General features: G+C 36.9%; 2 protein-coding genes and 2 pseudogenes across 2 annotated transcripts; all 4 read right to left on the bottom strand.

Annotated features, from left to right (window-relative positions):
• Nucleotides 1–40,725: 40,725 nt before the first annotated feature.
• On the bottom strand, nucleotides 40,726–41,541 carry LOC149213299 (uncharacterized). Its single transcript, XM_089388966.1, has one exon. It carries the CDS (start codon nucleotides 41,539–41,541, stop codon nucleotides 40,726–40,728), a length of 816 nt encoding a protein of 271 aa, XP_089245092.1.
• Nucleotides 41,542–46,220: 4,679 nt separating this feature from the next.
• Nucleotides 46,221–50,337, bottom strand: LOC149213298 (disease resistance protein Roq1-like). Its single transcript, XM_089390742.1, has 4 exons — nucleotides 49,608–50,337; nucleotides 48,443–49,493; nucleotides 48,060–48,350; nucleotides 46,221–47,695 (listed from the first exon to the last, which is right to left on the bottom strand). The coding sequence occupies exons 1-4, from the start codon at nucleotides 50,135–50,137 to the stop codon at nucleotides 46,277–46,279; spliced, it is 3,291 nt and encodes a 1,096-aa protein (XP_089246868.1). The 5' UTR covers nucleotides 50,138–50,337; the 3' UTR covers nucleotides 46,221–46,276.
• An 8,080-nt stretch (nucleotides 50,338–58,417) lies between these two features.
• Nucleotides 58,418–59,288, bottom strand: LOC149213297 (universal stress protein PHOS32 pseudogene; annotated as a pseudogene).
• A 4,562-nt stretch (nucleotides 59,289–63,850) lies between these two features.
• On the bottom strand, nucleotides 63,851–64,585 carry LOC149213296 (universal stress protein PHOS32 pseudogene; annotated as a pseudogene).
• Between the last annotated feature and the right edge of the window lie 7,504 nt (nucleotides 64,586–72,089).

Here is a 72,089-nt window from a genome sequence, read left to right as displayed (position 1 = left end):
TAAGGGGGAGTGTTGGAAATAATAATCCCAACCACCACAATAAACAACCTGACAGCAGCCATACCTGTCAGACGTACTTTTGTAGGTTGCGTCTTTGCTTGAAGATAGAAGGACTGAAGCCAGACGCAAACCATTCAAAAACTCAGCAAAGGCATTTAAAGAAGTTATGTACTTTGGTAAACAGACATGGGCAAGCATTCATTTAGCAACCTTTGCCCACACTTGATAAATGTTAGTAATTGATATGATCACAATTAAGATATTTAATCATGTGGTCACTATACAGTTGACAATGTATATAACTGATATATTATGATTAACCATATTTATATATATTTAAACATGTTTGTGTTTGGGCATGTTAACCATAATTACCCATAAATAAAAATGATTTACCACATTTTATAATTTACCATAATTGATTATAATTAAACATAGTTAATTAAAATTAACTATAATTAATTATAATCAACTATAATCAACCATAATTATAAAAAACCGCACTAATTAACTTTTACCTGTAAAAAACTACAAATTTAAAAATATATTTTCCACAATATAAAAAATGGCTCTCCCAAAATATAAGATTTTAATCTAATTAGGTCTAATACACAAGACTAGCTTTTAAATATAAATTTAGATGTAAAAAACTGTATATTTAAAGATGTATTTTACAAGATATAAGATAATGACTTTCCCAAAGTATAATACGGTTAGTATACCTTTCTTCCGTGCCAACGTGCAAGATTGAAACCTTATATCTCCACGACTCGGAAGTTTCTATCCACTCGCTATCCATTCCAACCACCTCAACCCGAGCAAAATGCATTTTAGCTTCTTGTGAGTACATTTTTTTGTTCTACCCCACATAACGTTTTATTCTGAAACAAATCTTCCAATTCTAAATTATGAACCAAAAAAAATAGTTATGATAGTTGACAATGTGTATTTTTAAGTTAGTATTTGTGTTCGGTAAGTTAACTAGAGAACTTCTGAAATTTATATGCAAATTTTTTTTAGGTATATTGATTTTGTGGATATTATTAAACGTGTAAATTTAATTAATTTATTAAAAAATGTAATTTATCTAATTTACTATGAATATCTTTTTTAAAATAAGGAAAAGTGTTATAAATAACTCATTTACAAGGAATATCATATTTATTACAAAAAAGAAAAGAAAGAGGGTGTTTAACAAATTTATTTATTGTAAATATTTGATTTAGTGCAAATACCTTCTTAGAAATAAGACCTTATAATGCAGTTTTGAAGTAAGTCAATGTTTTGTAATCAACCCATTTACTAAGAATAAAATTTTAAAAAGTTCTGTAACAGATCATTTACTAAGAATATAACCTTTCAATTAAAAAAAATATTACAATGGAATGGTTTATATTTTTTAATATTATTATAATATATTTTTTTAAATATAATTAAAAAAAATTAAGAATCAAAATTTATTTCTGGAATGAAATTTTTGTAATGATATAATTATTTATTTTATATTTAAAAGTAATAATCAATAATTAATATTTTTAATTTTATTTACAAATAATAATTAACAATAACTTCTCCAATGGGGTGAGGAACTGCACAAAGCACTACATGGCTTATGTTTGTAAACAAATGGGATAAGCGTGGAGGGTCATTTTCCCTCGTTAAAAAATTATATATTACAAAGCAATGGAACACATAAAATATTGCAAAAATATAAACACAGAAAACGCATAAAACAAGAGAGACACAGATATACGTGGTTCACCCAGTTTGGGCTACATCCACAGAGAAACAGTCAATCCTTTCTTTTATATTATCCAGCGAACTAAAGAGATACAACCTACAACAATTTTGTTGTAATTCCCTCTTCGCTCTCAATCTCCTCTCTCTTCCTCACTCAGAATACAGATCTACATAGACGCAATACAATTCCCTCATATATAGAGAGGGGTTGCCTTCTAGGGTAAAAAACCCTAAATTAAACATAACTTCTACCGTCAGATCTTCGCCTAATGAACGACCCAAATTGACTACGAAATTACAAAATTTTACAAGGAAATTTTACATCTATTCTTAGCTTCAGGGGCGCTGCCCCCGAACCCCCCCGCCAGGGGGGGTCCCATAAGATCGCAGCCCCCCCCCCCTCCCCCCCGCGGACCCCCTCTATAGTGTATATTTTATGGGCAGCGTTGCCGCCCCATTTCGAACTGGGGTCCAATGCAGTGATACCTTTGAATGCAGAAAATAATCAGGCTCCACACCCAATAATCTCCCACTTGGAGACTGATTATAGCAACTCCACTACTGCTTCATTTGCTGTACAATCACTTCACTTTGGACCTGGCCGTTTCTCATCTTCTTCATCATACTTGAAGACCAATTGAAACTGAGAAGATTCTCAGTTTCTCCCTGGTTACAACTTTTGTTAACATATTTGTAGGATTCTGGCTAGTGTGTATCTTTTTTAGCTTCAACTGTTCATCTTCCAACGCTGACTGTATGAAATGGTACTTCAGCTGTATGTGCTTAGTTTTGGGATGAAATGCAGATTTCTTTGCAAGATGTATGGCACTCTAGCTGTCACTGTATAACTTGCCCAACTTTTTCTTCCTACCCAATTCATCCAGAAACCTTTGTAACCAAATCATTTCTTTACTAGCCTCTGTAGCAGCAACATACTTTGCTTCTGTTGTTGAGAGTGCAACAACACTTTGCAGTTTTGAGACCCAACTGATAGTTGTTCCACCTGTAGTAAACACATACCCTGTTGTGTTCCTCTTGTTATCTCTATCACCCGCCATATCTACTTCAACATATCCCTGTAGAGAAATGTTTGAACCACCAAATCATAATGTTTGATTTGTGGTACCTTTCAAATACCTAAGAATCCACTTCACTGCAATCTAATGTTCTTTTCCTGGATTTTTCATGTACCTACTTACAACTCCCACTGCATGTGCAATATCAGGCCTTGCCTTGTGCAGACCATTGCATACATTAACCTTCAAACTGCTGATGCATATGGAACTTTATTCATATGAGCCATTTCTTCGTGAGTCTTAGGACACTCCTCCTTACTTAATTTGAAATGGCTAGCCAAAGGTATACTAACTCGTTTTGCATTCTCCATATTAAACCTTTTCAACACCTTTCCTATGTACTCACTTTGAGACAATGCTAATTTGTGATTCTTCCTGTCTATAGTTATTCTCATACCAAGGATTTGTTTTGCAGCACCCAAATCCTTCATTGCAAATGAGTTTGCCAATTTTCTTTTGACCACATTTATTTCCTGCATGTTAGAACCTGCAACAAGCATGTCATCTACATACAATAACAATATAATATAGATGCCATCATTTTGCCTTTTGAGATAAACACAATGATCAGAGTCACATCTAGTATAACCTTGTTTAGACATAAACCTATCAAATTTTAGATACCACTGTCTTGGAGCTTGTTTTAAGCCACACAGACTCTTATTCAACCTACACACTAGTTTCTCCTTCCCTTTTACCTCATATCCTTGTGGCTGCTGCATATATATCTCTTCCTCCAAATCCCCATGGAGAAAAGTTCTCTTTACATCTAACTATTCAACATGCAAAACTTCAGCTGCTACTAGACTTAAAATAGTTCTAATTGAAGTCATTTTAACAACAGGAGAAAATATTTCATCAAAGTCTATACCCTTTTTCTGTGCAAACCCATTCACCACAAGTCTAGTTTTATACCTTTTTCTACCTCCATCTTCTTCCTTCAACTTGTAAACCCATTTATTCTGCAATGTTGTTTTACCTGTAGGAAACCTGACTAAGTCCCAAGTCTGGTTATGTGCTAAGGAGTCCATCTCTTCTTTCATGGCTTCCTCCCACTTCTTCCTAGTTTCTACCTGCGTTGCTTCTTCATAACATTCTGGTTCACAAGGATCAGTCAACAATACATAATATAATGAAGGAGAGTATCATTTACGGGGTCTACTTATCCTGGTAGATCTTCTAACATCACTTTCAAGTGTTTGAGGTGCTTGTTTCTGTTGTGGTTGTTGTTCTGGCTGTTGATCATTATGATTTTCAGGCACCATCACTTTTTCTGTGATCTCATCAAGCACTGTGTATTCTCTATTTTCTTTTTCCTATTTCTTTTCCTGTAGTTGATCCTTATACAAAACCTTTTCATTGAATATGACATCTCCGCTCCTAATGATTTTGTGTTTTTCATAATCATAAAAGCGATAACCAAAATCATTAACACCATATCCAATAAAGGTACATTTCTTTGATTTTGCTTCAAGCTTTGTTCTATTTTCTTTATTAATGTGGACACAGGCTTCACAACCAAAAGTCTTTAAAAAATAGTGGTTTACCTTTTCACCTGTCCATGCCTCCTCTGGAATACCACCATCCAAGGAACTTGAAATCCCTCTGTTTACTAGAAAAACAACAGTATCTACAGCATCTACACTAAATTGTAAAGGCAATCCTGCATGCAATCTCATGCACCTTGCACACTCCATGATTGTCATGTTCATCCTTTCCAACACACCATTTTCTTGTGGTGTTCCTGGAACTATTTTCTCTCTACAAATTCCATTCTCTGAACAATACCTATCAAACTCTTTGTTGTAATATTCACCTCCATTGCCTGATTTGAGACACTTTAACCTTTTTCCTGTCTCATCTTCAACCAAAGCTTTCCATTTCTTGAAAGCATCAAATACATCAGATTTATTTTGAATACAACAAATCCAGGTTTTTCTGGTTGCATCATCAATAAAAGTAACATAATAACGAAAGCCACCAAGAGATGATACCTGAGCAGGTCCCCATACATCTGTATGCACAAGCTCTAATTTTTTGATCTTATTTTCTTTCCCAACTCTGAGGAATCTGACTCTCTTCTGTTTTCCATAAACACAATTCTCACAGAATTTTAAATCAGCATGCTTCAAACCTGACAACAAATTTCTTGAGTGAAGAATCTGCATCCCCTTCTCACTCATGTGCCCGAGCCTATGATGCCACAATGTTGCATCTTCTCCTGTAAAGGTTAAAGCATTAACAGAATTAGAAATACCATTGCATAAATACATTGTACCAACCTTTCCTCCTTTCGCTATTACCAGGGATCCTTTAGTGACCTTCCAGGTTTTATCTGTGAAAGTAGTTACGCAACCTTCACCTCTCAAATTCCTTGTTGAATCAGATTTTCCTTCAGATCTGGAACATGCCTTACCTCCTTCAATAGCCATTGGTTTCCATTTTGTTGTTTTATAAAAATTGTACCCATTCCAATGATTTTACAGGGTTTATCATCACCCAATCGAACATGTCCAAAATCTCCTTGAACATAATCATGAAAATGTTTCCTATCAAGTGTGGCATGGAATGAGGCCCCTAAATCTACCACCCAGGCATCAATAATATTTTCTAATGAAAGAATTAAAACATCTTGCAACACATCACCTGTTACATTTGCTTCATGATTATTTTTTTACTGCGCGTCTCCTTCTTTTCCCTTTCGAGACTTGTAGTCTTTCTTCAGGTGTCCTTTCTTCCCACATTTCCAGTACACTATCCCCGATCTGGACATGGATTTGCCTTTTCTTGACTTACTGCGATATCCAGGGCTCTTTCCTCTTTCCATTTTTCTTCCCCTAGTCTCTGTAGTCAAAGGATTACCTAATGTCTCACCGGAGCTTTTCTGTCACATTTCCTCGCTAAGGATTGCACTGACAAAATCATCAAACTTTAAATTACTAGATCCAGAGACAGAGTTACTAATGGCCATAACTAAACCATTCCAACTTTCTAGCAATGAGCACAGAAATAACAAAGCCTTAACTTCATCATCAAAAGTTACCCTTACAGAACTTAACTAACCAGTAACTGTATTAAACTCATTTAAATGATCAGCAATAGATCCACCTTCTGACATCTTCATATTAAATAAACGCTTCATAAGAAATACCTTATTTGAGGCCAAGGGTTTTTCATATATTTTAGCCAATGTCGACATTAAACCCTCTGTTGTCGTTTCCTTTGAAATATTAAACACTACGGACGCCACTAGGCATAGCCGTGCTGTTCCAAGTGCTTTTCTGTCGAGAATACCCCATTCTATCTTTGTCATACTCATCGACTTCTTTGTCTTTCCGCTCAATGGCTGGTACAAATCTCTCTGGTACAAATAATCTTCCATCTGAATCTTCCACAGCTAGTAGTTTTGGCTGTTAAATTTTTCGACCCTAAACCTACCATCTTCCGCCATTGCTCCCACTCGAACGAGGAATCCTTCTCTCCTACGAGTTTGTCAACCAAATAGACCTTCGGCTCTTGATCCGGATTTAAACAGGAACGCAACAAATTACAGAGATAACCATATACACAAAGATGCAACGGAAATAATACTTCATTTCATTAATGGAAAATACTGAAATATGCTTACAAATAGAAATGGCAATAAACTAGCTAGGGCGATAGTAGCTTATCTCTGAGAAGAGATGTGATGGCTACATGCCTCTGAACTGTGTTACAATGAGGCTCGAAGGCCTATTTATTGTTGAGAAACAATGGAAAAACCCTTAACATTCCAAAACCTAACCCTAGGAGATGAAACGCCAAACTGTGGGCCCCGTTTGGGGGTAAGTTGGTACATCAACTTCCCGGGGTCGTAACTTTGGCATATGATCTCCGTTTGACGCGTACAATAGCTCATTAGAAAGATCTATCCGAGCACTATCATTGTTGGAACGAGAAATGGACTCGTGTTGCCCCCGGATTCCCCAAAAAACGTCGTTTAGGGCCTCAAAACGGCTCCGGAAGTTCAGGACCCGAAAAACTGCTAAAAATAGTAAGTTGTGCTACAATTAAGGAAACTGAAAATGCTGAGAAAGACAATGGTGGGGGTCCAGGTGGACTTGGCAGGTGGCCACCAATATCCACCTGGATCATTCCTCCCCCCTTAGGAAGCAATGGTCCCCATTGCGTTGAGCTCCTCCATGAGATGAGGAAACTTCTGCTGAACTTGTTCCCTGGTGAGCCACTTGCCCTGCTGAAGGAGTTGGCCCGCTTTGACAACTCGATACAGTTGGATATTCTGTTGGCGAGTGTTCTTGATCTGTGTGTCCATGATCCGATCAGTTGCAGCTTGTTCCATGCAATCTGGATTTAATTTTGTGGGTTTGAGCTGTTCTGCAATGTCGGATGTGTCTAGCAATGGTGGAAAGTATGGCCGAAGGCGGTCCACATTAAATACTGGGTGCAGGCCAAGGAATGGGGGAATGCTGAGCTCAAATGCATTGTCTCCCATAGCCTTAGTAATGGTGTAAGGACCATATCGGAGTGGTCTCAATTTCCGATAGGCTCCAGTAAGGCGTTCCTTTTGCAAATGCAACCAGACTTTGTCGCCCACCTGAAACTTGTGTGGCACCCGATGTTGATCATGTCGCTGCTTGTACTTTTCATTTGATTTCTCAAGAATGTCATGGACCTGCTGGCGAATATGTTGGATGCGCTCAATGAAGCTGGTGGCCTTATCTGTTTCGAACTGGACATGAGTTGAATTCATGTGAGTAGCTGCAAGTGGCATGGCCACATTAATGGGGCATAGTGGCTGGAATCCCAAACCCACCTGAAAAGGGCTATGGCCAGTGGAGCTATGAAGAGCTCGGTTGTAGTTGTGCTGAACGTAGGGGAGGCTCTCGTCCCATGTGCGTGGATGCTTTGAGTTATACATGCGCAGAATGTGCACAATCATCCTATTGAAAACCTCTATCTGGCCATCAGTTTGAGGATGGAAGGATGTGGACTTCGTGAGTTTGGTGTCCAGCATTGACCAGAGACTGGACCAAAAGGTGCTGAGAAACCGACTGTCCCGATCTGAGATGATAGACTGTGGGATCCCAAAGTGCACCCACACTTGTTCAAAGAAGAGTTTAGCAGTGGCTTCTGCTGTGATATTCTTCTTGCAGGCCATCATAATGGCCATCTTTGAGAACCTGTCGACGACCACAAAAACACAGTCATTTCCATGCTTAGTGGAAGGAAGGCCTGACATGTAATCCATGGAGATGGATTCCCAAGGTCGACTAGGGGTGGGAAACGGGGTATAGAGGCCTTGCTTCTTAATGGTCGGTTTGGCAATGGCACAGGCAGTACATGATCGGATGTACTTCCCAACATCTTGTCGAAGATTCGGCCAATAGAAATAGTTTTGCAGTACTGCCACTGTTTTCTCGACCCCGAAATGCCCAGCAGCCCGACTGTAGTGTGCTTCCCAAATCATCTTGGCACGCTCGCTTGAAGGAACACAGAGGTGACCGAGGTGGCATAATAGGGCATCCTGGAGGTGAAAATCTGCAACCTGCCGACCCTCCAAGAGTGTCTGGTATGTTAGGCCGAATTCTGGGTCGCTTTTGTAGAGAAGTGGCCAATCAGAAGTCTCGTGCCCGCAAGAGTTGAGCACGGTGGTTAGCGCCATGATCGGTGGTCGACTGAGGCAATCTGCAACATTATTGGTGCTGCCCTTTTTATACTTGATATTCAAGTGAAACTGTTGCAGGTATGTAGACCTCTTCTGATGGTGATCATTCTGCAATTTCTCTTGGGTCTGTATGAACTGCATAGGTCTGTGGTCTGTGTGGATGACCGTTTCCTTCCCCAAAATGTAATGCTTCCATTTTCGGTAGGCCTGTACAATGGAATACATCTCTTTATCATAAGTGGGGTACTTCCGAACTGTGTCTGAAAGTGTTTCACTGTGATATGCCACTGGATGTCCATGTTGAGTAAGGACTGCCCCAATAGCATAGTCAGAGGCATCTGTCTCGACCTCAAATGGTTGTTGTAAATCTGGTAACGCGAGCACTGGTGCCGTGCAGAGGCGATCCTTCAACTCCCTGAATGCCTTCTGTTGAGATTCAGACCAAAAGAATTTTGCTTTCGCCCCGCCCTTGGTGACTTGACTCAAGGGCCAAGAAATATGAGAAAATCCCAACACAAACCTGCGGTAGAAGTTGGCAAGACCTAGAAAGCTGCGGAGCTCTGTTAGAGTGGTTGGAGAGGGCCAATCCCGAATGACTTGGACCTTGGCTGGATCGACATGCACCCCCTATTCATCAATGATGTATCCCAGATACTGAACCTCGGTCATGCCAAAAGTGCATTTCTCCAAATTGGCACATAGCTTGTGTTGCCGCAGTGTTTGGAGAACCTGTCGGATGTGGTGGAGGTGCTCTTCCCAACTCTGGCTGAAGATCAGAATGTCATCCAAGTATACTACTACAAAGGAGTTGGTGAATGGCCGCAAGATGTCATCCATTAGCCTCATAAAGGTTGCAGGAGCATTCGTCAATCCGAAAGGCATGACGAACCATTCGAAGAGGCCCTCCTTGGATTTGAAGGCAGTCTTCCACACATCTGAGGGTTCAATTGGTACCTGGTGATATCCTGACTTCAGATCGATCTTGCTGAAATATTTCGCCCCCTTTAGTTGGTCTAGGAGGTCATCAATCCGCGGGATCGGGTACCTATTACGGACAGTGATCTTGTTCAGCGCCCAATAGTCAATACAGAGTCTCCACGTCCCATCCTTCTTCTGTACCAACACTATCGGGCTCCCACAGGGCGAAGAACTCGGACAGATGTGACCTTTCTGCAGGAGCTCCTGAATCTGCCTCTTGATTTCATTGTTCTCCAGAACGGAGCGCCGATAAATTGGTCCATTGGGTAACGGCGCACCTGGGGTCAGATCGATGGAGTGCTTGACTTGACAGTGCAGAGGAACCCCTGCCGGGGAGGTGAAGATGTCTTCGTACTCCTCCACAATCTTGTCCATCTGTAGCTGCCGTGCAGAGGGACCCCGTTTGGAGACTGCGACCACTGTCTTCTTCTTCCCTTGAGGGTGTATCATCAGGAAAACAAATTTCCTGGTTTTGGAAATGATCTTACTGCATTGTTTTGCAGTAATCAAAGAGATGGCGACAGGTGGTGCTACCTCTGGTATCCTGAAAAACTTATTTCCCAATGTAATAATAACAGCACGGGGCCTTGATTCATACACAGCATGTCGCTTCCACAAGTATGGTTGTCCCAGTAATACATCACAAACTTCAAGGGGAGCAATGTCACACAATACCTCATCCGTGAAGGGCTTGATGTTGTATGGAAGGCGACACTGCTGGCTCACGCGAAGATCTCGCCCTTGGTGAAGCCACCCAATGGTGTATGGTTGTGGATGTGCTGTGGTCGGTAAGCCCAACCGCTTCACGACCTCTGCTGAAATGAGGTTCTTTTGACTCCCGCTATCAACAATGAACTGTATCGGGGAGCCCTTTACCCACATCTGGGAGTGGAAGAGACGCTCCTCCTCCTCTGGATCTTCGGGTTCATTTTTCTGGATCTTTGCGGTAGCAACAGTGGCGCTGGGATCCGCATCAATGATCTACTTCCCTTTTTCATACCCCTTATCGGGTTCTGACTCAGAGTCGGAACATGCATCTGATTCTGAAACCTTTAGCTCAGCCACCAGTGACTGCTTGGCCCGAAACTCACTTGTGTTGTGAGTGGAGCTCTTATGGAACTCGCACCATTTTCCAGTGTCCTTTCTTGGCTTCGCGGCGTTGCTCTTTGCTTGCAGCTTCGGCTGGTTGTCTTGGGCTATCCCGCCTTGGCTTTGTCCTTTGTTCTGTGGTTTAGGGGCACCTTTCCCCTGCTTTGGATTCGCAGATCCAAAGTCTCGCTTCTTTTGTTTAAACTTCTGCTCGACCTTGACGGCATACCGGTATGCTGCGCCGAGCGAGGGGATGTTTAGGAACTGTATTTCTTCCTGGATGTACTTGTGCAGGAAGCCACGGTATTTGAGTATCAAATGTTGCTCCGAATCCTTGATACCCAACTTTGTGCGAAGGGTATTGAAAAGATTGGTGAACTCCGACACGTCTTGGTCCCTTCCCTGCCACAGCGTGGTCCACTTTATGTATTCATCCTCATAGCTTCCGATAGGGTAGTACTGCTCCTTGATGGCATCCCGGAAGAATCCCAGGTGGGTGCGGCTGAAAATAGTGAGCCAGTACTTTCATCCTTCTGCTCGCAGTAGGTTTCCCACCAGTCCTTGACGTGGGGGGCTGCTTTGAGAAGAGCAAAAACAATCTTTTCCCGACTCGAAAATTCATGAACAGAAAAATAACCCTCTAGCAGATTTAACCATTTATCTACGGCATCGGCGTCTATCTTACCCTCGAATATGGGGATTTCAAAATTAACTTGTACCTTAAAGGGTGTGGCGTTTCCAGAGGAGCTGCTGGAAGCCGATGCGCCGCTTCTGGGTAGCCGCTGAAGGATCTGCGCAAAGCTGTCCATCATCGCGTTCCGTTCTCGCTCGAGCGCTTCTTCGAGCAAGATTTTGATGGGATCTCCTGCCCCCTCGTCTTTCTTCTCGTCCGCCATGGGAGGCCGTCGGGATTTGCGAGGCTGGTCTTGCAAAGGTTCAACCAGTTCAAGCCCTAACTCCTTATATCCCGACCTTGTTGGGGACATGCAAAGAAAAATAGAGAAAAAGCAGACCGCTCTGATACCACTGATCCGGATTGAAACAGGAACGCAACAAATTACAGAGATAACCATATACACAAAGATGCAGCAGAAATAATACTTCATTTCATTAATGGAAAATACTGAAATATGCTTACAAACAGAAATGGCAATAAACTAGCTAGGGCGATGGTAGCTTATCTCTGAGAAGAGATGTGATGGCTACATGCCTCTGAACTGTGTTACAATGAGGCTCGAAGGCCTATTTATTGTTGAGAAACATTGGAAAAACCCTTAACATTCCAAAACCTAACCCTAGGAGATGAAACGCCAAACTGTGGGCCCCGTTTGGGGGTAAGTTGGTACATCAACTTCCCGGGGTCGTAACTTTGGCATATGATCTCCGTTTGACGCGTACAATAGCTCATTAGAAAGATCTATCCGAGCACTATCATTGTTGGAACGGGCAACACCAGTCCATTCCATGGACTCGTGTTGCCCCCGGATTCCCCAAAAAACGTCGTTTAGGGCCTCAAAACGACTCCGGAAGTTCAGGACCCGAAAAAACTGCTAAAAATAGTAAGTTGTGCTACAATTAAGGAAACTGAAAATGCTGAGAAAGACAATGGTGGGGGTCCAGGTGGACTTGGCAGGTGGCCACCAATATCCACCTGGATCAGCTCTGATACCAGTTGTTAGAAAATTATATATTATAGAGCAATGGGACACATAAAATATTGTAGAAATATAAACACAGAAAACGCATAAAACAAGAGAGACACAGATATACGTGGTTCACCCAGTTTGGGCTACGTAGCAAGGGTGTGACTGATGCAGAGATTCAAGGAATGTGTACAAGATGTTCCAACACTTCGAAGGGAGAGGAAGGTGAAGGTGAGTTCTATGTTGAAAGGGATCAGTCCCAACTCGGCTAGGAACACACCACATAAAGGACATGCACAACTTCCGGCGGAGCAGTCCACTCAGATGCAGAAGTCACAACATACAAGGTAAGGTAACCCGAACAACACTCACAGATCAGTCTGAGACGAGTGTGACGGTTGATATAGCAAGGTTCATGAGAAATGTTTGTCTGATGTCTGGCAGAGTAGTCGACATGGACGGTGACAACATTAACAACATATGCAACACATTAACAACAAGATTCATATAATTACATACAAATCAATTCATATACAAGTACGTAATTTAAACAACATATATCATTAAGGCAACCGGAACAATCCAACTACAATAACAACATATGCATGAAAATGTGTTGGCTCTTATTATTAAAGAAATGTAAGTCAAAATCATACAATACACCATGTAAACCTGCTAGCCCCAATAGTGGAACGTTACAGCCGCATCTACTTGCTCCTCTAAAGAGATGTACTAGCTTCGTGCAGTGGAGAAGCCAAGGCGCATTACAATATTTTCCAAGCCTTCTTCAAGATAGTCTTCGTAGAAGCTTGGCTGACAAAAATCCTATACAATGAGTTATGAGGGACTATTTATAACAATGGGTGGGGTGACCCTTGACATGCCCCTTTGTGACCATTCAACTACCCTCATGACTCTTCACCTACTCTATAATTGTTACATTCACTCTTGACACTTGAATTACACTTGACATCAATCTTAATAGGGATGATGGCTGGAAGATTAGCAGTTTCTGGGTCCCTGCCTTGTCTTCCTAACCTTTTTTCCCTTTTTTAGGTCGTAGGGTTTCTGTATTTCCCCCTCCTTTTTTCTCCTTTGGCAGGTTTGTCCTGTTATTATGGGGTGTTTGGGTCATTATTTTGCTTTGTTTGAGTTTCGGGCTTATTATTGTATTAACCTTACCTACTAGTGGGCATATTTGTTTTTTCCATATTTCTTTATTTTTTTTTTACTTTATATATTTCTTAGCCTTAGAATTAAAATTCCCCTTTAACTAATAACTAGAAAAGACCCGCTTTATTCCTCCCAATATTAATGGCATAGTTAACTGTAATAATTTTGGAATAAATATATATTGATTAAATAATTATTATTTGAATTTTGACCATTAGGTTTTAAGGATAGATTTTGATATATCAACCCTAGATTATGACATTCATCTTATAAGTAATAATATGTTTACCTATAGTCTTAGTTAACCTCAGTATTTTATTGGAATAATAAATATAGTTCTAATATTGATTATTTGACCATTAGGTTTAAATTATTAGTTATGATATTAATAGACCTAGCTTTAACGACCCTAGATTATGGATTTACCTAATATAACTAATTTCTAGAAATATTAATGGTTTAACAACTTGTTTGATAATATTAATTATTAGTAGATATAGATGATTTAATAAACATAGATTGTTTATAGTTATTTTTATATAACTTATCATTTTAATGACCAATTAATTTAAACAATATATATTATTTATTCTAAAGAACATGATCTATCTTACCATTAAACAATTATGACTCAATTACCTAGGATAAATAAAATTCTAAAAATATTAGTAATGGATTATCTTTACTTGTAATTTATATTGGAATAATAATGGATTATAGATTAATTATTATCTGATGATGATGATGATCGTTAACGTCCGCTGAGACCAAATAATGATCTATCGGACCTAAAAAGACAAATTATTTATTTTGATTTAAGATTTTATTCCTATGCTCAAAAAGCTTGGAGAGAAGCCTCCCGAGCTCACTATAATTTTGGCATTGTAAAAGGCTAGGAAGGTCAGTATTGTAACAAAGGTTGTGAAATTGAGATATAATGTGGTTGTATGCAGGGCACTCTAAGAGGAAGTGGTTTTCATCCTCGATGCTCCTATTCTCACAAATATGGCAGATCCTTTCTATCCATGGCGTTTTAGGAACTACCCAGCGGCCAGTTTCACTATGGAGCTCATTAGAATTCGTTCTAGCCTTTGCTATATTAATTTTCTTTTTTGAGCTAGTTAGAATAGAGAGATACTTTTGATCTTCAAGGGTGGGGTTGATGACCTTCTTATAATAACTTAATTTTCTTTTAGACGCTAAATCTTTCTCACACCACAATTTTTCTTTGAACTTAGAAGTAACAATATCTTTAATGTTATTTATGTTTTGCAAGGCATCATTCTCATTGATCTCCCAATAGTTTAACCAAGCCCTTGTGTCCTTATGCCATCCTCGGTTAAGCCTTAGGTGATTTTGGCTGGAATTTAAAGCTAGCTTAGGAAGTCTATGATTGTCTATGTTATTAAGCTTGTGCTTGTACATCAGAAACCTGAGCATAGCTAGGCTCTCAATAGAAGAAAGGCCTGCTTCTATAAGGAGAATAGGATAGGGTGTATTACTTTTAATTTTCAGGTTATAAGTTATAAAACGCTTCTGGATTTGCTCAATCTTCCTCCATGATTCTCTGGAGATGCTGCAGCCCCAAACTTCACAGCCATATAAGATAACAGGAGTGACTAAAGTTTCAAAGAGGAACTTCTTTTTATCCCACATTACGAGGTTTGCCGTTTTACAATTATTTTCAAGACCAAAATAAGCTTTCCATCCCCCATTGATCCTTTTCTCAATGTTATGGTTCCAATTGAGCTTGTGATGGATATCAATTCCTAGGTAATTGTAAGAATACACTTCCTCCAAGTTATTATTGTCATACGTAAAATTAGCGCAAGTGTCCTTCTTAGATTTGATAATCATAACTTTTGTTTTGTCTGTGTTAACAGTCATACCCATGGTAGAGCAGAAATCCTTAAGAAACTTGAGTTGCTTATCAAGATCAGAAGGGCACCTTGCTAGAAGAACAATATCATCAGCATAGAGAAGAAGGATAATGACTATCCCAGCTAAGATTGTGCCACCACATCCTGCTTCTTCTAAATAACCTTCGAGCTTATCGATGTAAATGCCAAATAGAGTAGGGGAGAGGGGGCAACCTTGTTTAACTCCGATGTTACACTTAATATCTTTTGACCACCCCTCATTGTTCTTTAGCTTGGCAATTACATTCTCGTATAGCCTTATAGCAGCAACTCTTAACTCAAGAGGAACCTTTAGCTCTTCTAACCTATTCCAAAGGTTGTATCTAGGAACCGTATCGAAAGCCTTTCTAAAGTCTACAAAGCAGCAGAATAAATTGGATTTACCATTACGACATTCCTCCGCAATGATCCTTAGCATAACAAGGTGGTCTGTTGTTGAGTGATGTCTTCTGAAACCTGCTTGGCCTTTAGCCCGCTTACCTTCACTATCAAGCCATATGCTTAACTTTTTTTCCAGAATACTACCATATAATTTGGCTAAGAGAGGGCTGATCATAATTGTTCGATAATTAGAGGGGTTATTTGTATCTCCACTTTTAAAAATAGGGATAATGAGGCTCTCAGTCCAAGGTTTAGGGAACCCTTGCTTAACAGCTTGATTGAAAAGCTTGTGGATGTGGGGGATGAGGACAGGGCCTCCAATTTTTAAGATTTTTGCCTGGTAACCTTCAATGTCCTTAGCTTTCCCATTCGCGAGGCGATTAACCCCAAACTTAATGTCTTCTAAAGAGAAGACTTCTTTCGTTGTGAGCAGGGTTTCCAAATTATCCGTGACATTAGGAGATTCATAAAGCTTTTTAAGATAAGAATTCCAATCGTGAAGAGCAATTTTATTATTATCCTTAGTCTTCCTAGTCAGAATCTGCCTCCAAAATTTCTTAGGAACTACCATTATTATTATAATATTAATTTCTCTTAATATTTGGGATAATATTAATAAAATTCTTATTTTTAAATTAACAATTGAATTTCCTTGATTTACCTAATTTTACTTTCTTCGAGAAATATTAACTAACTAATTTAGTGGTTTGACCTGGTCAAAATTAGCCGTTAGGATTTAGCTGTTGGAATCTCTGCACACTCTATTTATTCTCGCTAAGCCAGATCAGTTCTTCAACTTGTCCTGATGATGAACCACACTGGTTGGTTCGAAACGCATCGACAAAATATTGGTTATGTGATTTTGCCAAAGATATCTAAACAATGTTATGGATCACAGAAGTCTAAATTCCTTGATATCAATGTTATTTTAGAAGTGAAAATTTAAATAGAAAATGATGTTTTTTTAAAATTAATATCGATGATTATTTATGAGAAATAAAATAGTTAGTAATAAAGTGATTTATTAAGATAATTTTTTAGTTTTAAATATAAAAATTATAAGAATAATTTTTCTAGTTATAAATAACTTAAATGTATTCATTTTAAAAACTATATATATATATATATATATATATATATATATATATATATATATATATATATGTGTGTGTGTGTTCAAATTTAAAAAGATGAAGTTTAGGTTGCTCATAAATTTGCATGAAATTTTATACTTATTTTGATGTAATATGTGTGAAAATCCACATTTATTTTGATGGATAGGAGTTTTGATAACTAATATTATTTTTCATTTAAAATGATTGCCAAAATAATGATATTTTGAATTGATGTGACCGATTAGGTATCTCTAAAATATTTTATCTTTTTCATATATTATTAAATTATTATAATATATTCTAAAACAAAATTTATATATATATATATATATATATATATATATATATATATATATATATATATATATTATTCATAATATTTGAAAAGCGAAAAGCGTAAACAAACATATATATATATATATATATATATATATATAAGTTTTAAAAAATGTAAACATTTATTTTTATACAAAATTTAAAATTGTTTAAAAACTTGTTATTTTTTATGGTGGTAGTAAAATTATAATATTTTTTTGTAAACAATTGTTGATAAGTACATGGTTAATTGAGGTCATTTTGACAATATAAGCATATTTTGTATGATTGTATTAATATATTCCACATACAAAATATGCAATGTTGTATGTGCTATGTAACTTATATAACTATAATAGTATATAAATATTCTTAACTTATTTTTAAATTTGTTAAAACAAATATTATTAAACTCAGTGATCTATTAAAGTCAAATATTTTATTATTTAGTTAAAATTGTTTACATAGATATAATGGTGAAACATTGTGATTAAAAACAAAACAAAAAATGTCATTTTATCTAATACATTATTGTATGGGACTAAAACTAACTATAATGTCATTATAGCTAATTTTAACTAACTATAATTGTATGTCATTATAGTTAATTAAAACTAACTATAATTGACCATAATCAACCATAATGAGATGTTAGTAATTGATATGATCACAATTAGAATAATTAATCATGTGGTCACTATATAGTTGACAATGTATATAACTTATATATTGTGATTAACCATATTTATATATATTTAAACATGTTTGACTATGTTTAGCCATGTTAACCATAATTACCATAAATAATAATGATTTACTACATTTTATAATTTACCGTAATTGATTATAATTAAACATATTTTATTATAATTAATTAAAATTAACTATAATTAATCATAATCAATTATAATCAACCATAATTATAAAAATTCGCACTAATTAACTTTTACATGTAAAAAACTACAAATTTAAAAATATATATTCCAAAATATAAAATAATGGGTCTCCCAAAATATAAGATTTTAATCTAATTAAGTCTAATACACAAGAGTAACTTTTAAATATAAATTTAGATGTAAAAAATTGCATATTTAAAGATGTACTTTACAAGATATAAGATAATGACTTTCCCAAAGTATCATACGGTTAGTATACCTTTCTTCCGTGCCAACGTGCAAGATTGAAACCTTATATCTCCACGACTCGGAAGTTTCTATCCACTCGCTATCCATTCCAACCACCTCAACCCGAGCAAAATGCATTTTAGCTTCTTGTGAGTACATTTTTTTGTTCTACCCCACATAACGTTTTATTCTGAAACAAATCTTCCAATTCTAAATTATGAACCAAAAAAAATAGTTATGATAGTTGACAATGTGTATTTTTAAGTTAGTATTTGTGTTCGGTAAGTTAATTAGAGAACTTCTGAAATTTATATGCATTTTTTTTAGGTATATTGATTTTGTGAATATTATTAAACGTGTAAATTTAATTAATTTATCTAATTTACTTTGAATATCATTTTTAAAATAAGGAAAAATGTTATAAATAACTCATTTACGAGGAATGTCATATTTATAAAAAAAGAATTGCTTAACAAATTTATTTATTATAAATATTTGATTTACTAGAAATACTTTCTTAGAAATAATAAGACCTTATAATGCAGTTTTGAAGCAAGTCAAAGTTTTGTAATGGACCCATTTACTAAGAATATCATCCTCCAACTTAAAAATAAAAATTGTAACGGAACCTTTACTAAGAATATCATCTTTCAAATTAAAAAAAGTGTTATAATGGAGTGGTTTTACTAAGAATATCATTTTTCAAATTAAAAAAAGTGTTATAATGGAGTGGTTTATTGTAATTAATTTTTTTTAAATATAATTAAAAAAACTAAGAATTAGAATGAAATTTTTGGAATGAAATTTTTTTAACCATATAATTTGTTATTTTACATTTCAAAATAATAATAAATATATTCAAGTTTATTTACAAATAATAATTAACAATAATTTCCTCAATGAGGTGAGGAACCCGATCACAATCCAAAGCACGAAACACCACGTGGCTCATGTTTGTAAACAAATGGCATAAGGGTGGAGTGTCAGCTTCCCTGCCCTCTCAAATCACCTGGCGTAGGGGGAGACTTATGGCGTTCGTGTGAAATACCTCAGCGCCTTGACTAGCGCAGGAGGCAATGATTTAAGACACAAGATGGATTATGGCGAATTCCTTTGCATTGGAGTTTCAATACAATTTCACATTCCTTGTTGGTATTTTTCTCACCAACGAAGGAAGCGACACCGGTTTTCTGGGCATGGTGACAACCTCGGAGTTTCTTCCCAGACTCTTGGCTTTGTGGGTTAGTATCCTTCCTATTCCACGGGTGGTATCCCATGTCTTTCTAGACATGCACAGTGTGGCTTTCGGAGGTGCCGACTAGTTTGTCTTTTTGGTTCAATTGGAAACAGAAAGTTGTGGGTTATTGGTTTCTTGGAGGTTGGTGGAGGTGGTACAGTTGGTTGTGCTTCTGGGGGTGGTGGCGACTCTATGTGTGGCGCTCCTTCGTAGGATGTTGGGCCTATAATTGGATTTCTCTGCTCCTCAATGTATGGTGTTTTGTGTGTTCTAAGGCGAAGGGAGTCGAGTTCTTGAAGATCATCGTGGTTGTCTATTATTAGTGTGCTTAGGGAGGCGCTCCTCGGAGTGCTTAGGGCAAGTTCGGGTATTGCTCGACCCTTCTCCTTCTGAATTTTCAAAATTACAATTGCAGAAATTCTCACTATAGATCACCTGATAATGCAATATACTAAAGCAAAATACTTGATCTACTTCTACAAACAAACTTGTGGAAGCTTAATCGATTTTGAGCAAAGATCAAATAGAACACATATAAAAGATGAAGAAGAAACAATCACACATGAAACACAGAAGAATACTCTGGGGAAAGCATCAGCTAAAAACCCCGCTATCTATATTATCATACAAGTGGAAATATCTTAGGATTACACAAAGCTTTAGCTCTCAAGCTATCCAGCTCTCAGTACAATCCCTCACTGCTGCTCATAGATAGAATAGACAACACATATACCTTCCTTCAGTCCTCCAAGCCTCCTATTTCCTTGCGTAGTTTCTCCTGGGTCCTCCAGCTGCAACCTGTGTGATAATCACCTCACACACAACACTGACCTCTAAAATAATTGTGCAATCCTGAAGGAGTTGATTCCTTCTGCATGGATGATTTTCCTATATAGGAAAATTCCTCCAACTGATAGTACATTGTCCCTTCCTTTAATCTCAACTGGGTCTCTGTCTAAACTGACATGCATGAGTTATTTATGAGAGAATATTGAGTTATCTGGAGAACACTAGTGCGTGCATGCATGCATTAACTGTCTGAACTCACAATTAGTTCCTCAAACTGTTTGGAACTAATTTAACTAGACTTAACTCAGTTAACTAAGCTAACTAATTACAAATCAAATACAACTCATCCTTATCTCCTTAATTAAGGGATAACTTCCTCAATCAAAGGGATAACTATTGCATGTCTTCACAAAGACTTCATGATTGAATTTCTCCAACTAATTAACTCAAGATGATTTAATTAATTATTTTTCAAACGGCTAGTGAGACTAAATTCGAATTTTAATTCAAGGACTAATTAAAATTGGAATCTATCCTGAAATGCTATTTATAGCAATGCTATTTTTAGCATTTCTATTTTTTGCTATTTTCAATAGAGTTGGAGTATATCCTAAAATGCTATTTATAGCATTTCTGTTTTTAGATTTCTTGTTGCTATTTTCAACAACAGTGAGTTTATGTGTCGGAGCCTAGGGTAGCAAGATTGGTGGGGTGGCGAAAGTCTAGTAGGTGTGTGTCGCTGCTTCTGGGAGGGAAGTGCAAACAGGTTCGTTAGAACTGAGTGAGGGGAAGGAACAACCTTTACCAAACAGACAGGCATGGAGGGAGAGGTCATTTCTTGCTCGACTAACAGGATGCGTAAGCAGGCTCAACTGTTAAGGTCGCCATCACCTTTAGGTGCTCGACCATAAGGTCCGTCAGGGGCTCGACTGTTAAGGATGCGTAAGCAGACTCGACAAAAAGGGAGAGGACCCTCACCATATGAATAGTGAGTGACTCCGTCCCTTTAGGGGGCTCGACTGATAAGGACCCTTTAGGGGGCCTCTAAGCCCTACTTGGGTGGCTGGCGGTTTTAGTCTTGGGCGAGGTGGGCCTAGTGATTAGGGGTCGAGCATGTTTAGAAGGGTATTGGTGGTTCTTGCGTTCTTGACTCTGTATCGACAATGTCATTGTTGGTCTAGCCAGTATGCGCCCATTTCCGCGGCGAGGGAGGTCCTCCCTCCCAGCAAAGCCTGGCTCGGCTGGACGCGGGGATCTAGAAACACAAATACAATCTTTGGACACTAGAGTGGAGGCGTAAGGGGCTTGCTAGGGTGGTAAGACAACGGGGTGCTTCAGACGGAGGGTGGCTAGTGTGCGAGGTCGTCGTGGAGGTGGCGACTCAATGACACGACGTGGGGAGCGGTTGCAGCAACCACATCGGAGTAGTGGCATGTGACATGGTGGCATGGGAAAGCGCGGGTTTGTAGGGCGTTCGATACCTAGTGCGAGCGAAATTCAACAATTACTATATGGAGAATTGTTATGAGCTGATACAATCATTGATGGAGCAGTTAGAAACGATTGAACAAATCCGAAGAGAGGAGCATGTTGAAGTGGTAGCCACCTTGGACAAAATCCACTACTTCCAGTGGAAAGTTCAAGAACGAGTGGTGGTGGTATAACGTGGAGAAAACCTGCTATCATATAAGGTGGAGAAGCTGGAGTCTTAGAGGGATCACTTTGAATGACATGTCTAATGCTCCCATCCTCTGCCTCCTCGTGGGACAGCCCCGGACAACCCAACTTCCATCACGTCGGATGACTAGCATGACTACCGATGTTCTCTTTGTGTTAATTTTCTTCTGTTGTTTATGGCTTCTCGATTATGGATGATGTCCTTAGTATCCATTTTGTTTTTTTGTCATACGCTGCAAACGGTGGTCAACAAACGTGGTCGGGGTGAAACCCCCTATTTTTTGTTATTCCTGATGTACATTTTTTTACGAATGAATAGATTTTCAACTTACAAAAAGAAAATAACAATAACTATCTTCATTCCTAAACAACAAATAAATTATAATAAATTTTCTTATTATTTAAAAAATATTATTATAAATATTATAATCACTTTTATATAAATTAAATATCTAGTCTAATTAATAGATGAAATGGTCATTTTTAGTGTTTCAAAGGGATTTTCAGAATATTGAATCTATTTACATATTTAAAAATGTATTTTAAATAACAAAAAAATTACAATCTCACTAAAAGCATATCATAAGTCAATCCCTTGACCCTTGCGTGATCCATTAAGGTTATTCTTTGTATCGAATGTTTTTTTTTAATTGGAAAGTGGTTAGTGTTATAGAGTTGTTAAATGATTATGTTTAATGTTTGCTTCCTCACTTGAAAGTTGGTATAGGTTATTCTTATTATATGAAATGTTTTTAAAATCAGAAAGTGGTTAGTATTATAGAGTTGTTAAATGATTTTTGATAATGTTTTCTTCCTCACTTAAAAGTTGGTATTTAAAGTTAGTATCCTTAAAATGTTTATGGAGTTTTTAACTTATTTGTTATCTTTTATTTTTTATTTATGATTGTCATTTTTATTATTTTTAACACTTTATCGTTGTTATGGCTTAGAATTTATGAACTATTATATTTTTCCTAGGATTTATGAATTATTATCATTATTATTATTTAAAATAATTGTTACTTTAGTTATTATTATTGAATATTTTAGTTATTTTATTTAAAAAATATTTTTTTCTTTAATTTTTGTTTCATCATTAAAATAATAACAAGTTGTCTTTAGTGAGACTCTTTGGAAGCTTTTCCGATGTTTTTTCTAGTCTAATTTCTCTAAAATCCGGTAGGGATTTATTGAAATCACAAGCTTGATGGGTAACCCATGCACAATCGAAGTGCCCTAGGGGTTTTTCAAGGTGACAAATCCATATATATAGTCAAAAAACTAGTTTAAATAACACAAACCAAGATTTAACCTCAAATTTTTCCGTCACATTATGACATCAGAAAGTCCAAAAAGTCAGAGTAAAGACAGCTCCAAATAATAATAATAAGATCATTAAAATTAATGTAATTTAATATCAAAATTTAACATATTCTAAAACCTCCTGTGTCATAGAAAAAGACACTTTTAATTCACATAATTTTATTATTATTAATTATTAATATTTATTTATAGAGATTGGATCAATTATTTTATTGTTAGAAAATATTTTTTATTATTATTATTAGTTAGTAACTCTTGTTCTTATCAATCCCTTGAGTTTATCAATCTCTTGGGTGTATGAATCTAAAGATTTGTATTCTTAGGGTATAATATTAATCATAAGGTATATAATCCTAGGACTTAATATAAATCCCCTTGGTTTATAATCATGGTCAATCATGGTCCAACCTCACATTGTGACAAATATTGTCTCAATATGAACATCAACCTTATGTGAACAATCGTCAACCACGGTCAATGGTGGTCAACCATCATCAACCATTGTCAATCATGGTCCAATGTCACATTTTGACAAAGATTTTCTCAATATGAAAATCAACAATGGCCATCCATGTCAATAACAATGGTCATCCATGGTAAATAACCATGGTCAAATTGTGTGAGTCAACCATGTTAAATCGTGTTCAATCATGGTCCTCCATGGTCCAATGTCACATTGTGACAAAGAGTGTCTCAATCTTAAAATCAATCATGGTCAACCATGGTCTATCATGGTCAATATGAAAATCAACCATGGTCTATCATGGTCAATATGAAAATCAACCATGGCCAATCATGGTCAGTTATTGTCCAATGTCACATTGTGACAAACGTTGTCTCGATATGAACATCAACTCTATGTGAACCATGGTCAACCATTGTCAACCATGGCCGAACATCACAATTTGACAAAGAGTGTCTCAATATGAAAATCAACCATGGTTAATAACCATGGTCACATTGTGTCAAATATTGTCTCATGGTCCAACGTTACATTGTGACAACCATGGTCAACCTTGGTCCAACTTTGCATTTTGACAAAGATTGTCTCAATATGAAAATCAACCATTGTCAACCATCGTCAACCAGGGTCAAATAATAACAATAATTATATTAATAATAATAAATAAAATCAATAATTATATTAATAAAACAATATTTAATATTGTTTTATTATTTTATTATAATAATTAAATTATTATTATTATTATTATTATTATTTAAGGAGATATTTAAGGAGGCTTGCAAGATAAACCTGTAATAATCAGCCAACATGATAAGAATTTAGAAGTGCAGAGAAGGGAAGGAGGAAATTATTCCTAATGGTGTTGATGGCGTAGACTCCTATAAAAATGAGTCCATAGATTTCCAAATGAACGTCTGTGATCAATCAAGTGTAGGTACCAGTCCACGAGTGCATCCATGTTTGACAATCGAAGAGGATAAATAGCACATTGTCTCAACATGTGAAGAAGAAATCTACGGAGACTTGAGTGAGGATCCATTAATAGTGAATCGACATGATGAGCATAAGCATGAGGGGCAGCATGACAAACATAGTTTGAAGGATGAGGCATTTTCGGAAAGACAATCAAAGGCTCAAGTTGGGAATCTGGTGCAGACTAATACAAAGACACTTAGCAGGTCACCATAATTTCTAAGAGAGGACTTCCAGGAAAAGATTAAGCATTTCAAGATAGATCTTATAATGTTGAAGCAGAGAATATGGATAGTTCGAGGAATTTCCCTACAAGAGGATGGGAAAATTGAGGAGCTCATAGGAGTATGTACTAAGTGAGCGGCCAAGCTGTTTAGTGTTGAGGAACGGTTCAAATCCCTCATAAGTTAGTAAGAGGAATATACTTATGATTCATAAAGAAGCCCTCTTTAGGGATACGTTGATAAAGCTTGCAACTTTTAAGCACGCCTTTATGCATTGGAAGAAAAAGGGCAATTTTTTCTAGATGGACCCTATGGGAGCCCTCTATACGGTTTTATAGGTTGGCCAAGACCGTGCAATGATTTTCCAACTTAGGAGCATCCCAACTAGAATCAGAGTAACAAAGAATCAACATGGTGGGCTACTCCTCGTATGATTATGTACACATAAGGATTTATGAGCTAGTACCTGATTGATGAGGTGATTCTTGGGAGGACATTCTTAGGCAGTGACATAATACAGTTAGATCCAAGGTGCAGGGGCCAACAAGTTTGGTGGCATTGGGATCCAAGATGTTCTATTGTTGACGCATTAAGTCAACAATTGGATTGGTATCTAGGTGGCGGTTCACACGACAATGGATATATTGGTGAATAGTTGATTTAGTGGTTCATCTGGGATCTAGGAATTGAGAGATCTATCCTTGATTAGGTGATACAATGGCATCTTGTTATGGTTCATTCATTCATATGGGACCCTGGTATTGGTACTCTATTGTTGTGGACAACCAAATTAGGAGACACATGTGAATTTCTTGAGGGAAAGAAATCTTGGGGCAGAGGTTTTTGTAATATTTACTTTTTTTATATGTGATAAATATGGATGGTATTTACTTATGGTGTTTACCATGGTATTCGCCCATGTTCTTTTCCTTGGTATTTGTTTTCCTTTTAAAGAGAAAAATAATAAATTAAAGGCTTCTAGAGAGTCCATGAAGCCTATAAAATGGGTGAGTAGCAAGGCATTTGGATCAGCCAGAGTTTGTCTATCTTATTATGAATTTGTGAGAACTTGGTGTGGCCAGTTCCCGCTTGATCCTAGGATGAAAACCCTACCTTGATATTGATTTGGGTTTCTTCAGCTACCAGAATTATCCAAGATCTTTTACTTCTGTGATGTTGTTAGAATTGCATTTAAAAGAGCATAAAGAACCACATTTGCATGCTTAAACAAGAGGAAACATCACAATGATCAACACATCAAGAGCATGATACATTTGATAACGGAGTTCACTTAGTGTGGTTTACGTCTCTGGGCCCGGTGTCAAGAGTGTGGAGGTTGCTTCTTATAATGTTGGAAATGATAATGATGTACATGGATAATTCTTTGTCATAAAAAGGATGTATGCCCTCAACAAGAGTGGATTGTCTCTCCACGAGACATTCTCTCCCTACAGGAACTCTCACTCAAAATGGGCTTCCTTCAGCATGACAAACTAACAAGATATCACATAATGTGGCAATGATTATCCCCTTAACATAGTTACACAAGGATCTCAACAAAAATACATCATCTCAACAATGATGAAAGGAAACATAACATGATTGTTTCATGTACCTTCACTCTTGAATATGCCTGAAAAATGAAAGGATCAGTTGCTAAAATTGACTACACCACTGGATTTTTGGCTTCAAGTAGAGTAAAATCGACTATCCATTCGTCAAATTCTGACACCGTCAAAATATGGGCCTTCGGGAATCTTTTAGATTCCCCATGATTCTCCAAAGATTCTTCTCCATGCACTGACTGGAGATATTCTCCTCAAATGGAAAATCTGATCTCACCATTGTGATCCTTGCGGAATTCTAAGACTTTTGAGTATAAAGTTGGCTGCATTCTGACTCTGGCGAATTTTAGCCTCCAAGGGAATCTTTTAGATTCCTCAATATTCTTCAAAGATTTCATGCTGCGGGGTGCCTACAATTTTTTTTTTCAGATGGCGAATATGACTTCACCATCACGTTCCCTGCAAAATTTCATGAAATTTGACTATAAACTTGGCATCATTATGATAAAGTGAAATTTTACCTCACAAGGAATCTTTCAGGAATCTTCATCCTCTTGCATAAGGTTTTCGCACCCTCTCCTAGGCAAGGTTCAACCGAGAAAGGTTCTGCCTCATCCTTATTGTCAAGGTTCCACTGTTTTCTGTCCACTCTAAGTTCCACCAGTTCTCCGTTTGGTGGTCAAATAAGCAAGTACTGGTTTAATATATTATAATGGATGGACTTTATAAAGGTATCCATTGGCCTAACGGTAAATTTGGCAGAGAATTTGGGGAGTGGGTCGGGTTCAAAACTCGCCCTCTCCATTTTTAACATCAAACAATTTTTGATACTTTTTTTAACACGCGGCATAAACATCTTTAATTGGCGTCAATGGTTACATATAATGCCAACGTTACATTTTGGTCTGTATTTGTTGTAACGGACTCTGGGTTCGTGGTTAATACATCTCGGCAGTTAGTGTTAAATGGTGCCGCCCATTGGGGGCTAGCCCACGTGGGTTGGGTGGGTTCAACCTCTGTCGACTCCCCTCCACGTGGTGTCATGTTCTATGGTTGTAATATGGTAAATGGTATATGTGGATGGAGGGGTTTGACCGCCTACCACCACAAATAAATTATATAATAATTCGACCGATGGGGGTGGGCAGGTCCAGTGGGCCCGGCCTGCCCCTCCCCCATTTTTAATAATTTCTGTTTTTTTAACCAAATGGTCATTTTCGAATTTCTCGAAAATAAGGGTCATTGGGAAAATTAAGTATGCAACAATTTCACCCTCCCAGTGGCCATATTCCATGCCCCGAGTCTGTCAATTTGTAGGATCATTAAACATGGCCCACTTGTCAACTTTGACCACAAATTTTACCACCTTTTTCTCCTTCATACGAACTGGGATTTGAGTGTCATTTGCACCATTGGAATCAAGGCGACGAGCACTTCAATATGGTCCTAGTTCGAGAGAAATATGACCACTTTGAATTTTGAGCTATTATAAACCCTCTTTGACCTCTAAGGGTCTCCATTGAGGAGCTTTTGGGCTTCCAAAAGCATGAACATAATCTGCAATTGTCGTGTATATTGTTTGCACACAAGTGTCCTAACAAGTCACCCTTCTTTCTCCTTCGCCATTAGTGATGAGTCGACACCTGCATCCTATGCAAACCTATAGTACAATATTTTGTAAATTACATGCTTATTTACATGACCAACTATGACCCAACCATCCCATACTTGCCATGAGTTTATAACTCACACTTTGTGGTCAAGATTACATCAAAATGGAAACAATACCCCAACTATCAATATAAGGCCAAAATATCAGTGTTGCTTGAACAAGTGATGGAAAACACATCATTACTTTTACAATGTAAATTACAGCAAAATTTACAAAATATGGACATGACAAACTATCACATCTAGAAAAACCATATCTCACTTATCAAAGTGAATGGATCATCTCCCTATGGTGGATTCACTTGTCAAACAACTTTTTCAACTAGTTCATGCATGGGAACGTTTTCCTTAAGACGTTGCTCTAGATGGAGCCTCCAACATGTGTCTCTTTGATGACCACCTCTATTTCCATGACTACAAAAAGTCTTCTTCCTCCAAACCTGGTTAACATGCTTCATTCCCTGTTGTGGAGAAGGCCTTTCACGCCTCATCCTCTTTCATGTTTCCATTCTCTTCCAGCACTCAACAATCACATCGTTATGTAAACTTCAAAAAATACATGTTTTTTGATGCCATGATTTATGTTCATCATTAACAACGTGATTGTAATCAAAATGAACTTTAGAATACTGAGACTTATTATACCTTTCCTAGTTGTCTCTGGTGCAATTATGGCGATGAAAGTTTTCCTCAACTCTTTCTTTGCAATGTGCATTTTCATGGGATGGCGGTGATGTGCTCCAATCATTCTCTTTCCTCAATGGTTTCAACAACGTATTGGAAGCTTCTAACACCTTTGAGCATTCTCCTTCAGTGTATTCCAAACTTTTGAATTGAGGTCTTTGCACGACATCTAATGGATGAGTCATGCCTTGGCCATTAACACCAAGTCCTCCTCCTTTGTACCCCATCTTGGTAAGGAGTCTCATGGAAATTCATGTAATAGGTACTTCTACATTTCCAACAGAAATAACATCATGTGAAGATGAAACTGAAGAACAATCAACATTGTTTACCTCAACTATTGATTCTGAAACAGATGATGAGGGCTTCTTTAAGCCTTTTTTGAGCTTCAACTCCTCCAAGGCCTCTTTTATGGCTCGTCACTAGAGTTGCAGTCTTTGCTTCTCCTCTTTCTCTTCTTGAAAAATCCTCTTCAATTCAACATTCTCTGCTTGAAGGCTCTAGTTGATCTCCTCATTTGAATGATGAGAATACGATGAAGGCAATGAATGTTAACTAGAAGGGGTAGATGGAGCATCGTCCTCTACTCTTTCTTTCTCTCGTTCTTCTATTCTCTTCTCATTGGCTTCATACATTATTTCCACCATTTTGGACATCCTTAGGAAGGCCTCGTACATTTCTTTGTCATCTTCCATTGTTGCACGTTTAATTGTTCACACTCGCAATTCACATCAACAATAAGATGGCTTTGATACCTAACTTGATCCGGGTTTCTTCAGCTAGAGGAATTATCCAAGATCTTTTACTTCTGTGATGTTGTTAGAATTGCATTTAAAAGAGCATAAATAACCAGATGTGCATGTTTAAACAAGAGGAAATGTGACAATGATCAGCACATCAAGAACACGACACATTTAATAACGTAGTTCATCCAGTGTAGGTCACGTCTATGGGCCCGGTGTCAAGATGATATAGGTCGCTTCATATAATGTTGGAAATGATGATGATGTACATGGACTATTCTTTTTCATAAAAAGGACATATACCCTCAACAAGAGTGGCTTGTCTCTCCACGAGATGTTCTTCGTACATGAACTCTCACTCAAAATGGGCTTCCTTCAGCATGACAAAGTAAAAATATTCTACATAATGTGGCATTGAATATCCCCTCAACATAGTTAAACAAGGATCTCAACAATAATACATCATCTCAACAATAATGAAAGGAAACATAATATGACTACTTCATGTACCTTCACTCCTGAAGATCGTTGAAACATTAAAGGATCAGTGATTGAAACTAACTACACCACTGAATTTATGGCTTCGAATAGTGTAAAATAGACTACCCATTCGTCAAATTCTGACATCATCAACATCTAGGCCTTCGAGACTCGTTTATATTTCCCATGATTCTCCAAAGATTCTGCTCCATGGGTTGATTGGAGATATGCTTGTCAAATGGAAAATTTGTTCTCACTATTGAGATCCTTGTGGAATTCTGAGACTTTTAAGTATAAAGTTGGTTTCATTCTGAATCTGGCAAATTTCAGCGTCCAAGGGAATCTTTTAGATTCCTCGATATTCTTCAAAGATTCCACATCATACGGTGCCTACAAATTTGATGCGCATATGGTGAACCTAACTTCACCATTGCGTTCCTTGTGAACTTTCGTGAAATTTGACTATAAACTTGACATGATTCTGATAAAGTGAAATTCTACCTCCCAAGAAATATTTCATGGATCTTCATCCTCCTACGTCAAGGTTCCACACCCTCTCCTGGGCAAGGTTACGCCTCGGCCTTCATGTCAAGGTTTCATTGTTGTATGTCCTCTTTGAGTTCCATCGGTTCTTCGTTCGGTGGTCGAATGGGCAAGTACTAGCTTAATATATTTTTGTGGATGGACGTTACAAAGGCGTTTGTTGGCCTAACGGTAAATTTGGCGGAGTATGTGGGGAGTGTGTCAGGTTCAAAACTTGTCCATTCGATTTTTAACTTCAAAACAATTTTTAATATTTTTTTAACACGCGACATAAACATTTTAATTGGCGTCAGCGGTTACATATAACTCCAACGTTATGTTTTGTTCTGTATTTGTTGTAATGGACTCCGCGTTGGCGATTAATACATCTCAGGAGTTAGTGTTAAATGGGGTCGACCCACGTGGGCTAGGAGGGTTCAACCCCCATCGACTCCCCTCCACATGGTGCCGCACCCTATGGTTGTAATATTGTAAATGATATCCACGGTTGGCAGGTTTTCGCAATCTACCACCCCAAATACATTATATAATAATTTGACTGGTGGGGGTCGGTGGGTCCAGCGGGCCCCGCTTGCCCCCGGTCGCCCCCATTTTTAATAATTTTTATTTTTTTAAAATTAAATGGTCATTTTTGAATTTGTCGTAAATATGGGAAAATTAAGTAGGCAAAAATTTCACCCGCCTGGTGGCCGAATTCCATGCGACGGGTCTTGGTTAATTTGTAGGATCATTAAACATTGCCCACTTGTCAACTTTGACCCATTCTATCTTCTTCATAGGAACTCGGATTTGAGTGTCGTTTGCACCGTCAAAATTAGAGCGACGAGAACTTTCATCTGGTCCTAGTTTGAGAGTAATATGAACACTTTCAATTTTGAGCGATTATAAGCCCTCTTTGACCTCTAAGGGTCTCTAGAGCCACCTGGATCAAATATTTATCTGGTGGAGCCATCTAGGGTTCACAAGTGTGCTTCAGCATTTAGTTGAGTCATTTGATTAGAAGTTGTGCATGCCATTAGTAAGGGCTTCACTATTAATTATATTGGCATGTAATAATTTTCTAGTTATTTATAGAATAAGTGGCTGCATTTTTCAGATCCCTTTATGTTTCGTGCTTTTAGTTGTAGGAATTTTAATTAAAACACTGTAAAGTGTCGAAACTATTGAATTATTTGTCGTTTGGGATCCTACATCTTAGCAAGTATATTTTGTTTACTTCAAGGAAAATAATCAGTATTGATCCACCTTAACCATGGACCTGGTAAAACTTGAGAGGGATCATCTTGAGGTGCAAAACATTAGAAATTGCACCTCCAAAGATTACATCCCTCTAATGACTTGATAGATGATCATCTCTCTCTCTCTCTCTCTCTCTCTATATATATATATATATATATATGTATGTATGTATGTATGTATGTATGTATGTATTTTTTAATTCATTAATAGATTCATCCCCTTGAATACATGGAATAAAATAGCTTAAGCATACAATTCAAACAAATATTTGCTCCATTCGAAACCAAACCTTAATAAAATGGTCAAAATGTAAAATAATGATACTTGAAATGTTATAACATAAGAATTTAAATTTTCAATTACCTTATATTATATTTATTATCATTATTACTATTATTATTTTAAACCATATACAATATGTAAATTATTAACATTGAAATAGTTTAGTTAACATGAGCATTGAGATATTTTATTTGTGGATTAGATTGTCCACATTTAATTTTTTTCTATTAATATATATTTAAACCTTAATAAAATGGTCAAAATGTAAAATAATAATACTTGAAATGCTATAACAATAAGAAATTAAATTTTCAATTACCTTGTATTATATTTATTATCGTTATTATTATTATTATTATTTTAAACCATATACAATATGTAAATTATTAACATTGAAATAGTTTAGTTAACATGAGCATTGAGATATTTTATTTGTGGATCAGATTGTCCACATTAAATCAATTTTTTTCTATTAATATATATTTAAATATTTTCAGTATTACTTAATTTTATATATTGAAATATTTTATTTATGATGCACATTAAATTTTTTAATTGCTATTAATATTTTCTAAATGTCACATATTAATCTTATATTAAGAATTGAATTAATTGATGATGGTTAACACCCCAAAAGACTAATATGATCTATTGGACCTTAGGAAAGAAAGTGATTAACTAGGGTTTTTTAAATTTGATTATTGTGATGAAAAAGAAAGGACAGAAGCATTCCAAGATCATTGTAGTTTTGTTAACTTAACATGTCAACAAGATTGGTATTGTGGCAATTTTTGAAAAGGACAACAGATATTAGTAAGGGTCGAGCAATCCAAAAGAAAGTGTTCTTCATCTTCAACTCTTTTAGTATCGACTTAGAGGGGGTGAATTCTTTCATCCCTAGGTGTTTTGGGAATAGACCAACCCCTGATTTCACTCCAAATCCCATGAGAAACAGTTCTAATCTTTGCAATGTTCATTTTCTTCTTAGCACTTGTAAAGACAAAAATATAATTTTGGTTAGCAAGAGCGAGATTGATCACCTCTTTATAGTATCTTAGCTTTCTTTTTGCTTCTAACTCTTTGTCATCCTACAATTTATCCTTGAATTTGGAAATAATAGTGTTTTTAATGTTATTTTTATTCTCCGAGATGATCTCCTCCTTTATGCCCTCATGGTCGAGCCTGAATATCCTTATACCAACCTTGCCTCAACCAAAGGTGGGGGTTATGACTAGAGTTAGAAGCAATTTTGGGGACTCTATTGGCTTCCATGTACAAATTCTTCTTAATGTTACTTTCAACTACTTTTTCTCTTTGCACATTGAAATATTTTATTGTTCATATATATATATATATAGATAGATAGATAGATATATATATATATATATATATATATATATATGAAGTTGATATTAAAAGAAATTAGTAAAAGATAGATATTAAAATGGTTTATTTACATATCCAATTGAAATATGAAAATATAAGTAATATAAACTTCATTTTTTGTTTTGTTTTAATTACTTTAAAATATTTTTTATTTTTTTTTGTAAACAAGGTAGTACTTCCTATATTTACTTTTTTTCAAAATTTACAGTCCCAAGACATCGATTAACCAGCCACCTACCCGAAGGAAACCAGGTGGCCATCAATCAACATTGTATCCATTCCAAAACTTAAATAAGTTCATCATCAACAATTGTATCTCCCCAGTACCTCTCTCTAGTCTTTTAGACAAAAACATTCAAAAACTGTAAACAAAACTAAAAACCAACTACTCCTCATCTAAGGAGGCGATCTAGAAGGTTTCCTGCTCTTCCGGGGTCATCATCTGCTTGCCTTTGTTCTGCGGCTTTACCCCTGGGCCTGGGAGTTCTCGTCCCTGCTGAAACAGTTTCCATTTTAGCTCAGACAGAGTTTGCTCAATGCGGCCCAAAGCGAGGTTGTTCCTGTAAGTTTGGATCTGGATGGTTGCCAAATCCTTCATTATCTCCCAGTTGACCTGTTCTGGTTCTTTATTTCGCTCCTGTCAGTTCTCCACTTCTCCTTCCATGTGTTCTTGACAGAGGGTCATTGCGTGAGCAACTATGTGTTTCATGATCCAATATAGTTGCAGAGTTCTGGTATAGAGAGATTGTCTGCCATTTGTAGTGCCTGGATCATGTATCATTTCTTCCCACTCATGCAGGGGAAGGTTTCTACCTTGAAGATTTTGTCTTAATTCACGTTCCCAACTCCAAATCTGTTCCCGAATTTCTTGCACATTTGCTTTCATGTAGGCATCCACAAGTTCCTTTACCTATTCATCTGTAGATTTTCTACCTTTTTCTGGCCTATGCTGCTTATTTCGGCTTCCTACTTGACATTCCTTTTGCTTTTCCCGGGCGCCATGTTTCTGCTGGGCAGTTTCCTGGTGCCCTGGTCCTTCAAGTTTGCTTGTTGGGTTACAGTTGACCCTTCACTATGGTTTAGCCCTATCACAATATAAACACAATGGTCAGTTTTATCTATTGGGGAAAAATACTTGGAGGGGATAGCTCTACCACCCCTCTTCCTAGATTCTTCCGAGTTGTGTCTAACTCGTGAATACATATCCAAAGCCTCTCTAAAGCTCTCCTGGCCCAAGTTTTCTTTGATAAGGATTACTTTATTATGATTGGTGTAGTTTATCTAGGCCGCGCAGGCTGCCTTGTAATCCATACCCCTCCCATTTCTCCGAGGTTTTCCTAACCCCCTTCTTGTTTTGATTTCCACAGCTTCAGGGTCCCCCTCCCGATTTTTCCTCAATTCTTGAGAGTCTGTGGAAGGTATCTTCTTCCTCACACGGGTGTTCCAGGTTCGCCTTACCGAGGGCATAATCTCAGGGTTTGGCATTCCAGGGCCTTCCCATCTGTTGCAGGGGTCAAGGAATATTGGGGCCTTCTTTTCCTGTGAACCCTTTGCATTACTATTATAATTTTCCTTTCCAGCCATGGAGTCGCAGGGTTTTCTCCCGACCCAAGCTATCTTAACTTGATAACTGAGTCTGGGGAGATGCAGACTATTCCTATCTATCTGCATGCCTATGTTTTGCTTCATGCAAGAACTTTTATCCAAGTGAAGGGGAGAAGATTTCACATACCCGTCAGTCTGGAGCCGTTGTTCTCTCTTCTACAATTGTCTTTGGCCGTCGATGCGTTCTCTCTCGCCACCTTCCTTCTCCCGCGTCCACATGCAACATGCATGGACTCCCTCATACTTTATTCTTTTAACATTCTTCTGTCTTAACCTTACCTCCAGCTGTCTCCATTTCCGACGATCCGTGGCGCGCTTTCTGTCCCACTTTCCTTGGGATGCTGCCCAAATGTCTTGTCCTTCGTGCTTCATTTATGACTATCTTCTCCTGGTTGCTCTTGTCGTCCCTTTGCTGACTCTGCATTGCCATCTGGCTCTCCTCTATTGTCTCTTCTCAATCCTGTTGTCCTGTTCTCCCTGTGCCCACCTCCTTCCATTTCTGCTCCCACGCTTCTCGGGATTATCCTTTCTCTTTCCTCCTCCGTCATCCCTGTCCTTTCTGTCCTTTCCTCCGTTCTGTTCTGTTCCATGGATGATCTTTGTTGATCTACCTACGTATGCTTTCGTCTTTCTTCCCTCCTCTCGACGTCATTCGGGTTCTCTTGTTGCCTCTGATCTGCCTCGACGGCCTGTTTTATCTGGTTCATTTCCTCATTCTTGTTGAGCTCTACTTCTCCCACATCTAACTGGTGCTCTCTGTTTTGGCATCCCTAATTCGTAAGGAGATCCGTTGGGGCGTTTCCTTTCCTCTTCACATGGGACACAATAATGTATGCCAATCGTTGAAGTTTCTTTTCGACTTCTGAAATTACCCACGCCGTCCACCAGCTTTTGCTTAGTTTTTCTGCGTTTTCTCCTTGTTGTAGTTGTTTTATAGTGTCAATGACCAGCTTAGAATCCCCTTCTATCTGCAATCTTTGGTATCCTTCTCGTATCGCTATCTCCAGTCCTCTGTTTAATGCATGGTATTCTGCTTCATTGTTGGTAGCAATGCCACAGTCCATTGCATATACCCTTATGATCCTTCCTTCTTCGTCTCTGAATATCCCTCCTATCCCTACCTCCCCTGGGTTGCCTTTGGCTACCCCGTCAAAGTTTAGTTTTGTGAATCCTTGGGGGGGGTTCTTATAACTTTCTTCCGCTCTTACCTATTTTACATCTTGTATCTTCCTTATGCTACTTATATTTCTTACTTTAATTTCCATTCGGTCCATGATGCTAGTTTCCATGCCTTCTGTCTTCCAGTCTTCCTCTGTCCAATTTCCCAGAATTATTGTTTCCCTTATATTCCCCATAATTTGGTTCCAGATTTCCTCTGTGTCATTTTTATCTGTTCTGAATATTACCCTGTTTCGGGCTTTCTAGAGATTCCACAGGAAGAATCCAATTGACAAGTTCCAAGCATGGTTAAGGATTACATTTCGGTACGGTTTGCTACTCCATGTTTCAATTGTTGTTTTAATGATTTCTAGCTTTCTTTATGTAATCCCAAAGATTTATTGGTGCTTTTGCCACAAGATGTTACTTGCATCACAGGAGTTAGCAACATGTTCCCTAGTTTCCTCTTGTTGTTGGCACAACGCGCAGCGTGAGGGTCCATGCGTTCCTTTCCATCTTATCTGATTCCAAGTTAGGGCTCTCCCATGTAGCACTGTCCAGGTAAAAAATGTCACTTTTGGCCAAGTTTTTAATTGCCAGATTCTTTTCCATTTTTCCATGTTTGCATTGCCCACTTCTTTTGTTTTTAGGTGGTATCCTTCTGATATTGTAAACATGCCTTTAATTTGTTTGCCCCATCTTATTATGTCTGGTCCTTCTTTGATAGCTATTTTCCTGGTTTCCAGTTCTTTGTGATATGTATTCCATTGATCTGTTTCTCGGGCTTCAGGCCAATCACTTTTCCTCTTCCATTGTCTCGAGTAGTTGTTTTGGTCCCCTACCCAGTAGTTCCTTACTGCGTCTTCCACTATTTGCATTGTATATTGTTGTACTTCGTGTAGCTGAGGAACTTGACTCAGGATACCTCTCTATTGCCACCCTTCCTGCCAGAAGTTTGCTTTATTTCCTTCCCTAATTTCCCAGAAATCGTTGTCTCTTATCAGAGCTCTGTTCATATTAGCTAGGATCCAAATAGTTGAGCCTTTTTGTCTGTCAGTGTTCGGATTTTACCTTCCGGGGTCCATGCTATTTCATATTTTTGATCCCACAGTTGTTTTCAGAGGTCATTCCCTCCTTGAATCCATCTCCACCATAATTTCGCCCCCATGACTTGGTTCAAAATGTTTGGGTCTCTAAGTCCCAGACCTCCTTCTTGAACCGAATTGCTTAACCATGTCCATGAAAGAAACGCCCATTTTTTTGTTTTGTTTTCCCCATGCCATAGAAATTTTTTAAAATTTTGCACCATTTTCTGACATATGGTCTTCGAGATTGCTTGAATTTCCATTTGGTAGATTGGCATATCTTGGAGGACTGATTTTAGGAGTATGAGGCGGCTCGGTGTGTTGAGCGTTCTAAATGTCCAATTTTCCATCCTTTTTTGAATTTTCCTTATCACTCCTTGCCAATTCGCTACTCTGTTCTGCTAATCACTCAGTTGAATTCCTAAGTATTTTGTAGGGAATTTCCCAATTTGGAACCCCAAAGTTCTTGCCAGAAAGGCTTGACTCACTCTTGGTGTGTTGAAGAAGAAGATTTCAGTTTTCTCTTTATTCACCTCCGTTCCTGAAGCTTTCTTGAATTATGTTAGGATCACCCCGAGTTGTTTAGCTTCCTTAATGGTTTCTTGGTTGTACATCATCACATCATCCACAAATTGTTGGTGTGTGATAGTTAAGTCCTCTCCCCATAAGATGAGCCCTTTTAATTATCCTCTTCTTACTTTGTCGTTGATTAAGTGACCTAGGCCATCCGCTGCTAGGATGAACAAGAACTGAGATAGAGGGTCTCCCTGTCTTAGGCCACGAGTGGGCTTGAAAGTTTCCGTTGGGGTTCCATTTAGAAGGATTGACATACTAGGAGTGGATATCATGGACAAAATCCATGCAATCCATATTTCATCAAATCCATAGGCTTGCAGAACTTCTTGTAGATATTTCCAACTGAGTTTATCATATGCCTTTGCTAAGTCAAGTTTTAACATCATTCCTTTATTTCCAGTTTTCTTGAGGGAGTGGATCACCTCTTGCGCGACTACAATCCCATCCACTATCTGACGACCTTTCACAAACCCTGTTTGTTCTTTTGCTATCAATTCTGGGAGCAGAGGTTGTAATCTTTTTACCATTATGGTAGCCATGATTTTATAGATTACGTTACATAGAGCTATAGGTTTGAAGTTATGGGGTTATTCTGCTTGGTCTAATTTTGGAATTACGGCCAAGAAGGTAGCATTCCATGTTGGGTGAATTCGTTTGTGGCTTCTTGATTCTTCTACTGCATTAACAAGATCTTTTTTCATGAACCTCCATGTTGCTTGAAAAAAATCCACTGTGAAACCATCTGGCCCAAGGGCTTTGTTTTTCGCCGTTGTCTTGATTACTTCCTCAACTTCCTTTTCCAAAATCACTCGAAGCAGCACAAGGTTTTGGTCCCTACTTAGTTTTTTTGGAATGACTTGTTTTATCTTAGCTATCTCTTCATTTCGGTTGCTTTGCGACTCTGTCAATATGCCCTTGAAATGTTGGATTAGAAGGTTTTCCATTTCCTCTTTTTGGATAACTCTGTTACCTTGTTTGTTTTTTAGGGACAAGATTCTACTTTGCTGCCTGTGTTGCAGCATTGCTCAATGGAAAAATTTTGTGTTCCTTTCCCCCTCTTTTAACCACTGAACTCTTGACTTTTCGTGCCACAAGATTTCCTCATGTTTTCTCCTTTCCTCCAGTTTGAGTAGCACTTCCCCTTCTTCTTTTGCTCTCTCCTCAGTTCTTCCTTCTTCTATGATTTTTTGTTGTATCCTTTGCATTGTTATTTGGAGTTGTTCCTTGTCTTGATGGATGTTACCAAATTCCTCTTTATTCCATGTCTTAATCTCACTTTTCAGCTCCTTGAGTCGCAATTGGAGTGTGTGCATCTTGTTCTTGCCTTGTATTACTCCTTCGCTTTTCTTCCACCAGGTTTCCATCTTTTCAACAAGAGTTGGATCTCTTAGCCAGAAGGCTTCAAACCTGAAAGGTTTGTGTTGATTTTGTTTGTTCATGGAAATTTCCAGTTTTATTGGCTAGTGATCCAATCCTTGGCACGGTAGGATCGTTGCTTCATAAAATATATCTTTCCCTAGGAAGTGTTATGTGGCTAAGAATCTGTCCAGTCTGGATGCTATCTGCCTACTACCTCCTCGTCTGTTGTTCTAGGTATATTTGCCATTAATAGTATTGATGTTAATCAATTGGAGGGTTGTCTGGGTTTCCTTGAATCTCTCCATATCTGCATCTTCCCGTTGCAATCCTCCTTTCTTTTCTGCTATGGTTGTTATCATATTGAAATCTCCTGCTATCACCCAGAGTTTTTCTGTGTGTAGGTCGCCCATTCGACACAGCTGTGTTAGAAAAGTCTCTCTTTCAAGCGGTATGTGGGGTCCATAAACCGCTGATACCAAGAACCACTCTTTGTGTCCTACCATTCTGAACCTCCCTGATAGAATCCTTCACATTCCTATCCAAAGGTCTACCATTACTTCTACTGGGTTCCATAATATTGCTATTCCCCCTGCACTCCCTTTTGCATCTATTGTCATACTTTCATAATAAGGCTTAATTTTCTGTAGGATTTCCTCCATCTTTGCTCCCGTTATTTTTGTTTCTTGCAGCAACATTATCTGAGGTTTTTCTTTTTTAATCCTCTCAGCCAGGTATCTTTGCTTACCCTTGCTGTTAAGCCCTCTTATATTCCAGGATGTAATAATCATTGAGACTGTTGGGTTGTTTGGTGGAAGACCGTTGAAAGCGGTACAACTCTTCCTGTGTTAACTAGCATTTCACCCATTATTTGAATGGATTCTTGTAGGTTCTTCCTTCCTCTTTTTTCCCCCCTTTCCCTTTTTGTGGATACTCCTGGTTATTATCCTGTATTCCTAGCTGTTCATTTATCCCTGTTTTCCCACTTTCTTGCTTTTCTTTGTATTTTTGGAATATATCTTTGTATAGTTTTTTATCTTCCTCTGGTATAAACCTTTCATCCAAATTCTTCCACTTATCTAGTAGATTTTTTAGGATTTCCTCTTCTGATGTTGCGTCCTCCCCTTTATTTATATCTACTTCCATCACTTCATACTCCTGGTGTGGTTCCTTTTCTTGGGTCCCCTGTTCTTCTGGTTCCTTTTGGTTTTTCTGCTTATTTTCCTTTGTTTCCGTTTTTTCCCCTCCTCCTTCCTGATCTGTCCCTTCTTGGTAATCCATCTTTCTGGTCTCCTCCTCCCCTTCTTCTATTTGTAATGCTTCATACCTATTCGTCTTTTGACTTGTATTTGGCTGATCTTTCCTACCTTTCTGTTGGGTTTCTTTGGTAGGTCGCTTCTTGTGTTTTACTTCTTGAAACCCCTCCTCATCTTCATTTGTTTTCCTCTATTGTTTAGTCTTTCTTTCTTCTTCCTCTGCATTTAGAGGGCATTCCTTGAATAGGTGCCCATATTCATGGCATTTTCTGCATCTAAATGGTATGTGTTCATAGTCCAGAGCCTGCTGCCAGATCTCCTCATGATACTCGAGTTCGACAGTACCTGGTATAGGGTTTGCTATGTTCATGTATACACATATTCTTGCATACGAGGTGTATCTCCCTCTTTTTGTTGATTCTGCTATCTTTACGAAACTTCCTATGGTGTTTCCTATTCCTTCAAGAATCTCTGGGTCCCAAAAATCCATAGGTAGTCCAAACAGTCTGACCCATACCGGTGCTGCTAGGAATTTTTCCTGGTCTGGGTTATAGCATTCCTCCCAATACCTCATAAATAACCCTGCATTATTATGGAAATATGGACCGTTTTCAAACACTTTCTCTTTATCTTGCAGGTTTGAGAAGATTACCGTGAAAAAGCCGCGTGCTCCCAGCTTCAGTTCGATGTGGCCTCGTGGCTGCCATTTCTGCTGAATCCATCTTGTCAGTTCTTTTTCTGAGGGCCAGACTCCGATGAACTTGCAAATCAGTGCATGATCTTTCATGTAGCTTCTATACCTCTCCAATTTGTTCATTGGAATGACAAACCTCGGTTTCTTCGTTGCACAGGGCAAACATCTTCCTTTGCTTCTTGCTTGCCAACGTGCACCCAGAACAGGTCCTAGTGGCCTTTGAGCAGCTTTCTCTTTGTTGTTACTAGTTCCTTCTCCCGCTGTCGCATCCCTATAGGAGGGGATCTCACCCCTCCCAGTCTCCTCTGCCATTTCTATAACGTCTGTCCACTTCTGATTGTCTGTTCGCTGGTTTTTTCGAGGTGTTCCGCGCTGCCTACCTCATGGCCGCATGGTCATTAGGGTTGCAGAGCTCCAAGAATCCCTCATCGTTGTAAACCATTTTAAAAAAATGCTCCAGTTCTGTTACTTTAAAAGAATTTTTAAAGTTGATATAAAATCATGATATGACATATGGATATAGAAATATTTTATTTATAAGGAAAAGTGAAAGTGAAATATTTTTACCATATACCCTTTGTATTGGGTTGTAACATTGACAACCAATAAAACAAGTGCAGTGAAAGTAAAACCATATTTTATAATACTTTTAAGTAAAACAAATTAAATATATATATTTATTTTTTATACTTTTAAATAAAACAAATTAAATATATATATTTATTTTTTTTTTAATTATAATCCATCTTATTATTTAAATAATTTTAAATATACTTGTGTCAACTCACACTAATACAATAACACATCCCTTCTATTAAGCTAGAGAATGAAACTTTCAACTCAATTAACAAAAAAAATACATCCCTTCTATTAATCTAGAGAATGAAACTTTCAACTCAATGAACAAAAAAAATACATAAATATTTTGACCCGCCGAGTTCACTTTTGAAAAAAAAATCCCAAAAACCAGAACCTTTGACCTTTGACTCAATGGGTATTGCTAAACATAGTAACGTCATATCGAATATCAAGTCTTGTAAAGACTTCATCAAAATCATTTGTTTTGTAAACTCAATGGTTCAATTTAAACTTGAGTCATATTAACGTATCTCCACCTTAACTTCATCCTTTAAAGGGTTAAAAACAACATGCCCCCTTATACAATTAACATTTTCACATTTTCTTTTGTAGTATTTTTGTGGTATCGTGGGAGAGAATTCTTGTTTAAGAGAAATATTCTAGATAAATTTTGATTTTCAATATAATTTTTTATATATTTTAAAATATATTTAATGTGCATATTTTTATTTTTATTTGAATTTTTTAAAAAGATTAAATATATTAAAAATTAAAAATGGTTATAGTAGATGTTTATAATTTTCATTTGGGTTTATAATAAATTGATATTTTAAGAATTATTTTAAAGATTTATTTTGAAATGAAAGTTATAATTTTATAAGTCTTTAGGGGTTTGGTCTCGTGGCCAGCAAAGAGTCTGCTAAGTCGTTCGTGTTGTTGTGCAGGTCACGGGTTCAAGTCTCGTCTTATCTCGAGGGGTCGTTCTTATGGGCTAAGCGGTTCCTCCTAGCGATTATAGTGGCAGTCATCGGGATTCGACACTGTGTGTAACGCCCTGTGGCTCCGCGGTGGCACGTGCGCGCCCACCAACTCGACGAGTTGAACGAAACAAAGGAAAGGCGACCACACAGGCGAGACATGTTATGTGGGCGAAGTTCGATTGCATGTTTATACGCGGGTAGGCTAAACGAGTCACCCGCGGAGAACCATGCGAAGTTGTGAAACAGGCGAGTGATGGTGGGGTGGTCCCGTGTGATGGGCTGGTTGACCAACATATGGAACAAGTTTTACAAACCGAAGGCGAGTCGGCCGAGCTAGGTGAACGAATCGGCCGGGTGGCACGACTCGCCCACCCGCCATACAAATACATGGTGCGATTGGGGAGGTTTGGTATTCGATCACATTCGATCAATCATCCAACGCTCATCGAGCAGCTCGTGGAGGTGCGAAGTAAGTCGCAGTGAAGGCGCTGATAACCGCAGGTTATGCGCCCGCTCATCAAGCAAGCGGACACGGGATATCGCACGAGTTTTGGTGAACGGGTATACAGGTGGAGGGCTGCACGAAGGTGCCCGCCCGTCGATTGGAGGTGCAAGTGGAGGGCTGCACGAAGGCGTCTGCCCGCCGATTGGTGAACTCAGGTGGAGGGTGCACGAAAGCGCCTGCCCGACGGTGAACTCGGGTGGAGGGCTGCACGAAGGCGCCCGCCCTACAGTGTGACAAACTTGGGTGAAGGAGTTCAGGTGGAGGGCCGCACGAAGGCGCGCCCGCTCGACTCGTGCAAGGAGTTTGGATGAAGTGTGGATTGTGTGGGGAGCGACCACCGTGCAAGGCGTGTACGAGGTGGGCGCCCATTGGCAAATGACACGGGTAAAACGCCGGTGGAGCATTTGCTCCCGATCACTTGTAATTTTCACAAAATCATAATAAAACATTATTATTGCATATGATGGGGTCCTCTCTACTGTGTTGATGTTTATGGTTATATGTTTATATTGTTAATGAATTCCGCACATTAATATTGTTAATGAAATATGATGAATGTTAGGCGTAGTTCGCAAAGTAACTTAACAATGAAACATGTTAGCTACTTAGGCGGTGCCGCACCCTTGCCAATTAACGAAAAAAGAATAGAGGGCGTGACACCGTGTAACGCAAGTATGATACCACCACCATTACCGATTCCGCTAAAAAAAAGAAAGTTATAATTTTATAAAAATTGAAAAAAATAATTTTATATTTTAGATATTTGTAAAAATCTAAATTAAAAAATAAATAAATAATTATGTATAGTATAAATGATCCGGATTTAAACAGGAACGCAATAGATTACAGAGATAACCATAAATACAGAGATGCAATAACCATAAACACATAGGTGCAGCGGAAATAATGCTTCATTTCATTAATGGAGAATACTGAAATATGCTTACAACCAGAAATGGAAATAAACCAGCTAGGGCGATGGTAGCTTATCTCTGAGAAGAGATGTGCGGCTACATGCCTCTGAACTGTTCCGAACTGTGTTACAATGAGGCTCGAAGGCCTATTTATTGTTGAGAAACAATGGAAAACCCTTCACATCCCGAAACCTAACCCTAGAAGATGAAACGCCAAATTGTGGGCCCCGTTTGGGTAAATTGGTACATCAATTTCCCGGGGTCGTAACTTTGGCATACGATCTCCGTTTGACGCGTACGATAGCTCGTTAGAAAGATCTATCCGAGAACTACCACTTTGGGAAGGGCAAAAAAACGTCGTTTAGGGCCTCAAAACGGCTCCGGAAGTTCAGGACCCGAAAAACTGCTAAAAATAGTAAGTTGTGCTACAATTAAGGAAACTGAAAAGACTGAAAGAGACAGTTGTGGGGGTCCAAATGGGTTGGTGGGTGGCCACCAACATCCACCTGGATCAATAAATTTTGAAACATATAAATGATGTATATGAAAAATCAAAATCTGTTTGAAGTAGCTTCTTTAAAATAATTACTAGATAGTTGCCTTTATTAAAGATATTATTGTACAAAGAAATTATGAAAAATGCATGAGAAAGACTATATAGTTGCCTTTATTAAAGATATTATTGTACAAAGAAATTATGAAAAATGCATGAGAAAATCCTTTATAGGAAATACGTAGAAGTTGGAAAATCCAAATTTATACTTCTAACCAATTAATTTTAGTAAAACTTGTCAAAGTCGTTAGAATAACAAAATCTTTGATGGTATAGATTGATAGAGTGCAATTGGAGAGTAGTTTGGAGATTCTAAGACATGAATTTTGTAGAGTATGTTATGAAATTCAACTATATATGCTTTGACTCCATTTCATTGCACATTTCACTATGGAGCTTATTTCATTGCACATACATTTCACTATGGAGTTGGTTTGTAATGTTAAGAATTCACTTTTATTTTTTATATATATTTGGATTATAAATATTTTGATTCAAACTTTTTTAATGAAAAAAAAGTCTTTGTTTCATACATATAATTAAATATTCCATTGAAAATAAAAATAACGGGTTCCTATATAACAAACCAAATAAAAGTAAGGGATTCCCATATAACAAACCAAATAAAAGTAATGGATTCCCATATAACAAACCAACTTCCATTCCATCTGATTTAAATATCTTCAAACTAAGAGAAATGGGTATTTGGTCCAGCCAAATTCCATTCCATCCGATTTAAATATCTTGAAACTAAGAGAAATGGGTATTTGATCCTTTCATTAAAAATAGCGGGTTCGTATGTATTATTATTAGAATTATTTTTATTAATTTTAAATTTTAAATTAATTTTATGCGAAATATAAAAATCTAAAATAATTTTCTTGTAAAATGTATTTTAAATGTTTTTAAAATTGATTTTTTTGGTAATAAGAAAGGAAACCCATATCTTTGGCTTAAAATTAAGTAAGAATTATTTTTAATGAATAAAATTGTACATTTTGATAATTAACATTATATTTCAATAATCTACCATTCCAAATAATATTAAAAACAACCATTTTTAACATGATTAAATAGCTAAAAAGTAACTAATTAATTAAAAGATTTAATTAGTTCAATTTAATAAATATATATATTAAATTGAATCAATTTAAATAATTGTTTAATTATTTATATTATTAAAAATTTACTTTTAAATAATTTATAAATACAGACTTTTTACCTTAATGCTTTCTTATCTTTAAACAAAAAAAAAATTATAAAATTCTTAAACATTCAGAGAGATCCAATTTATTTATATTTATATAAATAAATAACTTACTATTCTGATAAATATGAGAATGGTGATGACTTTAACTAGTGATTTACCAACTTTTTAATCCATCAGCCAAAAGAAACACAAACTTTAGTTCAAACTAACTATTTAAATGCAAAACTTGGCCGAGAAAACAACCAAAAGATCACTATATCTATATCATTATGTCAAGAAAAGACTGTAGTGCTTAAATTATCCTTTTCATAGAACCAGGCCTTCTTTCAATTGTTGGTGAAGTTGCTCCAATGCTCCCTCACCCCAATGCAATTTGGGGCACTCACTGATGTTAAGCTCCTGTAATGCTCTACAATATTCCACACCTTCAAGCTCTTCTAACACTTCGCAATCAGAAACCTCTACTGTGCGAAGCTTTGTCAACTGTGCATTAAACCCCCATATCCTCTTTAACTTCCGACATGAAAAAACAACCAATTTCTCCAAAGACAACAGTGTTTCAAAACCTAACAACTCTTCCAGCCCGTGGCATACAGAAATCTTTAGTTTTTGAAGTTTTGCAAGACCACACAACCCTTCTACTTGCCTCAAATTATCACAGCCTGTCAATTCCACTTTTATCAGTGCATTAGGTAATGCTCCAACCTCCACCAGAGCATCACACCAGAGGACTTTGAGATGCCCCAAGTTGGGGCAAACACTTTTATCAAAAGATAATTCCGATATCTCTGGTAATTCCCACAATTGCAAGTAGTGGAGCAGAGGCATGCACTCATCAATGGAAGAATCAACCCTGCTTTCTTTTTCTCCATCTCTCTTAAATGGCAGTTCGCTTAGTGCACATTGATTTATTCTCAACACAATCAACTGACTCAACAGTCCAACAGAGGACGGCAAACATTTTAATTCCCAGCACTCTGAGAGCAATAATTCCTTCAAGTTACTTAAATAACCCAGCGAAGGCGGCAGCGCACACAACGAAAGGCTTCCTAAATGTAGAGCCTCCAAATCTCTTAGATTTCCAATTGCACTTGGCAATTCTTTTAAACCTGTACCCGTCATATATAATTGTTCAAGGGACCTCTGATGTGCCACTTGCAGGGGTAACACTTCAATTTTCCCACAATAGTGGAGATTTATGTACTCCAACGTGATTATATTTCCAAGCGATTCGCTTGAGATGGTTAAATTGCTGCATCTGTGCAAATCCAGAAACTTGAGCTTAATTAAATTCCCGAAGGAATTTGGAAGTCGCTCCAAATCCATACACCTTGACATTTCGATGTGTTGAAGACTGGTTAAATTCCCGAAGGAATTTGGAATAATCTTCAAATTGAAGCAGTATGAGATATTGATGTGTTGGAGATTGGTCAAGTTACCAAAGGAATCTGGCAGCCTCTCCAGATCGTGGAACCGATACAGTTCGATGTGTTGGAGGTTGCTTAAATTACCAAAGCACTCCGGTAGTGACTTTATTCCATGAAACTCCCTTAGAACCAAGGCCTTCAACGATCGCAGCTGACAAAATTCTTCTGGCAATTCTTTAAGATTCTCATTTCCACGGTAATCGAGAAAAATCTGTTCAAGGTGCTTAAGCCTTCCTATGGACTTCGGAAAGTTGCAGAGGGGAGCATCAATCTCCAACTCTCGCAACTGGAAAGGTGTCTGCAAAATGTTCATGTGCGTCAATTATAAGATATAAATATCTGTATAGGGTTAGAAATATGAGAAAGAGTAATTACAAAAAATACAACAAAAAAAAATACATTGTTTATTGATCACAATAATTATATATATATATATATACAGACATAAATTTCTGACTTCCCAGATTTAAAAATCATAACTACAATTTATATATAAAAGACAACTTCAACTTAGAAACTCTCAATAATAACCCACTGAAACACTACTTTAACTTCCATTTCAATTGGATCACAAAATCTCATAAATCGTTCGTTTTGAACCACAGAATTCGTTCATTTGCAGTATTGATGGTGAATAAATTCAGATAATAGTTCTAATTTACCTGCGATTCCCCTTCCCACAATGTTTCCAAAACTCTCCCTCGCATTTGTAAAACCCTTAAATTTTGCAATGGAATCCAGGAAGGCAGGGAAGTGCAGGGGCAGTCGTCCCACCGAAGCCATATGATCTCTGGTGACCGCGCCCTCATCATAATGTTTTCCAAGAGACCATAATCAGTGTTACGTAATTGCAACATACGACGCTGCAAACCCAAGTATTCATCATCAACTCTATCAGGTAGAACCATCTTAACCATATTGATTCCCCGAAGTCTCCGCAGTTCGGTTATTTCCTGTTCGGATTTGAACAGAGATGAAGAATTACAAAAATGTACACAGATTTCTATTTAATATATTAAAAAGTTTTGAATGATTGGGCACTTACAGAGGATTGCTGCAACTGCGTCTGCCAGATATGCATTCCCAAATCTCGAAGATGATCATGCATATATATATAATTTGTGAAAACTTCTACCAGACATCTATTCTGTAGATTTTGAAGCCCCAGCCTACCCTTCCAGCCCGATCCATCCCAGATTCTGATGGCCGTATCCCTGTTTCTTCCTACCACGAAACAGGCAATGTCTAGAAATATCTGCTTTTCCTCTGTATCAAGGGCGTCATAACTAATTTTCAGTGTTTTCTGTATCTCATTGGGAAGTATGCTTTGAAGTTTATCCAATTGGTCTTCCCAGTATGTTTTGTTAGTTTTCCCATGAAGAAGTGCCCCAAACACTTTCAGAGACAAGGGCAATCCATCGCATACTATTAAAAACTTAAGAACTAAAGATTCAAATCCTGGGACTGGATAGTCCTGGTTGAAGGCATGGGAGCAGAAAAGCTCCAAGGACCGGACTATATCAAGGCCAGTTAACTTGTAAATTGATGATTCTTGGACTCCTGAGCTCATGAGAACATCTTTATTTCGAGATGTAATCAAAATTAAACTATCTGACGGGACAACAGTAAGATCTGGCAAAAGTGCATCCACTTGATTCACATGATCAACGTCGTCTAAAATTATTAAGGCTTGACAAAATGAGAGACACTCCTTCAGCCTCTCTATGCCTTCATCCACACTGTCTATTGACTGATCTGATCCAGTTAAACTCTTAAGAAGTTTACTTTGCAATTTCTCTAACATCAGAGAGCTCTGTGCATTTTCTCTAACATCAGAGAGAAAGCATGATTTGTTGTATTGTGAACTTTTCCTATTGAAAAGTTCTTTGGCTAGGGTTGTCTTCCCTATTCCACCCAGCCCAACAATACCATAGACTGGAGGTTTTCCAGGTTGCTGTTCCTGCATTAAAATTCCATTTTCAAAATCTTCCATCTTTTCACCCAAACCCGTAGGATATTTGGCTACATGAAGGGGTCTTTTTTTCACTTTTTCCAACACCTGTTCAACTACCCGATCTAGCAACTCCCCTTCGTCGCTGTTGATATACAGGAAAAATAAATAGAACTAGTAAGAAACAAACTTCTATGTACATTTATACAACATAAAGTAATACAATACCCAGAGAAGAGGTTGGCTTCTAAGATCTTACCCGTTACATGCCTCCTGGAGATCGAAGCCGCTTATGTCTGCAACACTAGAAAGTGCACTTCTCCATTTTTCAATTGTGGCGGGATCATATCGCGACTTTTTTTTACGAGTTTCAGGGTCATATGTCTTCTTCTTTTCCAGTTTCTGTATGTCTTGAGCGTACTTTCCATCTTTGCCCCTTGTCCACCGAAGTTCTGCAGGTTTTACATGGTAGAACACGGGAATAATGGTTGCCCCGGATTCCAACATGAGGAGCAGTTCATCGAGACACCACCTCGACTCTGCATATCCAGGGGAAAATATCGCCACATGGACGGAGGCATTTCTAATAGCACCCACTATTTGATCTGTTAAACTGTTCCCCTGTTGCAGCTCCTGCTGATCCAGAAAGACCCTCAGTCCATGTGAAATAAGCCGACGGTAGAGATAACTGGCGAAGGTTTTCTTGACATCAGGACCGCGGTGATTTAGAAAGACATGGTAATAGTAGTTGTTGTTGGGATTAGCAGAGGTGGAGGATGATGCAGACATTGCCAAAAGAAGATTGAAATATATATAGATGGAGCTGAACGAAGGATTACAGATGCTATGCACGCAAATTGCTAATAAGAAGTCTATTTAAGAGATCGAAGAAAATTTGTGAGTGAACTACTCTGAAAACTTGAGCGGATTTGCAGAGATAAATATATAGACATTCAACAAAACCCTCGTTTATGTTCGCTGACACGCCCTCGTTCTCGTTCTGCCTCCTCTGTCTATAATTCCCGCCGCCCTTCTTCTTTTCTTTACTGAAAGTATAGGGGCCGTAAACCGCGTCTGAGGTATCTCTGTGCATCGGGCCCATGGGGTCAATACACAATCATGATGCCCTGCTTTACCGTTCACAACTCGGAATAATCGACTTTTTTCCGACAAAATCCTGCTGAAAAGCAAAATGGATCGATGTGCCCGTCTACGATGGAATTATTTGCCCGTCATGGGTGATTTGCCCGTCAAATACAGGGAAGAAAATTTCAAAACAGTGGAGTTTTTTTGGTTTGAAATTGTGAATATTGATGAGAGGTGCGAAAACTCTCAAATTTAATCATTATCTCTATTTTGAAATTCTAACTTACGACTTTTTTAACTCTCTTATTTTAATTTTTAATTACATTTTTTTCTCTTCGTTTTTCGTTTTTTCTTTTAGTTAAAAATGTAGAAAAACATAAATCGGAATTACAACCATTCTTCTTCTGCAGTAAATGGAATTTTTAATTTACAATTAATGTGTTACGGAAGGGATGGCAATTACGATGTCACCGAGGTTTTGTTGCAACCGCTGAACTTATGTGAATTGCAGAATTGAGCATCCGATTGGTATAAAGTGAATGAGTAACTTTACTCCATGGTTATTGAATGTCTGGAATTTGTAATCCATTAACTTTACTTTATGCCCATTAAATGTTTGGAATCAAGATGAAATACACGTTTTAACCAATCAATGAAAAAACCCATTGATTTGATATAAAATTATAAAAAAAATATAAATATAAAATTATTGATATTTTAAAATTAAAATAATAAATAGGCTAAAATGTTAGAAAGAAAAAAAACACAAATTATTTTAGAATAAAAATGTATCGAGTTAAAAAGCCAAACATTTTACACTCACGTCGGTGATGTTATTTTCGAAAAACACAGCAGTTTGGAAATTTCTTATGTAAATTATAATTATAATTAATTTGTTTTGTGTTCCACGTATATTGTCTGTGAATGGTCACACTTCTTGAACACCCCACCTGGCTTTGCTTTTTCTCGGAAAATTCTTCTATAAATTATAATTAATATTAATTTGTTTTGTGTTCCATGTATATTTTCTGTGAATGGTCACACTTCTGAAACACCCCCACATGCTTTGCCTTTTTCCTTTCAATTTCTCGATCTGCGAAGACGATGAAACACCTGCTGTTGATTGGACAACACTGGAGGGACGTGTTGCTTTAGTTATTATGCACCAGTTGTAAAGTGCACTATATGCTTGGGTAAATTTGATTCGAACAGACCTAGATACTTTTCTGAAGTGTGGACAATTTTTTTCCAATTTAATTTTAATATTTATTGATCCTTTTTAGAAATTTATAACACACATATTAAGGGTTTTGAGATTGGTAGATAGGTTGCACATCTAAATTGTATTTTCTACAATTTTAGATTTATTTTCTCCCATATATATTAATTAGTAAAATTATAATTTTATATATATATATATATAATTAGTGTTAATTTTTTATTTTTATATGTTAATTGGGTTTATTGGTATATATCAATGATTTGTATTAAAATTTTTGTGATATTTTCGTTTTGTGTAGATGGAAGGATTAGTTTACTAAAGTTGATTACGGTAAATATGTTTAGTGTAGGAATTTACAGGTAAGTTCCTCAGACAGAACACCAAAGGACACCACTCACAAACAGATCACAGATCAATACACCAGTACTTTTGACGTGGTTAAAACCCTTAAAGAGCAAAACAGTCCATGGCTTGAGGACGTGGTTAAAACCCTCAAAGAGGGAAACAGTCCACGGCCTGAGCCAACACTGCTACTTCAGGCAATTTATTAATAAAATAATGAAAATTTACATAAGCTTCTCTCATGAAAGGTTAAACTAAAAATGACCCTCCATGCTCTTTAAATAGAGATCATGGACCAATCGGGTGTTAAGCCACGTATCAAGTGTGGGTAATACCTAGGAGAGAATGAACCGTCGGATCACTACATATCGTGACCGTCGGATTGTAAGTTACAAATGTACATAGTAAAGAAACACACTTTACCTAACTCTATACTAAACCAAGTTATACTTAACTATTTCCTATGTGTCGGAATATCCTAACATCCCCCCTTAAGAATAAGTATAACTTGGTCTAGTATAGTGTAACTAGGTTGCGATGGTCAACATATAGTTGACAATGGATGATATATATATATATATATATATATATATATATAGATATATATATATATATATATATATTTGTTATTTTCTATTTTTTATATGTTAATTGGGTTTATTATTTAGATCAATTATTTGTGTTAATATTTTTGTGATATTTTCATTTTTTGTAGATGGGTAGGATTAGTCTACGAAAGTTGATTATGGCTAAATATGCTTGTAGCTTACCATGGTCAACATATAGTTGATAGTGGATGACCTTGATTTTTCACCATTATTTATAATTGACTATGATATATTAAGATTAACTATGGGTAAAACTGATTTGACCAATATAATCATAGTTGACCATAAATTTTCATAATTGGTTATTAATGATGGTAAACCATTATTAATTATAATTAACCATAATAATTATAATTAAATATAATTCGTTATAATTAACTAAAATTAACCATAATTAACTATAATTAATTTGATGATGATGATGATGATGGTTAATGTCCATTAAGACCAAACTTTGGTCTATCGGACCTAAAGAAACTAATTATTTAGTTTGATTTAAGATTTTATTCCTATGCTCAAAAAACTTGGAGAGAAGCCTCCCGGGCTCACTATAATTTTGACATTGTAAAAGGCCAGGAAGGTCAGTATTGCAACAAATATTATGAAACTGATATCTAATGTGGTTGTACGCGGGGCACTCTAAGAGGAAGTGATTTTCATCCTCGATGTTCATATTCTCACAAAGATGGTAGATCCTTTCCATCCATGGTGTTTTAGGAACTGTCCAATGACCTGTTTCACTATGGAGCTCATGAGAGTTTGTTCTAATCTTGGCTATATTAATTTTCTTCTTTGAGCTAGTTAAAACAGAGAGATACTTTTGATCTTCTAGGGTGGGGTTGATGACCTCCTTATAATATCTTAATTTTCTTTTAACTGATAAATCTTTCTCACACTGCATTTTTTCTTTGAACTTAGAAGTAACAGTACTTTTAATGTTATTAATGTTTTGCAATGCAAAATTCTCGTCGATCTCAGTGGTTTAACCAGGCCTTGGTGTCTTTATACCAACCTCATTTGAGCCTTAGGTGGTTTTTATAATCAACTATAAAAGCCAAAATCAACTATCACTAATTTTAATACATAATACTATATTTTAAATATAAATTTACATATAGAAAAGCTACAGATCTAAGGATGTATTTTCCAAAAATATACAAGTGGCACACCCAAAATATACTTTGGCGTTGTAATTCTTAATATACAAGATGGATTCTCCTTTAATTTCTTTTCAAGATTACTTGATCTCACCACCTTTATCAGATTCTCCTTAACTAGATGGGCAATGTACGGTAATTTCACTTGCAATACTTACAACGGAGCAAGTGTAGTAAATTATTAATTTTCTCGCATGGTTTGTGTGAGAAAATGGAAGAAGTTTTGATTAGAGATTAAAATTAGATCACAAGACAATTTATTTAAGTTTCTCCTGAACTAGAAAAAAACAATTAGAGTAAAAAATTCAGCATGTCCAACAAAATCTCCAACAAGGACAAATTATTTTGACTTCAGAAAATTGTAATACCTTCAAAATGATGCTAGAGAGGCTCTTCGAGAAGGAGAAAATCACAATTCAAGGCCTTCATAGTCATGAATTAACTCATTTAATTCAATGCGCACTTACAGAGTGCAAAAGAGCAAAATTAAGAAGTCTAAAACAAATTTCTTTTCGACTAATGCTTGGTTTGACAAGGAATGAAAAAAGGTAAGGAGAATGTGGAAAGACTCAAATAAGGATAACATAAATCTCAAAGCTTACAAGCAGTTATTAAGCAAGAAAAAGGTTGATTTCCCGGTTTCAAGGAGGGAAGAACTAATCTTCCTTGGGAAAAATAATCCCAAATTATTTTGGAAGGAGGTCCAACTAAGAAAGATATGAACTGGAAATAGTATTACAACTTCTAAATTGTTTGACTATGCAAGACAACTCTATGAGCAGGATCCCAAGGTTGACCCTTCCCCTTGGTCAACACTGATACTGAACTCTTCACGATGCAAGAGGTAGAGATGGGTATCAAGAAGTTGGGTGTTGGAAAAGAAAAAGACTTAGTTGAACTTCAAGAAGAATATCTAAAGTGGAGCTCAAAGATCCTTGCACCTCACATTACAAAAACTTTCAACGACATCATACGACAGGTGCTCCCCACAGATTGTACAACTAGTCTGGCAATACCTCTTTTCAAGAGCGGTGACGTCAATAATCCCTCCAATTATAGGTACATCATGATAAACCCTTTATTTGCAAAGCTCTTTGGAAGCATGCTAGAAAATAAAATTAACAAGTATGCAGAAGAAAGAGATAAGCCTACCAAAGGGAAAGCAGGTTTTTGACCTAAACATTCCACAGTTGATCATTGTATAACTTTAAGGCACATCATTGAAAAAGTTTGGGAGAAAATGAAGAAGTCTTTTGTTGCTTTGTTGATTTCATAAAAGCATTTGACAAGGTTCCTAGGGATAATCTTTGGCACATAATGGAGGAACTTAGGGTTCCTAAACATTTGATAGCAGTTGTGCATAGGCTGTATGAAGAGGTGAAAGTCAAAATTAGAACTTCAGTAGGAATTTCTGAAAGTTTTAGAAGTGATATCAGGGTCAAGCAAGGTTGCCCACTGTCTACTACCCTTTTTGGTTTATATATCGATAAGCTTGAGGAGTGGTTAAATTTGCAAGGGGGTGATGGTATCTATTTGTGTAAGTTTGTTATAAGGCTGCTTTTGTATGTAGATGATCTTATTTTGATTGCTAAATTGGCTCTTGGTTTGCAAGAGAACTTACTATCCCTTGAGCATTTTTGTAGAAGTGTGGGGATGAAGTCAATATCAACAAAACGAAAGTAGTGGTTTTCTCTAAAAAAAGAAAACATAACCAACATAAGTTCTACAAACAAAAATCTAAGTTGGGATGGTTGTAGAAAGAAAAGAACTTTGGGGGGTTGGAAATCATTTTATGCTTTCCAAAATAGGTGTACAGAGACAGAGTTATGGGACTGAAAATTTACCACTCAAACTCTTTCAACTTCTTGCGAATTTGGTGATTCTCTATGGTTGTGAACTATGGGCCAACAGTACATCCGACATGTAGTGGAGACAAATTGAGAAAATTCAGAAGCATTTGATTACAAACAAATTCAAGATTAAAAGTGTTGTTCCTTATGCTGCCTTGTCAAGTGGAACAAGGGTTTTTCCTATTGAAGCAATTTCTATGGTGCAAGTCATAAAGTATTTAAAAAAAAAAATGAGCAAATGGAAGAGAATAGATGGCCTAAGGCTATCTTTAATGATAGATTCTGCAAAAAAAAAAAAATGGATGCAACAAAATAACAAATGGTTTAGTAAATGGGGTATTTGTTTGAGCATGTGTCCCATAAACAACAAAGAGATAAAATCTTTTGTTATGGATAAGTTTCACACTCTTGGAATAAGGAGCTAGGAAGAAAGAAAAATTATTATATTGAAGTGTTTAATCCCACTCATAGTCATCAACCAAATGCACACATAGAGGCAAATATCTCTTGGAGAGCCAAAATTCTTATTGCTCATTTAAGGACTAATTCTCAAAAACTCCGTTGTGAAATAGGGTGCTGGAAAGACCAAAAGAAGTGTGGGAGGAAAGAGTATGCATTTTTTGTTCTTCTGGAAAAGTGGAAACAGAAAAGCATTTCATTTTAGAATGTGAGTGTAACATACCCCGGTAACCTCACATGTAAAAGCAGGGAGTTAGAATTTGTTTATACAAATTACCGGAAGTAATTATCCAAATCACAACTCCACATTCCTTATTAACCATTAGATATAATTTTCATTAGTACATAAAGTGAATTGCAATAGAGGGCAGTAAGTTGCATACCATTAACAACCACTACTGTAGTAATAACATAAACTGTCTCATGAACCTTGCATCTATTCATGATTTCCTTAACCATATTAATTAATCACTTTCTTGGACATTATGATTATCACATCAAATAAAGAATCATCATCATCAAGGATTCAACATCATCCAACTGAAACAATAAGCAATCACATCATTGAACATTGAAATACCCTGGAAAACCTGTAGGTGAAAACCAGAAAATGTTTAATCTTCTTATTAAACGCTCGTGAGGGTTTTCACCCCTCACTCAATGGCTTATAAGGAATTCCATCCCTTAACCATTGCTATAAAATTATTACAATGAATTATCATTAGGTTGTCACAAAACTAGCTAAAAGCTAATACATTTTCCATGAAACCCTTTACTTACATATCGCCACATGCAACATTCCTTGTGGCATGATTGTTCCAGCAATGTACGATCCTGCAACTCACACTCATCTGCATGGACCATTAATCCTTTTCCTGCCACAACGTTAAATATAATCTATGCCTTGCGCAAGTAATCCAACTTTACCTGCCCATGTTGTCATTATCAACATTGACATCATGATTACATTTATAAATAATCATCTAACTAGCATTTCCCTTCGCATAAGCACATATTCTTAGAGGTAAAAACACTAAGGCATTCCTTTGAAGGGACTAACTAAAACATCAATTATAATCTTCTTACACGAAAATTTACATAAACTTTATCAAAAGATCTAGTCCTTTAGCTTTTACTCTTGATGCATGCAAATATATAAAGCAATCTCACACAACCTGTAGTCTTTTCCTGCATGCGAATATATATCCTTTCTATTGAAAGCTAACACAAATCTCGTGTGCATACACATCTCATTCAACAAGAAACTAAAATAATAGTTATGTTAGCATGAAAGTAATCACATATCATTTTCCTAAAGAAAATGACTCAATAGTTTTTCAATCCATACAAAGAATATATCTCTATAACACATTGACTATACTTTGTGCATCCAATAGCTTATCATAATAGCCCTTCTATTCCCTTCTCTGGAATTCTACCATCATTTCATGCAACAGCTACATACTTCTTTATTAAAGGAGGTCATTATAACCCCATTTCTCTATCTTCCTATGAGTAAGTTTCTCATGCTTCCCTTTCAAGAAAATATTATAGATACCCATCTTTATGCTTAAAAATCAAGAAACAATAACAAGGTTAACTTACCCTTTTATGCACCAGAATCAAGAAAACAACCCAACTCATCTAGCAAGACAATCTTTTCAAGAGATTAATATTTTCAAGAAAGTTAACATCGATTATTATTTCCAAGAAAGTCAACATAATACTTTCTCTACGTACACCCAAAACCATATTTTCAACGTCACAATAGCTACCCTTATGCAAAATGTGTTTTTCCTAACACAATTACTTTTACTTCATTGCACATAATCTTTTTATGAAACAAGTATGGGTTCTAGTCCTTTTATGAACACTATTCATATGTGTCTTTTAAGGAAATAATATCTATTTTTGTTTTCAAGAGATCTACCATAAAGTCATTATTTTCATGCATGAAGAATGCACTCTTTTTCTAAAAAGTAACTATATTTATGTGTATATAAAACATATGTTTTCTTCAAGAAAGTTAGTATGATTATCTATGTGCCTAGAAGCACATCATTAGCAGTTTATATCATGCATGCAATGCATAACTATTTCACAAGAACTTCGAAATTAGCTAGCATCCCATTGTAATAAGGCATGTATCCCTTTTCAATAAAATCCAACTCAACTACTATTTCTTTTATATGCATTCTCTTTTCCCTAAATGCAATAACTATTATTTTAATATGGGTTAACCTTACCCAAAATAGCTATTTCTATGTCAAAATAAACATACATTCATTTCAAATACTAACACAAACTCCTATATTTTCCAAGATTTGGCATAGATACGTATCTCTTCAGTGGCTCACTCCATGCTTCCACTGCATGCTTCCATCAAAATAATAAAACAATGTGCGGCAAACGTGCTCATCGTCTGGATATCTGACAACTACAACGGGGCAAATGCAGTGGTGTACATAGTAATCGCTGACGCTACCAAAGCGGCCCTTGTAGGTCTGCTTGGAGGCCCCCAAAACCCCAACTTCCCATGATAACGGCACTGAGGCCAAGCCTCTCTTTCACATTGGGGTCTTTCACGATGTGGATCTTAAAGGGTATGTGAGCATCGACCAGAGGCTGGGCAAGGGCGGAGGCCTTAGTCGATGTGAAGGCATCAAAATCTTCCTCAAGCTTCCGCTAGGACTCCTCATCATTGTTGTCCTCGACAGATATATTGATAGAACCCTAATCGGCCCCGTACAGAATGCTGGTCAGCCTAACATGGAGAAGGATCACGTTATTGCCCGAGCGGAGGTAATTAACCACGGCCCATTTCACTGCAAAGGCACTCTCGTCACTCAGATTCACTGCTATTGCGATCTTTCGATGAGCGCCCTGCTCATGATGTTCAAACCCAGAATCTGTCACTTATTTTACTCGACGGTGGTCACTTTCACATCATAGCGGTTTTGATTCCACCGCTCCACAATAATATATGGCTCCCTATCATAATCAATGGCGGCTATTAAGATGTAACCACCACTCCTTGCAACTCGTTGTTCATATGACGGTTCCCTCCTTTCTTGATCTCGTCCTTATCAAGAATTAGTTGTAACTGATTCGTAAGTTTTCAAATTACTATATCTCAACTAATTAATTTTACACTCAGTTATTTTAGGGATGTTACATACTCCCCCACTTAACAAGAACACCGTCCTTTGTGTTCATCTCTCGTTGGAACCTTAGATTTTACTCATGATATAACCATCTAAACCACACAAAATGTGATCCTTCCTCTTTTAAAATCAAATATTTCATTCCAAGAAATGACAAAAAACAAAATAATAATGATATAATCATAAGAAAGATCAATAGTCATAAGCATTCATAACTGCAAAAATATGCAAGTTCTAATTGCCACCACTTGGCCCTTATTCAAATTCAAAAACCAAACTCTATATCAACTTACCATTACTTACCATCTACTCTTGAAAATCATGAGCACTTTCACGTAAGCATTTTAATAGTGGTTGGACAACCCATCAACCCTCCATGGTAAGTAATCCTGTAATGTTTGACAAACAAATTCAATCGCATTAGTCACAATATTCTGAGTCAAATGAAATACTTTTAACTATCCATCAATCGTGCAATGTTAGATGATATTTAATTCACAGTACTTTTACAAGTACTTAAGAGCTCATCACTGCTCCACATGCACACTGAATTAATTCTCACTAAAGACATCCACAGAGTACTTCTAAAAGTACCAAAAGAGCACCTAGCTCTCTAATCATCAAAACAGTCAATCACTGCATCAAGTAAAAATTGTCTTAGCCCCTACTAAGATGTTCACAAGATTAATAATACGATAAAGGAATTAAATTTCCAATAACTCCTTATTGAGCACTAAGCTCATTTCCTGTTAAATGTGCATAACATATTTTACACAACTATATATAGAATTTTTAACATAACATATAGCTGATCAGTTAATTTCTTTAGCTATGAGAACCACAATAGGCTAAATAATTCCCAACACATGGGAACTGGGTTCCACAACCAAATCAAGTCATTTTCACATCCAAACAGTTTCTTTGATAGAGACTTTACCAGGTCCAACATGGAATTCCACTGGCCAACCAGCTCAAGAATTCCAATGACCACATAGGGTCCAATATAGGATTCCTCTTAGCAGCGTCCTGCCTATTCCTCTGACAGCATCCCATCTATGAGGAATTTTGGGCCTCCTCCAACAGGCTCCAAATCAATAGAGTTGCCTCAGTATTTTTACCCTCTTCACCATCTTGGCCAACTCTTTTCCCTTATTGAGATAATTTATCTCTAGGGAGAGAAAATTTGGGTAGACAAGTACCATCAACCCCTTCGAGTAGGTAACTGCCATCAACCCAAGGCATTCTAGCCTTTCACAACTATCTACAACTGTCTAGCATGTTAACTTTCTCTTTTATCACTCTTCCTCAAGCAATTTACATAATGATCCATATGAACATTATCATTAACAAAACAAACATGCATGTACACCATGCATCTACACTTAACCCTCATCATGGGTCCACAACATCTAGATTGATGGGAAACATATCTATCATACATGTTGTATGCATTTAGATTTTCCAAATAACACAATTCATTCATATCATATAACATTATTCTTTCTCATTTATGATTGCAATTCTCATTGCAACATTTTACGTGACGAGTTTTTCTTGTTGCTATTAAGCTACCACTACTTAATCCCATCAACAACGTTAGTTATACATATGTATCATTTAACAAGTATTCACTTCCCAAATCTTTTTAGTTTGCGGCACAATACTATCATGCATAAAAGTATATGCAAATATTTATTACTGTGTAAATGCCAATGATAGTTGAGGTAACAATCTAAACATTTCCAATTTCCCACAATGTATTGCCATCAACAAACTGATACAAGAAGTAACTACCATAATCACTTGTTTGCGAATTGTGATAAGCTTAAATCAAATTCAATTCACGCACATAAGTGCTATTAGTTAGTCATACAACACTAACCAATCACAACTACCAATCATCTTAATGGAACCATGGCAAAACTTAATCAAAAATTAGTTATTACAATCAAGTCTCACTACTTGACTCATTGCATATTTTCAATATCTAAAGGGGTTCTTCTAATGTCCTTTTAAAAAAATTTGTCATCCTATTCAAGGATGTTCCCCATAATTTATATTCATGCATTGACTTATTAAATTTCGTTCATTGTAACTTCAATCTTGTTCAATAAATGCAGCATTGTTATTTCCATATTTGCAAATCAAAAGTTGGTAGTTGATTGTCACTTTCCTCAATGAGTGTTCAATATTGTTCTTAAGTGCGACAAAAGTTTTATTGTCTTTTATCCTTATCAGGAATCCAATGTCTTGAACATAGTTATGCAACAAACTTTATTACTTACTACTCAAAGTAGTTATAAGCAAAAATCACACTTATCATGTCAAAAGTAGTGTACTACATAAATCAATATGTAGATTTTTAAACTCATACCTGAGTTAATGCCTACTGGTAGTATACCTCAATTCTTTTCCGCTTACCAATTCCCAAAGGCGCCAGTGTTGCAACCTTTAGCTCTGATACCACTTGTAACATACCTCGGTAACCTCACATGTAAAAGCAGGGAGTTAGAATTTTTTTATACAAATTACCACAAGTAATTATCCAAATCACAACTCCACATTCCTTATTAACCATTAGATATAATGTTCATTAGTACATAAAGTGAATTGCAATAGAGGGCAGTAAGTTGCATACCATTAACAACCACTATTGTAGTGTAATAACATAAACTGTCTCATGAACCTTGCATCCATTCATGATTTCCTTAACCATATTATTTAACCACTTTCTTTGACATTATGATTATCACATCAAATAAAGAATCATCATCATCAAGGATTCAACATCATACAACTAACACAATAAGCAATCATATCATTGAACATTGATATACCCTGGAAACCCCGTAGGGTAAAAACCAACAAACATTTAATCTTATTATTAAACGCTCGTGAGGGTTTTCACCCCTCACTCAATGGCTTATAAGGGATTCCATCCCTTAACCATTGTTATAAAATTATTACAATGAATTATCATTAAGTTGTCACATAACTAGCTAAAAGCTAATACATTTTCCATGAAACCCTTTACTTACATACCGCCACATGCAACATTCCTTGTGGCATGATTGTTCTAGCAATGTACGATCCCGCAACTCGTACTCATCTGCATGGACCATTAATCCTTTTCCTGCCACAACGTTAAATATAATCTATGCCTTGCGCAAGTAATCCAACTTTACCTGCCCATGTTATCATTATCAACATTGACATCATGATTACATTTATAAATAATCATATTAACTAGCATTTCCCTTCGCATAAGCACATATTCTTAGAGGACAAAACACTAAGGCATTCCTTTGAAGGGACTAACTAAAACATCAGTTATAATCTTCTTACATGAAAATTTACATAAACTTTATCAAAAGATCTAGTCCTTTAGCTATTACTTTTGATGCATGCAAATATATAAAGCAATCTCACACAACCTGTAGTCTTTTCCCGCATGCGAATATATATCCTTTCTAATGAAAGCTAACACAAATCTCGTGTGCATACACATCTCATTCAACAAGAAACTAAGATAATAGTTATGTTAGCATAAAAGTAATCACATATCATTTTCCTAAAGAAAATGACTCAATAGTTCTTCAATCCATACAAAGAATATATCTCTATAACACATTGACTATACTTTGTGCATCCAATAGCTTATCATAATAGCCCTTCTATTCCCTTCTCTGGAATTCTACCATCATTTCATGTAAACAGTTACATACTTATTTATTAAAGGAGGTCATTATAACCCCATTTCTCTATCTTCCTATAAGTAAGTTTCTCATGCTTTCCCTTTCAAGAAAATATTATAGATACCCATCTTTATGCATAAAAATCAAGAAACAATAACAAGGTTAACTTACCCTTTTATGCACCAGAATCAAGAAATCGACCCAACTCATCTAGCAAGACAATCTTTTCAAGAGATTAATATTTTCAAGAAAGTTAACATCGATTATTATTTCCAAGAAAGTCAACATAATACTTTCTCTACGTACACCCAAAACCATATTTTCAATGTCACAATAGCTACCCTTATGCAACATGTGTTTTTCCTAACACAATTACTTTTACTTCATTGCACATAATCTTTTCATGAAACAAGTATGGGTTATGGTTCTTTTATGAACACTATTCATATGTGTCTTTTAAGGAAATAATCTCTATTTTTGTTTTCAAGAGATCTCCAATAAAGTCATTATTTTCATGCATGAAGAATGCACTCTTTTTCTAAAAAGAAACTATATTTATGTGTATATAAAACATACGTTTTCTTCAAGAAAGTTAGTATGATTATCTATGTGCCTAGAAGCACATCATTAGCAATTTCTATCATGCATGCAATGCATAACTATTTCACAAGAACTTCGAAATTAGCTAGCATCCCATTGCAATAAAGCATGTATCCCTTTTCAATAAAATCCAACTTAACTACTATTTCTTTTATATGCATTCTCTTTTCCATAAATGCAATAACTATTATTTGAATATGGGTTATCCTTACCCAAAATAGCTATTTCTATGTCAAAATAAACATACATTCATTTCAAATACTAACACAAACTCCTATATTTTCCAAGATTTGGCATAGATACGTATCTCTTCAGTGGCTCACTGCATGCTTCCATCAAAATAATAAAAGAATGCGCGACCAGTGTGCTCATCGTCCGGATATCTGACAACTACAATGGGGCAGACGCAATGGTGTACATAGTAATCGCTGACATTGCCAAGGCGACCCTTGTAGGTCCGCCTGGAGGCCCCCAAAACCCCGACTTCCCATGATAACGGCACTGAGGCCGAGCCTCTCGACCTCTAGGCAGAGCCTCTCTTTCACATTGGGGTCTTTCATGATGTGGATCTTGAAGGGTATGTGAGCATCGACCAGAGGCTGGGCAAGGTTGGAGGCCTTAGTCGATGTGAAGGCATCAAAATCATCCTCAAGCTTCTGCTAGGACTCCTCGTCGTTGTTGTCCTTGACAGATAAATCGATAGAACCCTAATCGGCCCCGTACAAAACGTTGGTCAGCCTAACATGGAGAAGGATCACATTATCGCCCGGGCAAAGGTAATTAACCATGGCCCATTTCACTGCAAAGGCACTCTCGTCGCTCAGATTCACTGCTATCGCGATCTTTCGATGAGCGCCCTGCTCCTGATGTTCAAACCCAGAATTTGTCACTTATTTTACTCGATGGTGGTCACTTTCACATCATAGTGGTTCTGATTCCACCGCTCCACAATAATATATGGCTCCCTCTCATAATCAATGGCGACTATTAAGATGTAACCACCGCTCCTTGCAACCTGTTGTTCATATGACGGTTCCCTCCTTCTTGATCTCATCCTTATCAAGAATTAGTTGTAACTGAATTGTAAGTTTTCGAATTACTATATCTCAACTAATTAATTTTACACTCAGTTATTTTAGGGATGTTACAGTGAGACCTTCAAAGACAACAGGGAAAGTTATGCAGATATGTTGGCATCTAGCTCTTGGGATAATCTATTTAGCAAGGGGTTTGTCGAGAAGTTGGGAACATTTATTGTGAACCTTCATAGAAAAAGGGTCAAATACATCAAGCAGATGAAGAAGCAATTTGTCCCATAGGCTATCTTTAGCCTCGTGGACGTTAAAATAATCTCTTTCTTTCTTTCTTTATTCTTTCTCCAATTCTCGTTTCATTTCCCTTTCAAGATTTCGAGCGACGTAGTGAGAATGGACAAACACTACATGATGAGAAACGAGCTTGTTAAAACAATATGGATTCTACATCACTTAATAATCTCTTATCTGAGTTGAGATGTTTTTGCCGATGATTAAAGCCACCCATATCCATGCTGATCTTGGGTGTAATTGTTTTTAACATTTTTAATAATTTTAATTTTTTGGATTTGGGTATGTTTTGTTCCAGAATTTTTGTAGTTATGTAAATGGTGCAGCCAAGGAAATATTAATAGATATCAATTTATAATATATTTTAAATTATTAAAGTTAAAAAAAGAAAAAGAAAATTAACTAAATTGCAACTTAATTTTAAATTAATATTAATAATATTATTCTCATTATTAATAATAAAGGTAATTAATATATAAGTTAACACATTTAAAAAATATTGAACAAGTTTTCTATCTATTAATATTTATCCCCACTTTACCATGGTGATGTTTAATTTGGAAATAGACATTATTACAATACCATGGGTCAATATCATGACCTATTAATACAACATGACCAAAAAACCATAAGTCATTTCATGTGATACTTCTTTATATGGAATTTATTTTTAGTTAATCATTTTAATTAAAAGAACAAAAAAGGAATAACTACTTTGAAAATAAATATCTATCTTTGATTTAGGTACACTATTCAAAATATTCTAAAATATTCCATCGAAATTAAGTTTTTTTTTTTTTTTTGTAAGCTGAGGTGGAACTCTTTCTATTACTGGATAGAAAATAAAACATTACATAGTATCAAAAATATTGAAGACCCGCCCACTTGGGGAAACCGGGTACTTAATCCATCTATAGTTTTTGATGGCCGCCCAAAAGTAAAAGGCCCAAAGTCTGTTAATCTTAGCTAAATAGACAAGGCAGTCTTGAGATTTTCTAATACTACTAGTCTGCAAGAAGTATATATCTCTATCTATATCATGCAAAAAACTGTAACTAGAAAGACTATGAGTTTTCCTGAACATATCTCATGTCAAATATTGTCCATTGCTGGTTGCTGACTTGCTCCTCTCTCTGCATCTTGTTGGTCTCCCTTCAGTAGCTAATGAATTGCGTCCATCTTCTCCTCTTGCCTCTCCATGGCTATGCAGATGAAACTTAACTCTCTGCGCATATCAGGGTCTCCCTGGGCAAGCTCGACCATCTCCTTAGCAACTTGCTCTAGGGCGTTTGCCAGCAGCCTCTTCATAACCCAGTATATGTGCAAAGATTCTTTAAATAAGGACATTCTTCCCCTGGTATGTCCTGGATCATGAAGCAGGAACTCCCAATCCTCCATTTCATCTTCAGATTGGTCCTGGAGAGACTCTTCCTCCAGGTACTGCATAATTCTTCTAACTGTTGGGTTAGTGTTTCGCTGATAGGCCCTTTCTGCCCGCCGGACTCTGTGATTCACCGTCCTTCTTGTCTTATTAACAGGTTTCGTGTCCTGCCTGGAGTTCTCTCCTTCCTCATGCGTCCTCTTACTCTGTCCCCGGCCCCTTTTCCTGCTCGAGTCCGCACCTCTGCCGGGGCCCCTCTCTCGTTTTCTCATGCCATAACGACGAACCTTCACCTCCTGCGGAGCAGGGTGGTCATTTTCCATCTGGTGACACTCCTCACCTGCTAACCTGTCCTGAGTAAAAGACCGCACGTTCCCCTCGCCTCGGGGCAGCTCCTCCTCAGACTCGTCCTCGATCTCCCTGATTTCAGTTGGTTGATCTTCATTCATAATTCCCTTTCCTTTTCGGCTCTTATTCTCAACAGTTGAATTATGCTGCTCATCTGCCTCCCTAGTTCTCTGCCTTGTTTCCATGTTACACACAGATCTGTCGCAGAGAAATCTCTGGTGCCTGGAAACCTTTATCTTAAAATGTTGTCTCTCCGCAGAAATGTCCGCACCTCTCCAAATTAGGAAATAGCTAAATGACTGATCTTCCTTCCCCGTTTGGGTATATATCAGATTTCTGTCCTCATCGTACACCTTTGGATCGAATTTCGTTTGCCGTCGGTTGCTTACCGGGGTGACGTTTCCTTTGGCCATCATTCCTTGATTAATATCCGCTGTCAAGAGGTCTGACAGACCGCTCCACCCTCCTCTAAGATCTCGATCATTTATTGCTTCACCTTGGATGTGATCCTGGGCCGTTCTCCACGCACGCCGCCACTGTACTGCCCTGTATCCTATGATCATATCTCTTCTCTGCCCCGACTGATCTAGGTTCATTACTCGGGACCTCCACGTCCTCTCATTGCTCCAGCTCATTGATCCTCGTGTTTCCGCTTGTAGCTTGATCATGGTCTGCATTAATTATTTCTGCCAGGGCCTTCCACTCCCTGTTCCTGCATACCGCTCTCCATTGATTATCCACCATGCTGCCACGACCTCTACATCCCCAGTTCGCCAAGAAATCGGCCGCCTGATTCCCCTTCCTTCTAACGTGATTTATTATTTTGTATTCGATTCTTTTCAATAGGTCTGCGATTTCCTGGACAATTCCAGCCGTACGCCAGCTGTTTGTGACCTTCTCCCAGTCTCGTCCATTACTGAGCTTCTTCAGCATTTCAACCGCAATCTGAGAGTCTCCAGCAATTTCTAAAATGGTGTAACCATTTCTTACAGAGATTCGCAATCCCTGGTGAAGAGCCCAAAACTCTGCCTCGTTATTTGTCATTTCTCCACCCCAGTCTGCGAAAATCCACCTTACCTGCTTGTTACTATCTCGGAAAATGCCTCCAAAACCAGCTTTGCCCGGGTTCCCCTTCGAAGCCCCGTCGAAGTTTAATTTGATGAAGTTTTCTCTGGGATAGCTGAATTTATCGGGGCTTTGAGTCCGCATATCATGTCGGGAGTTCTGCTTGTGATGGACCATCTCAAACTTTAGATTTAAATTGTTCAGGATTCCCTCCTCAACCTGGTTTGCCTTCCAATCCTCCCCATCCCACTTTTCAACCAGGATTGTTTCCCGCATTAACTTGACTGCTCGTCCCCAAATTACTTCCGGATCCTTTGATATATTCTGGAATACTCTGCGATTCCTCTCCTTCCATATCATCCAAAGCACAAACCCTGAGATGAGATTCCACGCTCTTCTGATCACTTTACATTGAAAAACTTCCTTATTCCATTGAAAAACCATTTCATTGAATTCACTGGGGGCTATCTCGGATTTGCCAAATATTCGTTTAGTGTTCATCCACAGATTCTTTGCGAACGGACAGTTAATCAGAAGGTGATTTCTGGTCTCCACATCAGTGTTACATAGACAACACCTTGATGGGCCATTGAAGCCTTTTTTTTGGATTCGATCCCAGGTTAAAATCTTATTCTTAGTTGCCAGCCATATGAATATGGAGACTTTCGGCCACCAATTACTTTCCCATATAATTTTCTAGTCTAAATTCTCTTCACCTCTGGTTTGGGTATCAGTTAGGTAGTAAGCCTCTTTGGTGGTGAAAGAGCCTTTCATAGAATTCCCCCACCTGAGGATATCCTTTCCAGTGCGTGCTCTAATTTTCCTGGATTCTACCTCTTTCCTGTAGGCTTCTTGATGGTATTGGCTAAGCTCCCTGTCCCACTTAGTCGGATCAGTCCATATTCTCCAGCTTCCTTCCGGGTCATTAGCTTTCCAATAGTCTCTGACGCATGTTCGATCTCCTTCTATTCTATCCCGAATCTGTTGAAGCCTCTGAATTCTACTCATTCTTTCTTTCTGTTGCCACTTATCCTCCCAGAAATTGGCTTCTTCTCCACCTCGAATCTCCCAGAAAGTATGCTTTTCAACCAAATCTCTGTTCTGATGAGCTAGGTCCCAAATTGTTGACCCTTTGGGGGTTTCTCTCAGTCTTAAGATCTCAACTGTGGAGTCAGGCATATTGTATTTTGTTTTCCATATGGCTTTCCAAAGATCATTGCCCTCCCTAAGCCAGCGCCACCAGAGCTTTGCTCCCAATACTCTGTTGAGAATTTCAGGGTCCCTCAGCCCCAAACCTCCTTTTTCTTTTCTCTCTGTTAACTGATTCCAAGAAACTAAGGCCCATTTTTTCTTCTGGTTAGTCCCTCCCCATATAAAATTTCTAATGATCTCTCTAATCTTTGCACATACTCCTAAAGGGGCAGCCATTATCGACAAGGGGTAAATGGGGATAGCTTGAAGGACTGATTTTGCCAGAACTATCCTTCCTGCTATGTTTAAAACTCTAAAGGCCCAGTTTGCTATTTTGTTTCTCAGCCTATCCAGTACTCCTTGCCAATTTTTCATTTTTTTGGAAGTAAAGTCCAATAAATTACCCAAGTATTTCGTAGGCAGTTCTCCTCTCTTAAAGCCCAATAATCTTATAAGGTGGGTTTTGACCTGATCCACTGTAATAAATATGAATATACAGGATTTATCTCTATTGATTTCCAGACCAGAAGCCTCAACAAATAAATCCAAAATTCTTTTAAGATGTCTTACTTCTTTGACAGTTGGTTCCCCGAATAACATGATATCATCAACGAATTGCTGATGAGTTAAGGGCAGATTATTTCCCCAGAGCTTAAGACCTTTGATTCTGTTCGCTTCTCTTTCTTTTTTAATAAAGCGACCCAGACCTTCGGCTGGTAGAATGAAAAGAAACGGAGATAATGGATCTCCCTATCTAATTCCTCTAGAAGCATTAAATGTTTTCGAGGGAGTTCCATTAACAAGAATGGAAAAATTTGGAGAAGAAATCAAGCTATGAATCCACTTGATCCACCTCCTATTAAAACCAAAACTTTTCCATCGAAATTAAATTCTTACCATCTACTTATAATAAAATTAAAATTTTGCAAGTCTTATTTTAAATAAAATTTTATTTTTGATAGTCCATGATGCATTGGATAGACAAAACATTCTATGGAAATAAATCCTTACCATCAACTTAATACCGATTGATAATAAAATTAAAATTTTGAAAGCCTTATTTTAAATAAAATTTTATTTTTGATAGCCCACGGGATCTTGGATATATGGTGGTCGGTGATCAGATGCTCTGTTAAAGTACTCCTTGATATGAAGTCACTTGTTCAATTCCAAGGTGCTTTGTTAAGTTACTCCTTGATATGAGTCAAAGGTTCAATTCCTTACCCTAATCGGAATGATATTAGTCCCAACAAACTTATAAAAAACAATAAATATAAATTATCACATTTTTTATCTTAAAATTTATTTAATATATAACATTTTATTTTAATGGAGTTTAAAAGTTATAACATTATAAAATGAAAAAAATTGTTTTAAATTTTTTTATTATTTTTTAAAATCCAAATTAAAAAAATAAAATAAAATTGTATAACAAACCAACTTCCAATCCATCTAAATTAAATATGCTAAAACTAAGAGAAAGGGGTATTTGGTCCTCTTGACTTGGAACCGTAGAGACGTCATTAGCCACGATGATAGACGCTTGTGAGGGTGAAGTGTATGCGGAAAACTTGGGTTGAAATGAGACGAGTTTCGGACATTCCTAAATCCTCTATGTTTAGGATAAGTATTGCAAAATTGTGGTTGTGATTTTTTTCCTATTTGAATTTTAATGGTAGTTGTTATATGGGTATTTTTCTATTATGTAACTTAGGATTGCAAGCCATAGGCTTGAGATCAAGTGGTATTAGAGACCCTTAGGCATAGGAGAATTTTAATGAAAAGAGAGGTGGGTAGAATTGTACCCATGTGAAGAAGGGAAATTTTGTAAAACACTAACGGTAATGAAATTGTATAAATGTACACTACTCGAACAAGTGAGTTATGGTGGGTATTTCTATATAAATTAGTGAGTGAAGTAGTCTTTCCTTATAAGATTGAGTACACAATTACAATATCAAAGTACAATTGGTAGATGTCATGGAAAGTAAGTTGGTGAAGATATATAAGAAGAGTTTGAAAAAATGCCATAGTGGATGTTGTAAGAGAAGGCAAAATTATAGATGAAAAAAATAAATTGATGGTGATGATTAGAGAGAGACGTTAGGATATATTGGAAATTATAGTAAGGTATGAAGAAGAACTTTTATAGTGAGGTAAAACTAAAAGAGAGAATGTTAGTTCAAAGGTAATGGAAGATATTTCCAAGATTTTGCAATAAATGATGAGGAAGATGGATGCATGTAAATTTTCAAATAGAGGGGAAGGATCATAACCAAACTGATCCAAAAGAGTAGTAATTATGATGAGGAGGATGTCCAACAACAAAAAAATGGGGACGTAAGTTTTATGGAATTTTTGAAAAATAGTAATTGGAGAAATAGATTGATGAATTGGAATAATCACTTGAGTGTAGCGAGATCAATGAATCCGAAAGAGTGAAGATTATTGATAGAATATTAAGGAACCATTTATATGATTAGTTTTAGTATTGGAAAGGGGATTAAAACTAGGGAGGAAAAGATAAGATCCATAATTTAGAGAAGATAATCATGAAATTGATAGGTGAGTTTGTGATTTTTATTATACTTTAAAAATGAAGAGAACACAAAAATTGAAGTGGAAGAACATATGTGGAGAAGAAGAATTTGAATAATTTTGTAGCATGGCCATGACAATGAGTTTTGTATGAGATATTGAGCAGATTATCATGTATTGTTGTGTATGCTTAAGATCTATCTATTGAAAAGAAGAAAAATGAAGAGAATATACAACTGTCAAAAGAGGATTATTATTTGTCTTTGAGGATTGAGGAGAAAATGAAGCGAAAGCATGAGGGAAGGAAACAAGTTGAAAAAAGGGTAGAAATTTGTTTGGTTGTGGTTATGAATAACGTTGACTGTGATAGTGGGATTCATGTTGTTGGGTACACTAACGAGGAAAGTGTAACTAAAATGAATGATAGCATGCTAAAATATAGTGAAGATGGATTTTTAGTAGACGATTGCATGGAGAAATTTTAGGTAAAAGAGTTTGTGTAAACAAACCGATAAGTAATGACAAAGTTGTCAGTAAGAGATGTTTCAATAGTGAGTGATGTTGCAATAGAAGGTGGTATTGTAGAAGAAAGTGGTATTACAATAATGGATTTCTATGGAGATGATGTTTCCAAAGATATAACAATAGAAGACATGTAGATGGGAATGCTTGATTTCCATAATTTTTTGTATGACGATTTTGTTCCAAGT

This window comes from Pinus tabuliformis, chromosome 1_1, assembly GCF_031772625.1.
Source record: "Pinus tabuliformis cultivar Carrire ecotype Pingquan chromosome 1_1, CPIR1, whole genome shotgun sequence".
Taxonomy (NCBI): domain Eukaryota; kingdom Viridiplantae; phylum Streptophyta; class Pinopsida; order Pinales; family Pinaceae; genus Pinus; species Pinus tabuliformis.
Note: the sequence above shows the minus strand (reverse complement) of the source record. Positions and strands in the feature narration are given on the sequence as shown.

Coding starts and splice junctions, on each gene's coding strand:
- LOC149213299 (XM_089388966.1), bottom strand. CDS start 41,541: ATGGCAGAGGAGACTGGGAGGGGTGAGATCCCCTCCTATAGGGATGCG.
- LOC149213298 (XM_089390742.1), bottom strand. CDS start 50,137: ATGTCTGCATCATCCTCCACCTCTGCTAATCCCAACAACAACTACTAT. Junction 49,494..49,607: donor CTCCAGGAGGCATGTAACGG/GTAAGATCTTAG, acceptor GTATATCAACAG/CGACGAAGGGGAGTTGCTAG. Junction 48,351..48,442: donor CGCAGTTGCAGCAATCCTCT/GTAAGTGCCCAA, acceptor AAATCCGAACAG/GAAATAACCGAACTGCGGAG.